Here is a 72,089-nt window from a genome sequence, read left to right as displayed (position 1 = left end):
CCTGTGACATCCTTGTGTGTGCAGCCGAGCATTGTCCTGCTGGAAGCCGCCATGAGAGGAACACATGTGGCTGCAGGATGTCCTGAACATATCGCTGAGCTGCCATTGTCCCTCGTACCACTACTAGAGGTGACCGACTGTTGTATGCGATGGCCCCCCCAGATCATCACACCAGCAGGGGGCAGTGTGCCACTGCACAGCAAAGACAGGATTGAGGCGCTCACCCTTAGTTCTTCAGACACAAACACGGCCGTCTTCAGCGCCCAAACTAAACCTGAATTCATCACTGAAGACAACCCGGTTACACTCCATAGCAGTCCAGTTTTATTGTTCACTACGCCACTGAAAATAGAGGTGATGCTGGGTGTGTGTCAGAGGCAGTACACGCAACGGGCGCTGAGAGACAAAATGTCTCTTGACAAAAGCTGATTGATAGCCGAAACGTCGCATTTTACACTTTCTCATGGACCTGTGAATGAATTAAAGAAGCCCTATTGGGGTAACGTCTTAACATCGCATTTTACTGCCAGAACCATCTGCTTTGTAACTTCTTCTAGGTGCGTGATCCGTTGGACGTCATCAGCAAGGTTTGTTTGACTAAGAGTAATGATGGGTTGTCCGACTCACACTCCTTAAATAACTTCTTGTATACTTGTTCCAGGGCAGTTTTCCAACAGTTTCTTTACTTTTTAAATGTCATAATTGGGATACCCATAACTTAAGAGCTTTCCCTCAAGGATGGACCATAAATATTTGATTGGTGAAGGTTTGAGTCCCCGGACCTACACCAGTCCTAATGAAGGACCCACAGCAGTCCAGCGATCGGTACATTACTTCATTGTTTACACACACTGCACCAAACATGCAACTGTGGCCATGGCTGGTACTGCAGCTCAGTCACTTGAACCACTGACCATTGCAAGTTGGCACCAGATCCTATCCTGAAGTTCATCTGGTAATTGGAGTGGCTGCAGCTTGTTCTGTATTCCCAAACATTCATGTGCAATCTATGAATAAATATAGCATGCTGTGCTATGGTAATATAGTTCACTAATATAATGCATCTATTTTAAATAAGCAACAAGAAATATGTCCATTAAAGGAGATTTCCAGGACTAAACTATTGATGACCTATCCTTAAGATAGGTCATCAATATTGATTGGCAGGGTTTCCCACTTAGGAGCCGTGCTGATTAGCTGATCGTTGAGTTGCTGTACTAGTGTGTGGAGCCAATGTTTACCCATTCAAGTAAATGGGAACTTCGTCTGCAGTACCACTACAGGGCTCTGAAGCATGTATGGAGCTGTGTTTCCCACAACACAGCAACTCCGTATGGCCTGGCAATCAGCTGATCAGCAGGGATCCTAGGTGGTGGACCACTGACAATCAACTACTGATGACCTATCATGAAGATAGTTCATCAATAGTTCAGTTCTGGTAAACCCATCTAAGTCCATGATCTTTCCAGTCCAAAGGAAGATAAAATAAACTCAACTGGCCAACTGCACCCAATGTAAAGCTGCAAACAAACTTTACATAATCCCATAAGGGCAGATTTGCTAAAAGATGTATTTATTATAATTGATGGTTTCATTCTGGGAACATGGCTTTTATGAAATCATCTTGTGCAATGATCAGTCTTACAACTGAACTTTTTTCAAGGCTCAAATCGAAGCTAAAGAATTGTGCAAGATGGGTGAATAAAAGGTTACCGTTACTCATCTATTTTTATACTTGGATTTGGAGAAGTTTTGTGGAGAGGTTTTCACCCATTGATGGCCCCTTATGACTGTATCCATGCATTGGGTGTGGTATTGGGAATTCAGCCCCATTCATGTCAATAGACCTGAGCTGCAATACCAAATATAACCAGAGGGCGAATTGAGGCAATGCTTTAAGTAGAAAGCAGGCATGTTTTTGTGCCATGTTTGCAATTTTACACTATGTACAGTTGCAATCAAAAATACTCAACCCCTATTGCAAATGAGGTTAACTAGTAAAATTTACAAGCTTGTAGCTGTTTGCAAAGAAAACAAGAACTATTTAAATAGCTCAACACAACTAAGATAAAACAAGTGGTTTCTCCAAATTCAACAAAAAATGCTACTTTTGATGACTACTGTAGTCTCAGAATTTTTCAACACCCTGAATAGAATCCCTCATAAGAGCACACATTTGCAAATCAACTGTTGCCTCAAGCACACCTGATGCAACTAATCAAGGGTTTTTTTAATTAATTGTACCAGGTGTGCTTGAGATAAAACACTTCAAATACCTGGACTTGCTAGGGCTTTGTTGCATTGCATTTTAGTGAAGTTGGACTAACACTTAGTTCTCCTCTGCTCTCACCTCTCCTGCAGTTCATCATCATCCAATTTATGATCATAACAAAGTTAATCATAAATTAGCTGAGAAAAAGTGCAGGAGAGGAGAGATAACAACTAAAAACCAAGCAGCCAGTCTAGCCACATTAATGTATCTCCGATTGAGACTTAGGGATTGTTTATACAGAACGATTATTCTTCAGTTTATCGCTGGACCATGCAAAACTGAATGATATCATTCGGTGTAAGTGTTGCCAGTGACTAAATTATAATTTGCTTACTTATTGTTCATCATTCAGTTTAGGCAGGCTTAAAAATCAAATGACGTTCGGCCCCTATGAATAATTGCCTGTTTACTGTGAATGGAGGAGGGCAGCCAGAAGAGATCTCTCACTGCTCCCCTCTATTAACTAAAGAATTATCACTCTTGTGTGAAAGCACAAGAGTAATAATTGCTGCAACATATAAAGGGGGATCCCGCAGCACTATTCTCAATACCCACAGATGGGGAAGGATTCTCTGCACAGCCGATCAGCAAAGGTGGACCAACCTTTATATATTGCCAACTTGAGAGATGAAGAAGATCCGCAGCAGACAACGAGATATAAAAATAGTATTTCTTTTTATTCCAAATCCATAAAAATAGAAGGTACAGGCAGCGACGTTTCAACCATTACTGGTCTTTATCAAGCATGATAAAGACCAGTAATGGTTGAAACGTCGCTGCCTGTACCTTCTATTTTTATGGATTAGGAGTAATAATTGCTGGGACAACTGTTGGGCACTTAAAGGGGTTGTCCCGCGGCAGCAAGTGGGGTTATACACTTCTGTATGGCCATGTTAATGCACTTTGTAATATACATCATGCATTAAATATGAGCCATACAGAAGTTATACACTTACCTCCTCCGGTGCTGGCGTCCCCGTCTCCATGGCGCCGACTAACACTGTCTTCTCCTTCCATTAGACGCGCTTGCGCTGTCCGGTCTTCTGCTCTGTTGAATGGGGCCGCTCCGGCATGCTCGCGCCGGAGAGCTGGTCTGCGCATGCGCAGAAGACATGTGCGGCGCGAGCACGCCGGAGCGGCCCCATTCAACAGAGCAGAAGACCGGACAGCGCAAGCGCATCTAATGGAAGGAGAAGGCAGCTTTAGTCGGTGCCATGGAGACGGGGACGCCAGCAACGGAGGAGGTAAGTGTGTAACTTCTGTATGGCTCATATTTAATGCACGATGTATATTACAAAGTGCATTAATATGGCCATACAGAAGTGCTGAACCTCACTTGCTGCCACGGGACAACCCCTTTAAGTGCTGGACAATTATCCTGTCTAAAAGGACCCTTAGACTATAGTTTCTTCAGCAATATGTAGAAACTGCAAAACACAAACAGTGCAACAATTTAAATTAAACCCCATTTCAAAAATGATTGTCAATCCAAGATACATTCAAACAAGTGAAATTAAAATTTATCCCCCAAAGGTGTCCACAGCCTTTATGTGAGCATGAGGTAGCAGAGGTGTAACAATTGGTTGGTGCAGACGTAGCAGTTACAGTAACACCCAAGTAGTGGTGCCTGAAGGGGCACAATGGCTCCTCCACCAAATAGGGAGACCATGGTATATACAGGAATTGGCACATCATACCTGAGGGCTTTTTTTTTAACATAGGAGGTTCAAGTTATGCCTCTATGGAATAAGGGAGGCTCTAAAATCATGTAGGACTCAAGGCAATTGCCCCTTTTGCCAATGCTACAGGAGGCCATCATTGCAGTATTGATTGATGAGGGGAATTTCTTTTACAGATGTACCCAAAAATAAGCAGAAGGAATTTAATCAACTAAACCGTCAACTGAGAATACATTTGAATCATAAAACCTTGCAGGAGTAGTGCAGCCAATATGATAATTGCTTTGAAATAGTTGCTAAAATTATATATTAACCCCTTGGTTCAATTCGGCAGAAATGTACGGTGTGAAATGCTAGTGCTTGTGGGGGTAAAGCAGTCATGACTGTCAGCACAGTTGGTATGTTTGCAGGTGGCCAAATTCGAAGGGTTAATGCTCGAGCTTGAGGAAACTTACACATCACACACAACACTGAATATCATTTGAAGACGTCTAAGTTTATTATTAAGGATAAGCGAGTATACTCGCTAAGGCACTACTCGTCCGAGTAATGTGCTTTAGACGAGTATCTCCCTGCTCGTCCTTAAAGATTCGGGGACCGCTGCGGCTGACAGGTGACTCGCGGCGGAGAGCAGGGGAGAGCGGGAGAGAGATCTCCCCTCTGTTCCTCCCCGCTCTCCCCGCAGCTCCCCACTCCGCGGTGGCCCCCGAATCTTTAAGGACCAGCAGGGAGATACTCGTCTAAAGCACATTACTCGGACGAGTAGTGCCTTAGCGAGTATACTCGCTCATCCTTATTTATTATCCATAAGCACTCATATATAACATTTACACAAAGACATTCCAACCAAGGTGAAAGTAACCTAGATATTGGTCGTAAGAGTTGATGATGCATGATGACTCGTCTTCTGAGCAGAATTAATCTGGTCTAATGAATTGGATTTTTCATAGTTATACCTAAAACGCAATCAGTTAAGACACTGAATAATTAAAATAGAGGTTAATTATCTTTGAGTATACCTGTGCTCTATTAATGAGAAAAAAAAAAAAAAAAAAAATATATATATATATATGTTGAAATTGTATAAAACACACATAAAATAGAGAGGATCTTATTTACTTTCACATGCCTGTGTAATCAACTAAAGGGAGGGAGGCTGTCATCAAAAGTCTCCACTGAGTGGCAATAGCTTGGACTGAAGAAAACGTGGCCATTACACCCTTGTGAGTCCATAATTCTAAGCGATTATGGCATTATAAGAGTGCTCGGGCTCCCTTTGTTCCCCGATCTCGATACCCAACTGATAGATTTAAAGAGGTCTTTCAGCTCTTTAAAATTGATGACTTATTCAGAGGATAGGTCATTAATAGCTGATTGACAGAGGTCCACCACCCTAGACCCAGGTAAATCAGCTGTTCACCAAAACGGTGTATAGAGCAGGAAGCTAAAGGTTCCTACATTGAGCAGTAGCCTGGCATGGTCCCATGAAAGTTAATAGGAGCTGTGCCTGCAATACCATGCCAGCCCACTGCTGAATGTAGGGAGCTGTCTTCTTCCTTCTCCATGCAGAGTGACACAGCTGATCGACTGGGATCCTGGGCAGCAGACTCCTGGCAATCAGCTTGTAATGAACTATCCTATTGATACGTCATCAATTTTGAAGAGCTGGAAAACCCCTTTAAGGGGCAGCCCTTGGTGTAACAACAATACCTGAGAGACTTCCTAACAATGGCCTGTATAATTTAGGGATTGTTCACATAAGCGTGGTTTTAGTACAATATAGGAGCGTGAAAGAGCACATCTAATAGAACCAATGGTTTCCTATGGAAATGTTCAAGGAATTTTAGATGCGTAAAAAGCTCGCACCTAAGGGCGCCCACCCACTGGCGATTTTTTTTCCCTGCGAAATTCGCAGCATTTTTTTCTCTGCAGGGGTCTATGGGACTTGTAATGTTAAAATCGCGATCGCGCAAAATCGCAATTTACCGCGAAATCGCGATTTTGCGCGATCGCGATTTTAACATTACAAGTCCCATAGACCCCTGCAGAGAAAAAAATGCTGCGAATTTCGCAGGGAAAAAAAATCGCCAGTGGGTGGGCGCCCTAACAAAGATAGGACATGCGTGTGCAAAACTCGCATCCAAAGTCCGTGCTGCGAGAAGAGATAGGACCTGCCCTATCTTTAGTGCATGCTGCGCATGAGTTTCCATAGACTCCTATGAGAGCTGGATAACACGCACCTCCGATCGTGTAAATGGCCAATTTCATCGCCAATCAAGCTTGAGACTTAATAGCTGGAATTCGCCCGTTCACGCTATTTTCTCCCAAGCGTTATGCGATTGTTATGCTATTAAAAAGTGAAAATGCTCATGTCATCGAGCCCTTACATGGATAAGTAGTTATTCATTGGAACACATGCACTAGATATCCCACATCTGTTAATAGTTGCTTCCTGGTGTCTCTCTTTCCCTGGTGAGCTGAGTATTTCCTCCTCACTGAAGGTCACCTGTCAATTCTTATTTAATGTGGTGTCTTGGAACAATATAGAATTTCCCCGTTTCCCTGTGTGCATTATTTTTCTGTACATAAAATGTAGCATTTAATTCTACAAATACTTTTTAAGCGGAATGTGCAAGAAATATATATATATTTGGTTGTTATTTGAGCACCTGAAATCACAGTGGTATTTCGAATCTATATAATCATAGGACTGCCCTTCACAGATATAGATAAAATTAAAATGAATAACTTTTATTAATGACTTGTTTAAAATTAGGGCCACATAAATCATATAACAAACACTAACGGACATGGACTGACAACATGGATCATTATGTGTGACTCAGTGACCAGATGGAGTGAGGGTCTCAGTACCCCTCGAGTGTCCAGTCGGGTTAACCCCTATTGACAAAATTAGGGGACTGGGTCACTGGTTAATAGCGAAGTGTCACAATAAGAAGTAGGTCAGAGAGATCTTAGGTTTCAGGTCAAACGTATCTGTCAATACTTCATAGTTGGAAACCCCTCGACCATTATTATCGCTAAATAAGGATTATATGGTTGGTCATAGGTATATGTTACACCATACTGGATAAATCGTCACTCATGGTACGTATATTTCAACGTTCATGTTGGAGGAATAATTCCCCTCAGTGAATAAACACTCAGATATTCATGTAAGTGTTCCAACGTTAGTAACCGGGTAGTCAAGTACACACTCCAGCATTCATTAGCAGGTAGGTGGCTACTGGGGTGTTTTTCGGTGTTTCAACACTTTTTAACGTATTAGCTCAGAGTTGTGTATTGATATCACACAGTGAGTGACTGCTCAAGTGTTTAGTGTACATATTTCGAATAGTCACTCAGTGATCACTCAAGCGTTCATCAGTTGAACGTAGCGAGATAATCGCTTCAGAAGTGAGTGATCACTACAGTGGCTCTTTGTTCAGATGTTAGCTCTATTGCGAAGTTAATTTCCTTTAGGGATAGGGTGTTGGCTCAACGCGTTTCTCCGTCCCTATTCGGGGCGGTTCTTCAGGAGCGGGGCTGAAGATAGCCCTTCAATCTGTGTAATAATCCCTATGAATCCTATTATAGTAAATAAGACCCTTGTTTGTAGTCCTAGATTCTATAAAAAGGAAATAAGACAAGGTTCTCCTCCTATTGCTTCTACCGTCTCGGTTCAGAGACTTAGCGTAAAAGGTCACTTTGCTAGATAAAATAGCAGACGGACCAATGGTAGCCTATAGGTATATGGCTAGCAGTTTTACTAATTGCACTGAGACCAATTAGCATATATAGGTCTCACGGCAAGTATGAGAAAATTAGATATCTCAGCTCCCCATTCTCAGAGGGAATCTCCAGAGACAATTCCTTCAGAGGCGCAATATGCGTCCAGCCCCAAAATATATAGAGCTAGACGAATAGACCCGTATGCCCAAGTCTATAGGTCCTGGATCAATACCCTATTGCGGCCTTAAGCCTGTAAATTATTGTCAAATAGGGTTAGATCAATCATCCAAGGCGCCCAAAAAATGAGTAGGTAGTGCTGCCCCAGATGCCGCACAGGGCTGCGCAGCCCTACAAGTAAGGGGAGGTAAGTTGCGGGAGAAAGAGAGGAGAAGAGGTATAGTGCCTGCGGGGGGGGGGGGGGGGGAGGGTGAGCAGGGGGGAGAGAGAGATCTCTCTCACTCTCCCCCCCCCCCCCCCCCGCCCCTCCGCATTTGCTCGGACAAGTAATCAGTTATTTGAGAAGACCGATGCTCGCTCGAGTATCTGCCTTAAACGAGAGTGCTCGCTCATCTCTAACATATATCCATTTAATCATTACAACTGATACATTTAAATCATAATTGCAGGTGCTCAAATAACAACCAAATATATATATATTTCTTGCACATTCCGCTTAAAAAGTATTTGTAGAATTTAAGTACAGAAAAATAATGCACACAGGGAAACGGGGAAATTCTATATTGTTCCAAGACACCACATTAAATAAGAATTGACAGGTGACCTTCAGTGAGGAGGAAATACTCAGCTCACCAGGGAAAGAGAGACACCAGGAAGCAACTATTAAAAGAGAATATGCAAACACCGTAATTTTATAACTGCTCTGTACAGTTCGCAGCGGCGTGCTTCCTCACTACAGGTGGTGGACTTTCTCAATGGATATTACAGGAACAGATACTACAAGGATGCTTCCACCTCTGTGGTATGGGAGCAGGAAAGGGGAATCCTCTGGCAAAACGGGTCCATCTTGTGACGGGACTGAACCGCACTAAACGGACCCAATGAGTATTATGGGCTTTGTTTAGTTTCTACTCAGATGATCAGCATTTTACCAGAAGAACAAGTCATGCATGCAGGAACTTTATCTTCTGGTATTTTGTGCAAAATCTGTGACAGAACCTCCAGCCGGAGTTCTCTGCCCATATGGCTCACACGCGCTCCTGCCCCTTTCTTAAAAGGCCAGTGTGCGCTCTCTATTCAAGTCCCTCACCAATCACCAGCTATCTGCTGCTATATTAGGCATCTTCTCATCATACAAGATGCCTAAGCAATTCGCTCTCATACTGGCTATTGTCACAAATAGTGATGAGCGAGCATACTCGCTAAGGGCAATTGCTCGAGTGAGCATTGCCCTTAGCGAGTACCTGCCCGATCGAGACAAAAGGTCCATGTGCCGGCGGCGGGCAGGGAGCTGCGGGGGAGAGCAGGGAGGAATAGAGGGGAGATCTCTGTCTCCCTCCCCCCCCCCCGCACCCCCCTGCTGACTGCCGCTACTCACCGCTCCCCCACGCCGGCACCCGAACCTTTTGTCTCGAGCGGGCAGGTACTCGCTAAGGGCAATGCTCGCTTGAGCAATTGACCTTAGCGAGTATGCTCGCTCATCTCTAGTCACAAACTTTACCATTAGTGTATATTCTGGTACTGACCCCAGCCTGTTTCTGACCATTCTGATTTGTGTTCCCTGACCTCAACTCTGTATTCTTTACTTCATTATTGCTTGCAGCCTGCCCTGGACCTCATTTATACACCAGTTGTGACTACAGCGGCTTCTCCACTACGCTCCTGTTCAGACCTACAGGTACCGAACCTCAGCCCAGTGGAGCGTCAGCTGCCCCTTTACTGGGACTGTGTAACAGCTTGGGGACCCCACAGCAAAGCTGGTATCCCACCTGGAGGGGTCAAGTGTGAAAACTGGGGTTTCCCAGGTGCTCCTCCTCAGTTAGCCCAAAGCCAAATTGGTGTATGGTATGGTGGAACCACATCCACCTGCCTGACATTTTGCTTGTATACGTTTTCATTAGCTTTACGGTACATTTTTAACTGGTTACCACAAACTCTGATGGGAGGAGACCAACATGACCGATTACAGCTTGATGGCTCATGATTATGACTACTGTATTTCCCACCCTGTCTTTAATGGGAAAGTTAAATATATTTCAGTAATGTAAACCTAACCAATAAACCAATTCTGCCTCAACTTGTATGTTTATATGAAAATATCCTTGAATTATGTCATCACTTCCTTCCATAGGCGTTCTTTCTTAAATCCATCATTTTGTTCGTAATTTTCTATAAAATGCCAGTAAATACTTAACTGGGAGGGAGGAAACTGATTCTGCAATGTTCTAGTAGTGCTCAATGTTGACACACTCATTACAACAGTTCCTCTTGACGTTTAATGAGAAAATATGCATTTACAATCATGTTTAACAAAATTTGCTTAAATTTACCAAGTGGCTATACAGTTCATGAGAAAACCTGGGACAAAAGCTTCTGAATAATCATTGCATAATGTCTTCTGGGCTTCTGTCCTCCATACTTTGGTCACCTCTTCCCTATGCTTTGGTTACATATCCTCCATGCCTTCAATATACAGTATATCCACATTGCCTTTGTTACATCTTCATTGCCTTTGTTACATCTTATTAGTGCCTTAATTACATCTTCTCCATGCCTTCATTATCTCTTCTCCATGTCATGGTTACGTCTCCTCCGTGAGATGATTATATCTTCTTCATGCTTCGATTACATCTCTTCCATGCGTTGATTCCACCTCATCCATACTCTGAATATATCTCTTCCTCGACTTGTTTAGAACTCCTCATTGCCTTGGTTATGTCTTCTTCATGTCTTGATTTCATTTCCTCCAAGCCTTGGTTACTTCTGCAAGCCTTCATCACGTTTCATACATGATTTGGTTGCATCTCTTCCATACTTCAAAGTTTAACATTTTTAGGAACCATAAACATAAACAGGCCAGGGGTATTATCAGGGGTGGACATACTACATATACAGGATGTACACCCAGATGGAGACTGTTTAGACATGTTGCCACCACAACCATACAAATTCTTTTTACTATCTACTAGATTGTATATACAGGACTATGTTAATGATTTCCTCGTTTTAATAGTTCTGGTGAAATACCAAAGAAATTTACAAATTGCTGAATGATTGCCTACATTTTGTTTTACACAAGGTTGTCACCTGTTCATATATAAGGCAGATCACAAGAGATTCTGGTCGAGATGACCTGTGACCTCCATGCATTACAATAACAGCTCATTGATTGCAAAGTAAACTATGCAATGCTGCATTTCTCCTGTGGAAGCGCTGCAGGGGAATTGAACATTTGCTGCCAGGTTCCCTCACTGACTACTGTTGATCACTAGGGGTCCCAGCAGCTAAACACTCTGTTGGCTGCTAATCATCCATACACCCTTCTAATTAAAAGGGACTGTTAAAATAGGAGAAGCACTATAAAAAAAGACCTCACATTAGTCTTTTTGGTTATTTAATTTACTGTTTCCCATATTGAAAGTAGTTTTTTGGGATATAACATGTGTGGGCTATACTTAGGATAGATTAGTGCATTATTAGTGTACTTCCACCGCCCTCTCAAGTATTGCAGTACTCACACAGCACCGTTCATTCTCCATGTGGCTATATCTGATACTGCAGCTCAGCGCAGACCTATTTATTTAAAGAGGTTTACCAGAATTTCAAGTTATTCCTTATCCACAGGATATGGGATAACTTGATGATCGGTGGTGGTCTTACTACTGAGATCCCTGCCAATCTCAAGAACGGGACTCCCATGTCCTGCTTTCCTGTCACTGCCGGGTCGCTTCTTCCTCCAAAGTCACGTGCGGTCAGCTCTCCATTTATTTAATGGGGCTGACTGAATAACTGAGCAGGTGCCATTCTGGTATCTTGGCAGTCTCATTGAAAATGAATGGAGCACTGGTGCACTAGGAAGACCAGCGCTTTATTCAATCTCCTCCTGTCTGTGGGGGGTGCAGTAACCTCGCAGTGAGGAGGATGGGGGACACGGGACTCCTGTTCTTCATAGGGTATAACTTGAAATTCTGGTATAACCCCTTTCAAAAGTATCTGCACTTTCACTTAGGAGCACTCCTGCTACATTGGCCATTTTTGGATCCTTTCGGCAACTGAAGATGGGCCTAGCTGCAGTACCTTATAAAGCCATATCGGTTTATCCGAATTGTCTCGTGAGTTCAGACTCACTTAGATCACACATTGATAGGCTATTGTAAGAATAGGGAATCAGTGTTATATTCTGGAAAAACTTTCAAACAAGCCATATAAGTTCAACTGAGAATACCATGTAACTTCTTAAAGGGGTTTAACTTACCAGCTATCCATAAGTTAGGTGATAAGTGTCTGACCAGTGACGGTCTGATTGCTGGCATCTCCACCGATTAGGAGCACAGGGGTCTCGTGTTCCCCATATGAATGGAGTGTTGTTTGAGTCTTTTGTGCTTCTGTTTTATTCATCTCTATGGGACTGTTGGAGATAAGTGATAAGTTGTAATTCTGGGAATAACTCTTTATTATGTACAGTTATATCAATTTTACGTCCCTATACACGGATCTTGCTGCCTGTGGAAATTATTTGTCTGCATATGCTCTAATATTGCAATAATTTGACTTATTTCCTATTGCTTATATAGCTCCAGCATATTTCGCTGTATAGACTGTTCACATCCGTTCCTGTCCCCAATGCAGCTCACAATCTTATTTTCCTATCCATACTAGGACTATTTTTCATAGTAAGCCAAGTATCTTAGGAGTAGGTTTCTGGAGTGTGGGAGGAAACCAGCAAACCTGGAGGACACCAATGCATATACAGGGAGAACATACTATCTCCATGCATGCTCACATGCCTCCAAAACGTTTTATATTGAAGATGTTATGCAAGATTAATGTATCAAAATGTACGGACTATAATGCATAAAGTCCAATAAGAAACTCCTAATTTTAGAAGGCTAAGGGATCTTTCACACAGGATAGAATTACGCCGCAGGACGCAGCCAAATCCGCAGCTGTGGACTTCTACATCAGAATAAATTTTGATGCAGAATTGCAGTCAGGTTGTAAGTCATTTTAAATTTGGCATCCAAACCGCAGGCAGCCTGAGGATTTTGGTGCAGAATTTGCCGCGACTTGCGGTGCAGCCTATTCTATCCCGTGTGAAAGGTTCCGAAAAATCCCAATAGGTGCTTTATTTGCTGCAACTTGAGACACAAGAACTCTTCACTTGTACCTTCTTTTTGTTACATTTGTCTTACTTGTAAACTCCTCATTAACTAAGTCACTAAATGTAACACGGATATCAGTCACTGTCACGCTTGCATTGTTTTTGCAGGCAGTATCTGCCCTCATCTTGATACACTTCAGTGCATTTTTGAAGATACAGTATCAGTCAAAAAATGTGTAAAAAAAACATTAAAAGGATTGTTAGTGCTCTAGTATGTCAGGGGAGGATACTGGACTGAAGTAGTAGGAGGTGTGGGGAAACAAATGAGTTGCATAGCAAATGTTTAATGGGTTATCCAGGAAGCAGCTGCCGGGATACACTGGGGTTGGAGAGGAAGCACTTCTCTGACCCTGTGTAGCGGCCGGCGTTCGTAATTGCAAGCGCTGCTCTTGTTGAAATCAATGGGAGCTGTGCTTATAATTGAGAGAGCGGCTCCTATTGATTTCAACGAGAGCTGTGCTTGCAATTACGAATGCCAGCCGCTACACAAGGGTCGGAGCAGTGTTTCTGCTCTAACCCCGCTGTGTCCCATTAGCCACTTCCTGGACAGCCCATTTAATCCAGTGAATAATGCCTTGTATTACTTATCCGCCTCGCTCCTGGGTTCCTATTCAGCCAGGAGGAACTGATCCGATAGATGACAGCGGATTTAAAAAAAACCTATTATTTGGGAATCCAACCTTATAAAAGTACCTTTACACGTAACGACTAACAGGCCAAATTGTCGCCCAGTGTAAACTTGGCCACCGACAGGGTGAGCAGTGATAATTCGCTCACTGGTTGTTTCAGTTGATCAAAAATCGTCCGGTATAAAGTCACAGTCATTCGTGTTTGAATCACTTGTGAACAAATTTGCATGGAGATCCCTTCTATGAATGATAGGTTGGCAAACCACTAATGAACAATTAACACTCTGTATGAAAGCAAACGAATGACTGTCGTTCGTACGCTTCAAAGACTTTTCTGAGTGATTATCTGAATGATAGTTGCTCAGTGTAAAGGTGCCTTAATATATAAAGTTCAATATTTTTTTGAATACTTTTGTAGGAAATATACTGATCACCATTGAATGCCCTTTAGTAGGCCATTGGCTATGTTCAAATCTGTGCCGGAGGCTACGGTGGGAGCTCCCAATGCAGATCTAATATATATTATATATATATTTTATATACTCATGCCTTAGTTTGTCCTGCGTCAGTTTGTAACCAAAAGACTGCCAACATGTGGTTGGGTGACCACATGACACAATAAAGGTATTTATATATGTGGGCCAATAGAGGGGGACTTGACACCTAATTGTTTATACTGTAGAGGAAACTGTGGCCCGCACTCATCAGCTAGAGGGTGAGGTTGAGGGAAAACGATGCCGTGCTACCCATTCACCAGTGTAGCAGAAAGCAGTGCCCACATCTAGGCGCTGTATAAGAATGTACAGCATAATGTGGGAGATACTAAGCGGGGGCAGAGAAGGAAGACATTTCATCCAAACACACTCCAGTGTGCCCTGCACTCCGCAGTATGGCGGAGAGTGTCTCCCGCTACACTAACCTGCGTGTTTGACTAAATGGCTTCTGCTTCACTAGTCTGCGGCCTGGCGTACATGGATTGCAGTCGTTGTCCTGGGATAAGAACTCTGCCCTTAAAGGGGTTGTCCCGCGCTGAAACGGGTTTTTTTTTTTGCATAGGCCCCCCGGGGGTTCAGCGCTGGACAAATCCAAGGGATGTGTTGAAATAAAAAAAAAATTTTTACTTACCCGAATCCCCTCTCTGCATCTTCTTCCTTCTTTTCCTCCAAGATAGCCGCCGGGATCTTCACCCACGATGCACCGCGGGTCTTCTCCCATGGTGCACCGTGGGCTCTGTGCGGTCCATTGCTGATTCCAGCCTCCTGATTGGCTGGAATCGGCACACGTGATGGGGCGGGGCTACGCAATGACGTGTGGAAGGGGGCGGAGCCAGAACACCGCACGTGCCCGGACCGACCAGAAGGAAGAAGACTCTTCTGCGCAAGCGCGTCTAATCGGGCGATTAGACGCTGAAATTAGACGGAGCCATGGAGACGGGGACGCCAGCGACGGAGTGGGTAAGTGAATAACTTCTGTATGGCTCATATTTAATGCACGATGTATATTACAAAGTGCATTAATATGGCCATACAGAAGTGCTTAACCCCACTTGCTTTCGCGAGACAACCCCTTTAAGTGGATGCATATTTTATTAGTTCACTGTCCCGGGACATCTACTAGTATGACATAAAATCCCAGATCAAATAGCACTGCACTATGTCATCTGCAAAAATACCAGAGGACCTAATGGAAGCCAGAGAAATCCCATTATGGTCAAAAGGGTCCTTTTGTTGCTGTTTGATTTTGTGGTAATGAAGCAGGAAACGCAGAGGTCCCAAGCAGAAACCAAACACTGGTGTGACCCAAGCCTTAGCAGATCCCGATTAGCTCTGCAGTACAAAGTAAGCATAGGTCTCCTGTTCTTCTTTCTGCCTTATTTACATAACGCTGGTGACCTAGATAATACAACTGTGAAAATGCAGAACATGAATGTATGGAAAATTCCTATTCCAGTTCATTCCCACCTGACGTAACTACAAATTTTCAAAAGAGGCGGATTCACAGCAAACGTGCAAATAATCACATCGGTCTATTATAGCGAGAAGTCTTAATCAAGTATAGCTTGGGGCAATATTTGGAAAGCTGCCTGGCATATTATACGTGCACAGCCGAGTATAAGCTTCCAGGGTGGAACGTGCTATTTTGTCATGTCTGAACATGCAGTGCACATGATGGAGTATTGTTATGAGGCTTATGAGCTTTGCATTGTCACTAAACATCTTGTAACTTTTCTTCTAAATTCAATTCCTCGCACCATTCTAGATATGAGACATCTAATAATGGTTATGTTTGCAGAAAACTGATATTGTTAAGTAAAGCACCTGTGTTTCCAGGTAATCCAGTTTCCTCTAACTCTCCCAAGAGCATACTGTAGTAGTGCAGTCCCAGAAATGGCCATTAGGGGGCTTAAAGGGTTTCTCCACTCTGTTGCTTTTTACAGGTTTTTTTTGTTACAGAATAAAAAATTATACAATTTTCTTATAATTCTGCTCACACCCCTTTCCCATGCCAGTTCAGTAATCTGCTATTTACCTATTAGATACCTGATCAGTGTGAGTTAAACAACGTGGGTCCTACATGACTAATGGCCTTTATTATGGACAGACCTATCCATGGGCTATACTATTCTGCAGTGCCGATAGGGGTCATCGCGCTGGTATAAAAAAGGGATGTCAACGGAATTTTAAAATACATGTATATTAAAGAATTGTATGATTTCCTATTCTGTAACTACATAAATTAAAAAACTGCAAAAGTAGAGTGCACAACCCCTTTAATGGCAGGTGACTAAAAGAACTATGTGGCAGAAAAAGGGTGGTTTTTGCCCATTAATCAGGACATACCTGACTGGGTATGTCTCCAGGACAAAAAAAGCTCCTGAGTTCCTATCTTTGAGTCCATTACAGCCCACTATGGTCCAAATAAGTCCACTGCCGGGCTCCAGTCGCCCAGTCTGAAAGAGCCTCAAAGTCTGCCATCCTGCTGCTTTTTGCACAAGCAAATTACAAGTAGACTGCATATATATATATTATTCAGTCTACTTTTGCTTTATTTTATTTTTTTTGGGGGGGGGGGGTTCTATAGGGGGTAGGGAGTGTACAAAAATTCTTTTGTACTGAGTGCTATCTAACCTAAGACTGGCACTGGGTAGACAACAGGAGCCCAATGAAAAAAATGAGCATTAAGGGCGCCCACCCACTGGCGATTTTTTTCCCTGCGAAATTCGCAGCATTTTTTTCTCTGCAGGGGTCTATGGGACTTGTAATGTTAAAATCGCGATCGCGCAAAATCGCAATTTACCGCGAAATCGCGATTTTGCGCGATCGCGATTTTAACATTACAAGTCCCATAGACCCCTGCAGAGAAAAAAATGCTGCGAATTTCGCAGGGAAAAAAATCGCCAGTGGGTGGGCGCCCTTAGGGTGCAACTTCTCTGCTTATTAGTGGAACCTCCAGCAGCAAAATTCCCCCTATTCTTTGATCCAATTATCTTGGGGAAACCAGAGTAGTTGCTATAGAAGGTACACAAGTAGTAGTTGTACCTGGGCTCTGAAACCTTTGGGGGTCTTCAAAAGCCCTTTTGCCATATAAGAAGACATCAGTATTATAAATGGTGGCTGGGGGCTCTGTTACACTTTTTGCATTGGAACCCAGTTGTTTCGACCTATGTCTTTAAGTGATACCCGCAATATCTACCAAGGTTAATGTCAATCCCTTTACAGCATTACCATAAAATACATGTGTAGGATCAGAAGTCCACTATCCTGGAACCGGCTTCTTATGTGACCCATGTCAGCTGTAATTTTTTTTTTAGTCATGTGTACAAGAAATTACTACATTTGTGTGTGTTTTCCTATGACCGAAAACAGCCAGGAACATGTTTTACATAATGCCCAGTATTCTGGCGTACAGTCATATTGTACAAGGAAGTAGGGAGATAAACACAATAGTTTCAAAGGCAAGCTTATGAAACTCCAGGATTGTCTCAGAAAGGACATGAGCTGTGTTTACCGAGTATAGAGTAGCTATGTGAGCCCAAAGGACATACTGTTCTTTGGGGTATAGATTTCATAAGAGGTCACAAAGCGAAATACTGGAACACAAAACCCGCACTAAGAACACACTTCGTCAGCTTGGCTTACCCAATAGCATAAAGAACCAACACTGGATTTCCTAGCTTATGACCAGTAGGGAATTGTGTAAGTCACTGCAGCTAAGAGTATATTAAATAATGTATGGCATGCAATGAATGATTTGCAAACACAAGTTGGGCTGTTGACCCCAGACAGGCATCTACTCCACCCAGCAACGCCATAATACAGGATTGTCTTGTAGAACAAGTACCACAAAAATAGTAGATAGTGCCACACAGTGCCGATATCCAGATAAAAAGTATGTACAGCATTCCAATACATTTTGTCATACGGCGTGTAGATAAATGGGGCAATAAAGTATCCAGATAGATGATGTCACACAGGATTCGTATAAGAAATATAATCTAACATTTCTATAAATATTGACATAAGATACTGATTGAAACAGTATGATCAAGGTAAAAAGAATTCATAACAGTCAGAATTAGTGTCGTTCAGTATCCCAGATACGTAGTGCATGCAGCACCCATGAGAACAGTGTTGTACAAATCCCCATTGCAAATTATGTTGATATGCCAAATTTACAGTTTATTTCAAGGACACCCGATGCAACTAATTAGGCCCTTGATTAGTTACATCAGGTTTGCTTCAGACAACAGTTGATTTGCCAATATGTGCTCTTATAAGGGATTCTTTTCAGAGGGTTGAATATTTGTAAGGTCTCTTCCACATGAAATACTGTATACAGTTCTGGACACCGATGCTCAGGAAAGATGTTGCAGTGCTTGAGGGGGTTCAAAGAAGGGCAACTAAACTAATAAATGGAATGAGAGGACTAGAATATCCAGAGAGGCATCAAAATTAGGATTATTCACCCTGGAATAAAGACGGCTAAGGGGCGACCAAATAACTATGTATAAATACATGAGGGGACAATACAAGGATCTCTCCAATGATCTGTTTATACCCAGGACTGCGACTGTTACAGTCCTAGTGGGGTGCTTAGGTACGCACGGCGCGGGGCTCCCTGATCTACACCCACGCCACTGTCCCTTCCTGGAGATAACCCTGATGGTGGAGATGTCCAGGCCGCCAACTCTGTCCCTACGCTTACTAGGGGGAATGGCAGGGACCGTAGTACCTATGCAAGAGACTACTACCCACTAGCACCAACAGGAAGGAAGATGACAAGAACCAACATGAAACAATACAAACAGAACAGAGGCAGATGGTAAGGCCTGGCTGATAATAGCCAGGTCTAGCAGACAAACTGACAGAAGCAAGATACAAACAGAAGCAGACTGGAAAACCCTGGCTGATAACAACAAGGGTGACTAGCTAGCAGACTGAGGGAATGGCCCAAAGTACCAGGGCCAGATTACCAGCAGGTCAGAGTAGCTGGACTACTCAGCAGACACTGAAAAACTGGAAAACACCGGAATATAATAAGCAACTCCCAGGCAGCAGAAGCTGGATCCTATAGGGAGGCAAGAGAAGCCGATAGGTAGATAAATCTGTCAATCACCAGCACACTACTCAGACACATAGCAGGGTAATTAACATGACTGGAAGGCACAGGAGATGTTAACCCTGGCTCATCTAGACAGAACAAGGTGTACTGTCAAAATTAACTATGAGCTGACAGGCGTAACAGCGAAGGTAACAAGAGGGCATCCGCTACGTCTAGAAGAAAGCAGATTTCATCACCAACACAGGAGGGGGTTCTTTACTGTAAGAGCAGTGAGACTATGGAACTCTCTGCCTGAGGATGTGGTGATGGCAAAATCCATAGAGGAGTTTAACAGGGGACTAGATGTCTTTCTAGAGCGAAAAAATATTACAGGATTACAGAGTTTGTAGTTCTGGGTCTTACAGTCAGGTAGGAACTATCAAGGTTGATTCAAGGATTATTCTGATTGCCATTATGGAGTCGGGAAGGAATTTTCCCCCAAATGGGCTAATTGGCTTCTGCCTCTTGGGGTTTTTGCCTTCTTCTGGATCAACTTGAGGGTGGAAATAGGCTGAACTAGATGGACATTTTCTTCATTAAGCCCAATATACTATGCTACTATGTAAGGTTTATGTGTCATTCATGTGTCATTTGTAATCTGAGAAAATCTGTTGACTTTTTAAGCAGTTGAATACTATTGCATGTCACTATATATATATATATATATATATATATATATATATATATATATAATGCAAACCCTCTGACATGTATAGGGGGTTAGTGATTTAAAATTAATGTGAACACAATACATATTTATGGTTAGAAATGAACAATGGCAGTGACACCTCCGCAGGTCTGTATGTGTTCTGCACTGTACTGCCGAATAACTTCCTCTAAGCAGTGCAGTTGTTCACAGTGTGAATAGATATTACCAGAAATGACAGAAACCACAACAAAAGCCTCCATAATCTTGGCAGCATGGAAACAAACGTGCTTTAAGTTCATCTTCATCAACCAAACAATACTGAGTCAGTGTAAAACTGCCCTACAAGTCAGCTTATATATGTACTCCCTGCAGCCAAAGCAGTCACCTATCTGTAGACCGCGGTTTAGGAATTCTTGCTGCTGGTCAGTATGGTGCAGGATACTGGTTAACTAGGACTACAGCGAGGAGAAGAGCTAATTTGCATACAATTTCCCAGGCAACATTGCTTGTTAGATTGTTTACCAGCTGGATTGCCACAAGGAGAATCACTAACCCTCGTCAGAGCAGTGTCCTGCGGGTCAAAATGGGTTACGTTGCTTGTATATTTTAGTAGGCATTAGGCTGGATTCACACGAACGTATATCGGCTCGGTTTTCATGCAGAGCCGATATACGTCGTCCTCATCTGCGGGGGGGGGGGGGGGGGGGAGAGGAGCAGGAACTGAGCTCCAGCCCCCTCTCCACCCCCTCTCCGCCCCTCTGCACTATTTGCAATGAAAGGAGGCAGGACAGGGCGGGGCTAAGTGCCGAGAATTAGCCCCACCCCACCTCTCCCCATTGCAAATAGTGCAGGGGGCGGAGAGGAGGCAGAGAGGGGGCGGGAGCTCAGTTCCTGCTCCTGGCTCTTCCATCCTCCCCCCCCCCTTCCTGCAGATGAGGGCGACGTATATCGGCTCGGCGGGAAAACCGAGCCGATATACGTTCGTGTGAATCCAGCCTTAGGTTTAGCATAGATATTTACATAAAGCTAGAAATATCATATAAACATAAACCGAAAATGTACGATGGATGTATGAAGTAGTGAGTTTCTACACTTGTTTGCATATACACACAAACCCTTTGCTTCCTAATGTACTGTTTGCTATTTAATCGTCTACATTTTTTACATTTCTGCTTTTAAACATTTAAAAGTTGCAAAAAAAGTAAGTGAACCCTTTTGAATGACCTGGTTTCTGAACAGATTCCTAATAAAACATGATCTAATTATTTCCTGTAGCTGAAAATAGGATTTGCGCAACGTTGAGGAGGAATTTTAGACAATGCCTCCCTGTAAATATGTTTCAGTTCATTAATATTTCTGGGATGCCTTATGTGCCCAGCCATCGTCAGGTTATGACAAAGAATCTTGATAGGGGTTTAGGTGAAGACTCTTTCTCAATCACTTTTAAGTTGATTAACTTGTGTGCTTTGGGTCACTGAGCTGATTTCTTCAGGAAGTAGATAGCTCTCTTCCTACTGCAGTGGCCCACCATGTATTGCAGGCCAAGCTCTCATTGAAATGAATAGGAAACAGCCTGCAATACTAAATCTGGCCACTGCAGTGGGAACAGGGCTCTCTGCTTCTTAAAGAAATCAGCTCAGTGTACAAGAGCACCAGCTAAGTGAACAGTTGATTGCCAGGGGGCCTGGCAATGAACTCATGCTGATTCATGACCTATCTTGAGGATGGACCATCAATAGTTTACTACTGGACAACCCCTTTAACAGAACAATGTAAGGGTAGCAGTCCATGTCCTCAAACTACCTACTCCTTTGGTACTGCATAAGCATTATGTCTAAACTAACCAGTTTGTATCAGCTACCACAAAATCAAGACTACTTCTGGGGTTCCCTATAGCAAACACCAGATCTTGACTGGTGGACGTAGACCAGAATTAATACATCTGCCCCTATATTGCTTAAGGTTCACAATTCTGTGCTGATTATTTTTTCAGTAGTTGGAATTGTTTAAATTTGAGCTCCAAATCCCCTACACAACCATAGAGTGAGCCGATATAGTTATGACTTCCTCCAGCTGTCGCTAGAGGGAGTTAGGGATCTTAGCGCATACTGTGTTATCACTGAGTTCAATGCATCAACAGTTTGCAATAAGCTGATGAGCTCCCTCTAGTGGTGGCGGCAGGTAGCTAGAATGTTGGTGATCAAGGCTGAACAGCTACTTTAATGATCTAGTTTGAGATTTCCTTTTTACATACAGATTTATGCTGCATAGTTCTTTGCTAACACAAGTCTTGTGTCATTTTCGCATTGGGTAAAGCACCAGTAATAAAACGACACATCGTTAGTAGGGATGAGCGAACGTGTCCGTTACGGACACATCCGCACCCGGACACCGGCTTTGCCGAACACTGCAGTGTTCGCGCGTAAGTGTCCGGGTGCCGCCGGGGGGCGGGGAGATGCGCGGCGGCGCGGGCGGCAGTAGCGGGGAACAGGGGGGAGCCCTCTCTCTCTCCCTCTCCCCCCCACTCCCCGCCGCACCCCCCCGCGCTGCCACGGCGGCCCCCGAACTTTTTCGCCCGAACACTGAAGTGTTCGCAAAGTTCGGTGTTCGGGCGAAAAAGGGGCGGAGCCGAACGTGTTCGCTCATCTCTAATCGTTAGTTATCGCAATTGACTTTTCTTGACGACCCCACTCATCAGTTCCTCTGGTTAGCTCACGTGAGCTCATAATCATTTTGTTTCCAGATCATGAATGACTGTAGTACATTTACACTGTGCGTGTAGGATTGCCCTTTTTATTGAGGGGGAAGAGACCATTTTGACATTTATCATACACTGCGGAGGTTGGGAGTGATAAAAAAAATAATGTCTTAATACGGAATTCATGAAGCTGTCAGCTGTTTTCACTTTGATTCATGATTTTTCTTTGACTTCCTCATGAGTTACTGAAAGTTAAAGAATTTCTCCCCGGGTGACATCACTGATAATACAGATTGGGACTGCACATTTGGCTGTGTAACCATGTGTTAGTGGGTCTGTAGAATAGGCTGGTAATAACAATAATTACACTTGTAGTCGCCTCTAGAGACGCTGATTCATATGTACTTTTTACTCAAATGTTTTGGGAATACTGCCATGTAATGCCAAGTAATGCTGCCAAACACCCACACAATGCTGCCATTCGGTGCTCAAAGAACATGGCCATAGGTGCATTAATATCCAACCAAATAAAACTGTCATATAATGTCCACATCATGCGGTCATATATTACCTATGTAATACTGCTATTCAGTACCCAAATCTATCATGTATTTTATATTGTATAATATGTATATTATGCAGTATACTAACTTCTCCTGCTAGCAGATAATCATCTAGAGCAGTGGTGGTGAACCTATGGCACGCATGCCAGAGGCGGCACGCGGAGCCCTCCCTGCTGGCACGCTCGTTGGCTGCCGCTCACCATGGTAGTGAATACCGCCCGGGGTGCTGCGGCTTCCCTGACGGTATTCACTCAAAGTTGTTGCTAGTGGCGGTGATCCCAGGTGCACACTGTGACGTCAGTATGCGCCCAGGATCCTCCTCCCCTTAAACCTCCTCCTTGGTTCTGTGAGAGCAGAAGGGAGGAGGTGTCCGGACACACACACTGATGTCACAGTGTGCACCCTGGATCAGCGTAAGCAGCAGCGCCGAATAGAGGAGCAGTGGCGCTTCGATGAAGAGGAGGAAGGGGTAAGTATATGAGTCTCAGGGGGGCGCTATTACTACTGGGGCTGATATAGAGGATACTATTAGTAATAATGTTCCCTATATCGACCCCAGTAGTAATAGCATTACTACTGGTGCCGCTGTGGGGGCCACTATTACTGCTGAGGCCACTGTGGAGGTCACTATTACTGCTGGGGTATGTTTGCACATAGTGGAAATGCTGCAGAATCTCCTCAGCGGAAATTTCCGTGGCAATTGCGACAGCCTTTCTGCATCCAAAAGGCAGTCAAAATCTGCACCCTGTCTATTTTGAATCAGCCTTGTCCTTTTTATAACGAGGGAGGTAAAATCATTCGTTGTGATAAGCCCCGCCCCCTGATGTGTTGGCACTTTGCGATAAATAAGTGGGTTTTGGGTTAAAGTTTGGGAACTCAGTATCTTAAAGGTTCACCATCACTGATCTAGAGAGTACTCAGATACCTTATAGGGTCCATTCACATCACGGATACGAGGTCCACTCTCCTGTATTGATTTCAAGGTAGAAGTTAAATATTTTCTAACATTGCCAGAGAAAAAATTTCCCCACTTCTTAGGGCTTATTCACATGGGTGATTTTCACTTCTGGGTGATGTCCATGTTTGCAATTAATGGGCAGTACACTGACCAATTACAGTGCCCCTCTTTTGGAGAAACAGTCCTTACTTTTAACTTATGTGCCCCTTGGCTCCTTAATTGTTCCTCTTTTGACCCGGGAAATAAATTGGCATTAATAAACTTTTTATATTGCTCTATAAACTACCTATATAGTTTCTAACTGTATACAAGACCCTTAACTTGTAAATTCCATCTTATTATGCAATTTGGATCTATATTCTGATAGTGCTAACATATAAATTAAGAGTATTCAAGCTTATAGGTATATACAAATAAGGAAGATGGAACAATACCTCTACAGCGCCACCTATTGGATGACAGCATTCCTTCAAATCAATGTACGACTCTTTAAACAAGTCTTTAAAACAAAGATTGGGGATAGGAAACTAAGCCAGAAAACCATACACAGACAGCTGTTTCGGGGTGTTTGTCCCTCATCAGTGTGCAGTAGGTTCCTGGCTTAGCTAGTGAAAGGCCTAAGACATTTTCTATTCCCAATCATTGTTTTAAAGCCTTGTTTAAAGAGTCGTACATTGATTTGATGGAATGCTGTCATCCAATAGTTGGTGCTGCAGAGGTATTGTTCCATCTTCCTTATTTGCATATATTACCCAGAGGAGCATGCATGGCCTTATAACTCTCCTCACTCATCTCCTAGATGTCTCCACACCCCTTCTAGGTGCTCTCCTTGGGGAGAGATGATGCCCCAGGAATAAGCGGTTCACAGGGCGTGCTGCTGATGGGACTCTCGCCAATACATTATCTGTGGGGGAACACGGCGGCAAGTATTAGGTTTTACTGCAGCGCCACCACCGGAATACTCACAATGTTGTACTTGAAGATGTTTTTGTCTGAATCAGTAGATTCTCTACGATGGATTTGCTCAATAATATGAGAATTCGTCATTAATTCTTGGGAACGCAATACGGTAACCGTGACACATCATTTTCAGATGGGCGTGTGAAAAGTAGAAGCAAACTCCTTCTTACATTATGTTACAGCAGTTTCAGTGAAAATTTTGGAGGGCAGAGTTACTGTAAGTCAATGTGTGGATGTTTTGACATATAACATCAGCACAGTCATCTTATCTCATCTTGGGTGACGATTCCCTGCTCTATAGAAACACTTTACCCCATACACAGTACTTCTACTGCAATGATGTATATTATCAGCAAACAGAAAGTGATACTCTCCACCGAGGGCTCCGCACACGTAGATGACTCATCCTTCAATGTACTATATGTAGAATTATATGGAACAACTTATACTATAACATAAACATAAACAGTCATAAAAACATAATACAGTAGGGTTGATTATAAGCCTTTATGGTCTAGTTTGATGATGATGATGGTTTCATAGTGATGATCATCATTATTGGGTCCTTACTTCAATACCCACTCCAAAGCACAGTGATCCCCTGTCCAGAATAGTTATATTATATAACGTATATACAGGGTGTCTCAAAAGTGTGGAAACACCCATATGGAATGAAAATGGTTTGGCAGACGGTGATTCGGTTTTGTATACAAGTTGTGGAGCAAGGGAGAACTCTCTTAGGTCTTGTCACCCACGTGACAGCCATTTTGAACGCCGCCATCTTGGATTCAGCTCTAATTTTTTTCAATGGGAAGGTAGGTGTGTGGTATATCAAACTGGCAGAGAGTTTCACCAGAAAACAATGGAGTGCTTCATTTTAACATAACTATATTAACAAATTGATGTTTCCTCATTACAGGCAATGTGAATGATGGCGTTATCTCAAGCAGAACGTGTTGAGATCATCCTTATGTCAGATGAACGAAGCACACGTGTGTCATCCCCACAGATTTCGATCAATACCAACTAAAATGTTTCATCAGTAACAGTTTTTGGTTGTTTCGATTTTTGTTCATCAGTGACAGAACCAGTTTCTTGGAATTCAGAAAGAAGCTTGGCCACTACACTGTGCGTGAAGGGAAGTCAGGTTGGGTGGCATTGATTGAAATCTTTGTCAATGACATGTGTGCTTCGTTCACCTGGCATAAGGACTATTTCAACATATTCTGCTTGAGATAACGCCATCATTCACATTGCCTGTAATGGAGAAAAATCAATGTGTTAACATGAGAGCAAATGAGGTTATGTTAAAATGAAGCACAGCATTGTCTTCCTGGTGAAATTCTCTGCAAGGCTGATATACCTACCTTCCCAATGGAAAAAATTAGAGTTAAATCCAAGATGGCGGCATTCAAAATGGCCGTCATGTTAATGACATGACTTAACAGGTTGCCCCCTTCCCATGCAGTTTCTATGAAAAATATGATCACTATCTGTCAAACCTTTATCATTCTATATGGGTGTTTCTACAATTTTGAGACACCCTGTATACAGTAAAATATATATTAGTTTCATTAAAAGGGAGTGTATACTCAGAGAAGTAAATCATTTAAACCAGATTTTTCTTATAAACATATATTGAAGATTTTTTATTGTTTTGTTGCTATCCACATAAAAAGATCGTGAAATATTGCAGTCTTCATAGTGGTTACCATGTGGTAGACAGTAGGCTGGCGTTTCTTGTAAGCCAATTTGTCTGCTTTTGCTGAATAGAATGGGACAGAACGACCAGAGTTATCTCATCCTTTTTAATAGCTGGGAAAGGGAGAAGACAGCTTCATTGTACTACTGGAGGCTCAAGTAAGGCAGGATAGTAACACTAAATAGACAGATAAGGGTTGTCCAAGGGGGCCATCAATTCATGGATGCTGCATTAATCTACATACATAGGTCTGTCAACTGCCATAAAACACACCCCTCGCTGTATTGTCTATACCGGTAATATATGACAGGAAGTGTGTGCTTTCAAAGTGGCCGACTCAAGTGAAGTTTCTAAAAATAGAAATTAAGTAGTAAATACAATGTATCAAAGAAAAGCAAACACAATTGGGGAGATTTATGAAATTGGTTGCTACGGGCAACTAAGGCAGGTTTTTTTTTAGACAGTTTCATAAATCTGTCCCATTATTTCTCGTCTACAGGCTTAAAGACACTGTCAGCTCCGATGAGCCCATAAACTAAAGTAATGGGCACACTGAGCTGGAAGGCATAATTCACATACTATAAATCCTAACTGCTATCATTTGGTTCAGATATGTTTACTATTTTGCAAGGGAAATGGAAGAACTCCCTGTCGGCCGGTTGTTTACTGCTAAGGGTGGGAGGAGCAACAGAGGTAAGTATATACTGAATGGGGCCATAAAGGTTATTATTACCGAGTGTAGGAAGAAAATGCATTATTACTGAATGCAAGATAGAACAAAGGCATTATTATTGAGTGGAGGCACTTTTACTTTGTGTGGAGCACTAAAAATAGCACTTTGTGGTGGTTCCAAAAAGGAACAGAAAAGGGGGGGGGGGGCACCATGGATGTCATTATTACTATCTGGGGAACGATAGATGAGGACATTGTGTAGAGAGGTGGAAAATGAAGGCAGGTGGCTGTCAATTTGAAGAGTTAAAGACAAGCTGTGACCTTGAGAATTCGTCATGGCGATCTGGGCCAGATGGAAAAAAATGGAAAGTGAATGACTGCAGTCAGAGGTGATGTCACCAGTGATCAATGGATAGAACTGTAAATATGGTCTGTATTGCTCCTGTGTACAGCTGGTATATACCACTTTGTGGTCACTGTGGCTGGCAGTTTGCTGACCACTGCCTACTTGTGTTTGCTCCACTTGCTCCAGGTTTGGACCCACCTACAACATGAGGCCACTTTGTAATTTAAAGGACCATTTTGGGTTCCCAGTCCGCCCCTGGCAAAGCATCTTTGAGCAGACATAAGTCAGTTCCCTTCCCTATTGTAATAGTGACAGATCTTCTTTTTGCTGTGTTTTGGGGAAGTCCTGGTCATAACTCAGGGAAGCCCAGGGTGTCTGGGGACTCTGGTTGGGAAACACTAGCTTAAATTATACATTTGTGTTGCCAAAATTACCAGGGATGAATAACTATACATACATCTGAGCAAGCTGTGTGACAACTCCTGTGATGGGAAACAGATGGGGTATTACAGTTATGTAGTTTTTTATCTTATGGGAAAATGGTCTTTGGAAAGTAATGAGGGGAAAAGCAAGTGGAATAATAGTATGAACATCATCTATATCTGAAAGGGTTTTTTCAGACAGCAACTGCCAGGACACACTAGGATTGGAGCGCAAATGCTGCTCCGACCCATGTGTAGCGGCCGGGGCACGTCAACTGCAAGCGCAGATCCCATTGATTTTAATGAGAGCTGCACCTGCAATTACTAGCCCCGGCCACTACACAGGGGTCGGAGCAATGTTTCCACTCCGACCCTGGTGTGTCCAGGTGGCCGCTGCCTGGATAACCCTTTAAGGTCCTCTAACATAGCCCAATAATTGGGCTTGGACTTTCCTCTGAATTTTTGTGAACCCAGAATCAGGTCGTGTAGAAGTGTCAATGATCAGCCAATGAGCAAGCAAACACTCATTTGTCAGCTACACTCATTTGTAGGTTGATTGGTGACTTTTAGCGAGCATAAACGTGTTCACTGATCATCTGTGCGCCTCCCTGTGTAAACAGGGAGATGTACAGGTAGCCTGTAAAGATGAACGATCATAACTGCGATCGTTCCTCTACATAAGCCAATTTTCAGCCCATGTAAGAGAAAATTATATAATTAAGCGCCAATCATCATGTGTGTCGATTGGCGCTTATCATAGTGTGCTGAGAGTCCGGCAGATATAAAGTGACTCTTAGATTCCACTTGCCCTCAGATAAAATCTAGTGCATACAGTATAATATTGTGGATTGGAGATACTGTAGTGGCCCAGTATATCATCCTGGTCCCCTCCATAAATGTCATACATGTTTGTCTTATGTTGATGCACTGTGCAAACCTGTGTTGTCATTTCCAGTGTGTGTGTTGCACAGCTGCAGCGCCTGAGAGGTTAATGTCTGTAAAATCCGAAAGCCTGTCTGCTCAATGTATCAAATCTGTCATGTCACGGGGTATGAGAGGGTTTGAATAGGAGTGCTTGAGAGAGGGAAAGGGTTGTCATCTTCATCTTCAACCTGTGTTCCCTATACATGAGTTCTACCAAACACAGAGCCACATGGAAGCACCTTTAGCTTCCTTGTGTTAAAGATGAAAATGGAGGAGAGATTTCCCGCGATGGCTGAATTCTGGATGTGAGTGGAGTGAGCCCCCAATAAGAGAGTGAGCAGTTGTAAGTCATTCTCCAGAAAAGGCCAGTGTAGAGGTACTAATCAATTCTCAAGTTTCCTACGCGGCCGTCCTGAGTCAGGATCACCGCGTAGAAGTACATTCCTTAAGTGTTTAGACCCATGTGTCTTCAGGGCTGGGTGAAAGTCAGTAATTGCTGTCAGAGTGTCTGTGGAGTGAGCCCACCCTTTTCCTCCTCCGGAGTGTTCCTTTTCAGGAGCGGTTCCTGCCAGATAACATAGACTGCAGGATCGTTGTTATCCTGTGTTTCCTCCCTGATCTCAGATCTTTTGTCTTGCCTGCACTGTATAGACTGTACTAAAAGTTCCTTCTAATAGTTGCCTAGCAAGTTTGCCAAAGTAAAGTTTATACCGGGCTCTAACCGTTCCAAGGGAACGTGGTACTCAAAGACTGCCTCTGTCTGATCATTCCAGTGTGTGGGAACGGTGGCGTCACACGTGACAATTACAACCCCCATTTTCCTGTGTTTATTGTCATTCTCTATCCTAGGGGTATCTTTGGTGGCCTGCAGTATTACTCAGGCCTTGACTGCATGTGTTCCCTCCGGGAAAGGAGTTTGGTACGTGCCACCGTGACAAGCCATCACTTAACCCTCCCAGCTCCCCACTTATTTCCGGTGTCAGGACAGTGTCCGGGATATGGGGGTCCCTGAGAAATCCCGCAACCCCTGTCCCTGCCTACTTGACCCCCTGGGCTAACCCCCAGGGCGACAACTGGGCGGCGGTCCCTACCCTCACTAGGGAAGCGGGACACGGGAAGACAAACAGACACTGAAGACAAACAAACGGTAGAATGGTCAGACAATCCGGGTCGGCAACAGGAGGGTACGCAGTACAGAGGGGTCAGGCAAAAAACGAAGTCAAAGTCCAAAAGCAGAAGTCAGAAAAGCCGGGGTCACAAAGAGCAGTCAAAATATACACGGGTGCAGCTGGAGAACCAAACTAACACTGGCAAGGGCTGGAAGGGAAACACACACTTTTAACTGCTGTCAGAGCTCCCGCCCCAGCAGCCTGACAGCAGCAGGGCCCATCAAGGAGGTGCTGGGGACACGCATCCAGTCTAGCAGAACAGACCGTTACCAGGGAAGCCAGCTAGGTAGTCAAGGACTTGGAGAAGCACCTGCTGCCTCCCTAGCAACCCGGCGGTGACCAGTTTTACAGCGGCCCGGGGAGATTACTAGAACCGGGGCTCCTGTAACCCGGGTGGCATGACCGGTGGTGCGGGCACGGCAGCCGCGAGAATTGCTGGTTCTGACATCCGGGGTCTCCCTATGGGATGCTGCAATAACCTTTTTGGTATTGCCCATGTGGCTGTTTGTCCAGGTTGTGGATAAGGGAATAAGTATAGTAACTCTTTGAATAACTGAAGTTAATCCAAAGATTTGTTCAATTTATTCTCATGCACCTTACCTGTTATGATGTACCGAGCCAGCCTTTGTGTTGGATAATGCTCTGTGTGTTAGCGTATATGGGTACCCATATAGTGTCATACAATATACTGTACAGCTAACCATACACTGCCTATATGTCCCGGACAGTATGGTGCCCAATAACAGTGCCCTTTCAAACAGTTGCCTAAATAATCTGACTGGATTTAGGATTGAGTCCAGCTTTACACGGGCGTATTTAATTTAAATTACACATCAAAGGTCCCCATAGAAGTCAATGGGATGGGGGGGCACAAATGAGCGCACATTAGCCATTTCAATCAGTGCGTCTTTGTTTGCCACGCACAAATAACTGTGCCCTGTAAGCGCAACAAGGACAGTAAACTATGCCGATGCGCTCGCAAAAAGGCATCACTCGTTCCGCAAAAATGCTATGCTCATGCAAATACGCATTCGTATGAAGGGGGCTTAATGGCACAAGCGCTAAGCTCGTTAGCTTATGTGCAGGGCGTTTACACTGACAGCTAGAATGCGGGCTTCTCCCTCAGCGCTTCACCTACTATGTGAAGCGGGGAGCGTTTACACGCAACGAGAAGCCAGCGATGTTTTTATGCCAGCGGTGATGAGTTGCGAACGAATAATCACTGCACGAGTGATTATCATTACGTGTAAATGGGCCATTAAGGTATAGAACAGACTGTGCTCAGGCCAAGGAGGGGAGGTGATTAGAGGCCATGGTGACAGTTTCCTTTTCTTTTTCCTTATTTTGACCATTGCGCACTGAGAGACGTTATTGTGGTCACATTAGTGGTCACTCGGCTCTTTTTAGACATAGCTGTAATTCTAATATGTAATAAAAGTGCATGGAGTTTTTATGACTTTTTTTAGAGGCACGCTATACAAGGATATATAGTTACTGCTCTCTTCCTTGGAAATGCCCCTTGAGTTGCATAATATAACTAACCCCTACACATTTTCCCACATTGTATGGAATCTATATTTAAAAACCAAAGAAAGAGAAACTCAGACATAATCAGAATCCCAACATCAAAAGGAAAGGGGAAGTATTTCCCACATTAACCGATGTAATGGAATAGGAATCTGTAACGCTGCCTGATGTATGGGTGACCATTGCACATGGGCGCAACGTGGAGTTCCTATGCCCCATGCAAAATCTGTTGTGTGCAGGTGGATGGTAATATGGCGCGGCGGTGATGGAGGCAAGGATGTTTTTGCTTTTACTTCTGTACACATGATATGTACAGGTTACACTCCACAGGAGGGCACTGGTACTTTAAAGTTACCCTCTGGTAACGGGACAAAATTCTGCCCCAGGACTGGAGGGAGAGGGGTAAATTACCTGCAGCTGTGTATCTCTGTTGTCCTTGGACCCTTCTAGGACCCATTTTTTGCTGTCCCAGGCGGCCAGCATAATTTTTTAACTACCTAATGCACACGGTGCACAGCCATCTAATCACATGAGCAGTCCTGGCCAATCAGAGAGCAGATATAAAGTTTTTGTAGTCTAAAACTACCAATGTACTGTGGGGATTAGGTAGTCTGAAGATTGCATTGGTCATCTTGGATGACTGATAAAGGGTTCTGGAACCAGCGAGCACGTCAGAAAAAAATAACTACAGGACAGAATTGTGCCCTGAAACTGGAGTTAGTTTAACCCCTTAAGGACCTGTTTTTTTTTTCTTTCTTTGTTTTCGCTCTTTCCTCCCCACTTTTCATAACTCATAAATCTTTTATTGATCCTGTTTTTTGCGGGATGAGTTGTATTTTTCAATGGAACTATGTAAAAAACTATTACTTAAAAACTTTTAAAAAATTTCAAGTAAAGTGAAATGGAAAAAAAGAGCAATTTCGCCATCTTTGAGTGCGTCTTGTTTCTACGACATACACGCTGCAACAAAAATTACATGATAATTGTATTCTATGAGTCAGTATGGTTACTATGATACCAACTTTATATAGTTTTTTTCCCGCTGTACTACTAAAATATCTTTGCCGAAAATAAAATTGTTTTCCAATTCTGAATTCTGATGTGGGCATTTCAGTGCTGCTTTCAGAACTGGCGGAGGCATTTAAAGTGTTAACAGCCGCAATCAATGGCGGTGCTGATTGTAACTGTTACGGATAGGTGTCAGCTGTAAGAAACAGCCGGCACCAACACTGTATGGAGTGCCATCGACCTCCGAACCCCCTCCGTACAAACCCAGCACTTCCATGACGTAACTGTATGTCATGGAGTGTTAAGGGGTTAATGCTACTTAATAGTCTCAACTAGGCTTTATGGCCACACAGGGTAATGGGTCACAGTCCATTAAATCACAGGTGTTGCAACCCCAAGGGTTGTTTACAAAGTCTGTCATTCCTAGTTCTCACCGATACTGGTGGTTGGCTTGGCACAAGGTATTCCCTCTTACAGTGATATCCACCCACATGGGGCTTTACCAGTCCACAGTTCTTTGGCTATGGGGCTGACACATGAGCTGAAGCATGGACTCCTGTGACCTGGTGGCCTAACCTTGATGCTGTCTCTCCCTCTGGATCCTGGCAGTATGGCGAAGAAGGTTTGTGCGGTCCTGCTCTGTGGTCTGGTCATCACAAGAGTGGTCACCCAGTCAAGCTGAAGGGAGACGCTCTCTACTTCCACCCGGGCTGCACTGACATCTGCGGCGTCCTCGGGCTTCCGCACCCAGGGTGACCCCTTTCATCCACAGCCAGGGGCTACACCTCTCAGGTCCCAAACTCCTGGGCCTCCTTGGCCCTTACAATTAAATAAACAGGCGGCACCAGCGAACCAGCAAACTCTGTCATCGTTCAGTCCTGCTCATGATTCATCACCCTGTGCAAAAGGAGCCTTAGTGCACGCCATGTGGCATATGCCGCTTTGACTAACAAGATGACTCAGATGACCCAATGCCATTATACCAGCCCAAACATACTCCAAAAAACTGGACAGCAACATTATCATTTTATGAAAAAGTTCTAGTCAGCAAATGGTTAAAAAAAAACATTTCCAAGTCGCTGGTATTATTGAAACAATAGTTAAAACTGAGTGACCATTGAAGATGGGATTAACCCCTTAGTGACGAAGCTTGTTTGTGACTTAATGACTAATTTTTCAGTTTTTTTCATTGTCACATAGCCACATGAGGGCTTGTTTTTTGTAGGACAAGTTGTATTTTTTAGTGCCATCATTTTGGGGTACATACAATGTATTGTATAACTTTTATACGTTTATTGGTGGTGATTGGGAAAAAAACCAAACTACTACTTGACCATTTGGGCCAATTGTTGTGTCAAAATCTGGGTGCACCGAACGGTACTTTTGTTTTTTGCTCCCCCTGAGGACGCTGCAAGGTGAAACATGTCGGAGTGGCTTTAGATTTTAATAGGGTTTTGGTGTTGACTTATTAATTTCCACATAGGCTTTTGGAAGTTGGCCATCCAGGCCTATGTTTTAGAGCGTATATCAGCCACTGTTCTCACGGCCGGACGATAAATGCTACCATCTGATGCATTGGATTCCAATGCATCAGCTCACACAGACGTATTCCCGCAACGTAAAAGCACCCGGATGGCAAATATAGCGCTGGGGGCTTTTTCGCCAGGCAGGAATACATCTGCCATGCATAGACTCCAATGGGAGCCAAAATGACAGTGGTCGGAGAAGGAAAGTGGGAGGGAGTTTAGCAGCGTGACTTCTAAACTCCCTCCCACTTCTCTCCTCCCCTCCGACTGTTTGCAATAAGAGGGGGGCAGGGTTAAGCTCCATCCCTTCTCTTCTTATTGCTAGCTAGGGTGGGGAGGGGGCGGGAGCTTAGCACTGCCTCCATCCAGCTCCCTCCCTTTGCAGACAGCTGGAGGGGAGGAGAGAGGAGGAGAGCTGCTGAGGGGGAGGTAAGCCATTGCGGCCTCAGCGTATATGCGCCAGGCCCGTTCATGCGTTTTATGTCACCGGCAGGCAAACATGAAAATGCCGACACCCGTGTGAAAAATACCTTAGTGTGTATTACACACGATACTAACTGATGACGGCTGGTCACATTTCATTGCTACCACCATTTGCCCCTGTCTTTTTTGAATAATAAAGTATTTATATTATATTGTAAGGGATATTACCTATGGGTATTTTTCGCCTTTGGCAATTAGAATTGTGAATTGTGAATCTTGTTTGATACTTGACATGAATAGCCGCACGGCAAATGTGGCTAGAGGTGTGCTAGTTTCTATTACTGGCCTGGTGCTTCCATTTCTTCTTGGAATCATCACTTGCACACAGAATGGTCATCAGGCAGAAGGGAAACCAGAATAAATGGAAACTAACCAGCTGTCACAAGAGCTTTAATCAGGCTGCAAAGCAATTAGCACAATGTGCCAGGGTGCCTTATTGCAGCAATAATATCAGTTTCCTTTTCTGTTTCCTCATTTTGACCATACTCTGTATGCTTTCATTGTTTGTAATCATTATCAGTGCTGATAACACCGTAAAATGAAAAAATCTACAATAATTTAAATATTTTGAGCACCCAAACTTATATTTTGCCAGAAGACTGTTTCACAATGTTCAAGTTTTCAAAAAAAAATGTTTTTTACATTAGAAATTCAGTAAATAAGTACACCCCTCCCTTTTCCAATGGATACAACCTCCCATCTCATCTTCACTTCCCACCTCTTCTAGTAAGCTGCCCTCTGCTGGTGGGAAGTTGCATATGAGCTCTGTGCAGCTTCTTGCATTGATCCCTGCTAAGAACTAGTACATTGTGATGGGTGCTGTCTTCAGCTGTTTGCTCTCTAGCGTGGCAGAAGTGGTCACCAATAGAAGTGGAGCTGGCTATAGGTCTTATGTCTATGTGAAATCTGACCTGCCCATACATAACATATCAGAACTTCATTTTGTTTGTGTACTATACATTGTACTGCATTGAGGTTTTATGACAAATGTGTTTGATAAAGATAACGTGTAGAATATTGATTATCTTCCCAGTACTCCTTAATAAGTTCAGACAGGACCTTAACTCTTGGACCAAAGGCACCTTTTCCTGGTTTGGCAGGGGAGCAATTATTAAAATGAATATCCTCCCCAGAATCCTGTATCTGTTCCAGGCCCTCCCTATACACGTGCGTAAACAATTCTTCCAGCACTTACACTCACTAATATCTACATTTATCTGGGCAGGAAAAGCTTTTCGGATAGCGCAGAATACGCTGTCCAGACCGAAAAACGAGGGAGGCATGGGAATCCCGGGCTTTGTGAGATACTACCAGGCAGCCCATCTAGTACGTATTGTTGACTGGCATCGGCACTCATCCCTTAAGCAGTGGATTGCCATAGAACAAGCCGCGACTCCCATACCGCTTGTAGTGCTTCCATGGATTGAGGATCCAGTCGCTACAGAATTAGCACACCACCCCACTATTGGCCCCAGGCTGTCGATTGCCACCAAAGTACTAACTAGAGCAGATGTTTCCCCCAGACCCTCCCCAATGTTCCCAGTTTTGGGTAACCCAAGGTTTCCACCGTGCAACGAAAGCAAAGTACTCCGTACATGGTTTGCAGAAGGCAGATATAGAGTAGAACACTTTATACAGGATGGCCAATGGCTATCGGGGGGGAATGCTAAGAGAGACCACTAATCTAGCCCCACTCCCGCTATGGCAGACACTACAGTTGAGACATTTTCTCCTATCCTTGCCTCAACCTAGCGCATTTACCCAGCCCAAAACACAGTTTGAATCTATCTGTAGTGAAAAGGGCCCCTCTAGACATACCTTATCAAGATTGTATAATATACTTAATACACAATTGGAGCCTTCACCACCCGGCTACATTCAGAAATGGGAAGAGGAGCTGGGAATTAAATTCACTACTGAGGAAAGAGACAGAATCTTCACCATTACACACTCTTCATCAATATCCAGTAAAATACAAGAATCAGGATTTAAGATCCTTTCTAGGTGGTACAGGGTGCCCTCCCACCTGCATAAGATTTTCCCGACGGTCTCCCCCTTATGCTGGAGATGCGGGGCAGAGCAGGGGACTATGTTACACATTTTTTGGGACTGTCCGGTGCTGGCGGGCTTCTGGTCAGAGGTATGGAGGATTGCCTCTAAATTTACCCATCATCCTCTGCCAAAATCTCCGGCTCTATTCCTCCTGCATCACTGTGATATACCACTGGCGGTCTACAAAAAATCCGTGGTGTGCTTTCTGGTGGGTGCGGCGAGATCTTGTATTCCCAGACTCTGGAGACAGGCAGCCTCGCCGTCGATGGCGTTATGACTTAATACAGTAAAATGGATTATGGAGATGGAGGACCTCTCTGCGACACTAAAGGGCACACAAGAAAGGTTTTGAAGAACATGGTATCACTGGATAGTTTTCCAGGACTCAGAGGAGTACCGATCGTTACTCAACCCCCAGACTAACTAATTTTATTTTATTCTCATATTTACATTCTCCGTCATCTTTAATTTTACTTACTTTTATTTTGTTGTATTCCCTCCTGTATTTTCCCTGTTCACCCCCCATGTGTCCTGTTTATTTTTTCATAGTAAAATTCAATGTGAAGCGTCAAGAGGTTTTATATAGTACTCTGATGAAATGAATTGCAGATGGAGAAAAGAAAGTCGGCAAATATTGCTCTCTGCAACCTGTTCAAGTCATGTTTTATGTATACTAGAGAAAGGTTTTCTAATTCTCCGATATTGAAGTGTTTTCCGAAGTATGGTCTGTAATGATTACTGAAAGTCATAACTTGATTGTATTGGCACAAATAGCTGCAATAAATAAAGAATTTATAAAAAAAAAAAGAATATTGATTATCCGGGGAATGAAGACAAATTTCCCAGTATGTCAATTATTGTCCAATTATTGCGCAAAACTCATTCAAACAAACAAAAATGTGCAACAATTGTTATGTCCAAATGCAGAAACATTGTTAAATATTTGTTTACTTTTATTATCACTCACTTTCAACCAGCATAAAATATCATCTATGGATCGCTGACTTCTCGCTGCGTGTAAATGCTCCCTGCTCAGCTCTTCACAGAGAATGTGATGTGCTGAGCAACAAGCCAGCGGTGATCTGACTGTCTAAACACTCTGAACAAGCGCTAACAACTAGCGGTGATGTCAGTGCTCGTGCAGTTGTTTAGTTGACAGTCGTCCCATGCAGGGGTGTAACTAAAGGTTCAGGGGCCTGGGTGCAAAAGTTTACCTGCCCCCCCCCTCCATCTGTACCTGTACCCATACCTAATCCATGCAAATTTACATACATGATCTAGCCCCTTAGTGTAAGCTAGACATGACTCATTTCCTGGAGTATGTGAAACATACTTTGCACCACCTTTACTATGTGTTTTAGACACTTTTTTTGCTGAGTCTGACAAATGGACGTTCCTTTGTAAAAATAAAAAAGGGGCATGGCCTAAATTGCGCTAAAAAAAAATTGTACCAAATTGCACCAAATTCTTGGTGCAATTTTTGGCGTAAGCTAAGTCAACTAAAAGATGGTCTAAACTTAGACTAGACGTTTGAAGATTTGACAGATTTATCATTCAGCAGAGCCAACATGACAACATTGGTGCATTTTAAATATGTAATATATCTACACTAAAGGCCCTTTTACACGCGACTATTATCGCTCAAAAATTCATTCAAATGCCCGAAAATGAGTGATAATCTTTACATGTAAGCACGGGCAGTCGTGCACTATTCATTCAATTATGGTTAGCCAAGGTTTTTAGGCTGGCATAAAATCCATTGTTTGGTCGCTGGAAATTTGTTCAGTTTGAATGCAGTTCATTCAGTGTTTCCAGCAGCTAAGTGATAGCTTTGCTTTGTTTTGCATATTTAATTAATGAAATATTCACTCAGCCACAAAAAGCCAGGAGGCGAACAATGGAATGTTTGACCAGACAGATGTTTGCTCAGCTGGGCAAAGTGTTTATGCAATAACAATCACCTAAACGCATGCCCAGCTGAGCAAACAATCCGTGGAGGAAAACACAGTTTTCTCTTCTACCTTTAGGAAGATAAAAGTTGTCAGCAAGAGCGGATAAGAATTTGTTGGATCCATTACTTTTACCTGAGACTAGTTTGGATGGGCCACATTTATAACATACAGATGCCGAGGGGAGGGGGGACGCCCCTTTTGACCTAAATAAATGTTCACACACAGAAATTTGAAACTTAAAAAAACACAAGAAAGTTTGAGCAGAGAGATAAATACTAAATCAGTCCACTGAGCTGAGGAATCATATCCCGAAAGCTTGCTGTAACATCATGTATTTTTGTTAGCCATTAAAATGTATCATATCTACAAGATTACTTGCTTTCTCTTACTGAGAACAATGACATTTTACTCTACTGGCCAACACAGTAGCAAACCTTTTTTCATTTTACCTGAGAGAGATTCCCAACAAATGTCTGGATAGTTAAAATCTCCCATGATCACTATGTCATGCTTTTTTGAGAGCTTGGCCATCTGATGTAGAAAGAGTTCATCGATATCTTCTGCTTCTCCAGGTGGCCTATAATAAATGCCCACAATGGTGTCCTTTCTGTTGTTCTCTCCTTGTATTCTTACCCAAACAGTTTCTACAGAACTACCATGCTCTGAAGCTTGAATCTCTTTTATTAGTTTTTTTTTTATAAATACATTGTGTCCTTCAAGCCTTGTGTTCCAATCATGTGTATCATTCCACCAAGTTTCCATGATGCCTATGACATCATATTTCTCTTCCTGTCACTTTTTTCCCTGCCGTATAGAAGACATCCACCTTACATTCTCTTGTGCATGACACAATTGAGAAAAAGTGCAATTAAAAAGCAAAAGCATTGGAGCAGTTCATATGTCATCAGCATGTGCGTGTGTAGTCTATTTCTAGTATAGTAGATTACATAGTATCACGCAGGCTGCTAACACTCCATTGACGCGTATGATATTAACGTAATTAGCCACAGATGATTATTATGTCAACAAATAATGTGTTGTCAGGCAACGGCTTACAGCAGATCAACGGGATGAATCATTCCAGCAGGGATTCTCCTACAATCATCACATTCTGCATTGGCACAACAGACAACTTAGTCGCTACCAAAAACTTTGTTGGCACCCTTTCAACTTTCCCATGGTTTCCACCACAAAAGTTAAATGGTTTCTGCAGCGCAGGATCAGGACGGCTGCAGGCGCCTCCTCAGTATCAGTGTCATGTAGTGGGGAATAACCTACTATAGACTTAAAGGGAATATCTCCTATATGTAATTTTCATTTCAATTAGATTTAAAGGGGTATTCCCAAGATAGACTTGTCATCTACCAATAGGATATAATCGCTAATAAAATTCTGATCTCTGAGGTCTCACTGAGAATGGGGGTCCCGTGTACCTCTCTCCTTCTCACTGCAGGCTTACTTCACCCCTCCCCAGTAAGGAGCATATAGAATGAATCGGCAGTAACGCATGCATGGTGTCCATTCATCTCCAAGGGCCTAATAGAGATAGTGACAGGCAGAGGGGGACATGGTCCCCTGTTCTCGAGATTGGCAGGCACCTCATTAGTGAAACCCACTCTGTTCAGCAAGTTATCTCTTATCCTGTGGATAGGGGATAACTTGCAATTTTGGTACCACCCCTTTAAAAAACCAACATGTTACTGCATTTACGTTAAAAAGGAATACCACTATCTACTGCTCCACAGCATAAGGCCACTTTCATACGAGCATATTATAACAAGTTCGAAATACGGATCTGTATTATGGACGTGCTACAGCCGCAGGTCATCAGTATTTCTTCAGTACTTGTTCAGTATTTGCCTCTGTATATCGTATTTTCTAAAGAGCAAATACTGATCCGTATTTACCCAAAAGAATATAATAGCATTATAGAGACACATATGGAAAAAAAATAAGCCACTCTGCGTTTTTAAAAAACAACCGTGACAATACAGTCATGTGAATAGATGCATAGATTTACATTAGTTCTGCAGCATGGTCCACAAAACACGGACCTAATATGGAGCAAAAATATGCTTGTCTGAAAGCGGACTAAGGCCTCCTGTCCACGGGGAAAATCAGGCCCACTACGGATTCTCCATGGAGAATCTGCAGCGGGTCCCTCCTGCCCCGCGGACATGAGCGCTGAAAATAGCAATTTACTCACCTCTCGCACGCTCTGGATCTTCCCTTCTTCACGGCTTCATCTTCTCTCCGTCGCGGCCGGATCTTCTTTCTTCGGCCCGGCGGATGTGCACGGCACGTCGGTTGCGTGCCGCGCACATGCGCCGACCTGAAGAAAAAAGATCCAGCCACGACGGAGAGAAGATGAAGCTGCGAAGAAGGGAAGAAAACCCGGAGCAGGTGAGTATATTCTGATTTTGGTCTCCCGCGGATCCGGACGGCTTCCATAGGCTTCAATAGAAGCCTGCGGGAGCCGTCCCCGCGGGAGACCCGCACGAAAATGGAGCATGTCCATTTTTGTTCATGCTCCATTTTTAAAAAAATCACTTTTATTGACCATCTGCGGGTATTTATCTACCCGCGGGTGGTCAATGCGGATTTAAAATGCCATTTTGCCCATGGACATGAGGCCTAATACTGGGTGATCTTATTTTGGGTCTTGGGTCTCCCACCCATGAAGGTTACTCAGTGAATGGGAGCCCTGGATAATTGCCTAGTTGGCACCCCCCTGGGTTATGCATTTGCTCAATTCGGTGGCAAAAACTTTGCTTTCCCACTTTGGAGTTGGGCTTGGCACTACTGATCCTGGGACCCGACGTACTGAGTATTAGTCTGCTCTAGGAAGCTGCCGCCTAAAACAAGCCTGGGTATGCATATTGTCACTTCTCTTTCCTGCTGTATAGAAGGCTTCCACAATTAAGAAAGAGTGCAATTAAAAAGCAAAAACATTGGAGCAGCTCATATGTCATCAGCATGTGCGTGTGTAGTCTATTTCTAGTATAGTAGATTACATAGTATCATGCAGGCTGCTAACACTCCATTGACGCGTGTCATATTAATGTAATTAGCCACAGATGATTATTATGTCAACAAATAACGTGTTGTCAGGCAACGGCTTACAGCAGATCAACGGGATGAATCAGGGATTCTTCTGCAATCGTCACATTCTGCATTGGCACAACAGACAATTCACTCAACCAAAAATTTGGTGGCACCCTTTCAACTTTCCCAAAGTTTCCACCGCTAAAAAAACGAATAGTTTCTGCAGCGCAGGATCATGACAAGTGGAGGTGCCTCCTCAGTATCAGTGTCATGTAGTAGGGAATAACCTACTATAGATTTAAAGGGAATATCTGCTATGTGTAATTTTGAATTTCTTCAATTAGATTTAACCCTTTGCAATCCAATTTTGGATTCAGGGTTTCCTAGGGGGCTTTCTCTTTCTGCCATTATACAATGGCGCCATCTGCTGGCTAGAGCCAGTACTGCAGTATGCGACATGCTGGAGAGGCCCCCCGACAACAGAGCGGCCAGTAATCTACAATAAGAATACCCTGTTGGACGTCTTCCGACATCAGAGCTGTGGAGCCTTCAATCAGAATGTCTTTAGACGTCAGACAGTGGATTGGAAAGGGTTAAAGGGCTATTTCCAAGATAGACTTGTCATCTATCCATAAGATACAGTAGCTGATGAAAGTCTGATCAGTGGGCTATCAGTCTGAGAATGGGGGTTCAGTGTCCCCTTTCCTGCCAACTGTGGACTCACTGTACGCCCCAAAATAAGGAGGATATTGAATGGAGCGAAGGTCACACATGCACGGTTCTGCTCTATTCATCTTTAATTGGGTTGATGGAGACAGAGGAACACTTGTACTCCACTATTTACATCAGCCCCATTGAAGATGAATGGAGCAACACCATGTGTGACAACCGCTTCATTCAATCCAACGTTGTTGTGGGTGCGTGCAGACAGCCCACAGTGATCAGAAGAGGGAATACAGGACCCCCAATCTTGGGATCGGTGGGGGTCTCAACGGTGATAGGAACGTTTGATGCCAATAACTGTATAGGCCCTTTTACATTGGATGACCTGATCTGTATTTACCCAATAGAAAATAAAGCGAAATATGGGAAAATTAGGCCATGCTGTGTTTTTAAAAAACGGCCGTGAAAAATATAGTCATGTGACTATAGATGCATAGATTTACATCAGCTCCATATTACGGTCCAGAACACTTACCTAATATGGAGCAAAAAATACGCTCGTCTGACAGTGGCCTAATACTGGCTGGTTTAATTTTGGGTCTTGGGTCTCCTCTGTGAATGGGACAACTGCCTAGTTTGTACCCCCCTGCGTCACAGATTTTCTCAATTTGGTGGCAAAAACCTTGCTTCCCACTTATAAAAAGCATCCACAATACATTCTCTTATGCATGACTCAGGTAAGTAAGTACAATTAACTAAAGCTAATCCATTGGGAACGGTTCATATATCATCAGTATGTGAGTATGTTGTCTTTTCTAGTATACTAGATTATGTATGATTACGCTGGCTGCTTAAGGTGCATTTAAACACACGGATGTTCGTCAGAAGCCGACAGTTTTGAGCATTTTGTATAGGCACTAATGGGTTAAATCAGCCCTTTAGTACTTCATTTGCATGTATTTAGAGAGCAGCGAGTAGTCTGTTCTCTAAATAAATCGCTATTGTTTTCCAGCGGGACAACAGCTGTTAAAGAATGTTATGAGCGCTGCCCGTGGAGAACTCGCCGTGCGTTCCGTCTTATCAGCAAAAATGGATTTTAAGCTGGGCTGAACTCAGTGATGGAAGAAAAGTGCATGGTAAGTGCACAAATGCCGCACATTTACATGCAATTATCGCTCAAAAGCCTTTACTCTCTATTGGTGAGCGGTTTATTAACGTCATTAGCTACCGATGATTATTGTGTAAATAAATTATGCGTAGTCAGGCAACGGCTTACAGGAGATCAAAGGGATAAGTCATTGCAGCAGGGCATTTCCATCAGTACAGAAGACAATTCATTTGTAACTAAGTACTGGTGTTTGGTTGCGCCCTTTTAGTGGTTTCTGCAGGGATGGATTAGAGTTGGTGGAGGAACCTCCTCAGTATCAGAATTATGTAGTAAAACAATAACTCTCAGGCCGGCTTCACACAAGGGTATTTGCACAGGCTTGAGCGCTGCAGTTTTATGGAGCAAACATTGTTTTTTTTTTCGCACGAATGTTGGCGTATTGTACTGCACTTTTTGCACCCGCAAGGCACTGTTCATTTGCGTGTGCCGAAAAAAACAAATAAAAAAACTCCCAGCCATTGAAATTGCTAATTAGACCAGACTACCTAGGATATGCGGGTGCTACCACTGAGACCTGAGTCAGAAGGAAGGACCGCTGCTTGGTGAGAGAAAGGCACCAGAAGCGTGAGTGTTGACCGGTAGAGAGTTGGAGAGAGAGAGAGTCTCCGGGAGCGGGATCACACAGATAACTGGGACTGTGGATTGTCCGGAATGCCCCAAGTATCCTCCCTGTTACACCACCTTCTTTGGTTGTAATTGTGCCAAACTGTTATTGTAAAGTGGACTTTGCTAAAGTTTTAGTAAACGGACATTACCGACCGTTCACGGTTTTGTCCAGAATGTTTTCCCTGTGTGTGGACTATTGCTGGTGCTGTCCTTATGAGCTTGCACATAAGTAGTCCACCGTGTGCAGTGAGCAAAAGCTTTGTGGGAAGGCATAAGGAGAATGTTATGGAGGGGAGGCAGATAAGTTTGAGAGGTACATCCCCAGACTCAATGCTCCAGCTCCTATTAGCCTATAACTTTTTTCTATGGGTCTCATAATATCTGGGAAAGTACCCTTTAAAACCTAAAATGGAAAGCACAATCACCGCTACCCCCAGAGTGCCTATCATAAATGCCCCACCGACCCCTCATCACCAAAGTTGCACTGGGCAAAGGATGTCTGAGGTAGCCTGAAAGAGGTCCTGTCTCCTCAAAGACTCAGGCTGCTATTATATCCTCCATGCTTTACACTTCAGCTCAACTGGTTCATATTGCTGTCTAGGAGTTTTACAGAGTTTAAAAGAGTATTTATTGTATAATGTAAATATAGGCTTTACCAATATATTTTCTATATCAATTCCTCGTGGTTTTCAAGATCTCTGCTTGCAGTCACTTAATAGGATGACTGCAGTATCAGAGTGGTCTCTTGTAACAAAACGTGCACCCGTCTGCTCATCACCAGGACAGATATTTTTCACTGGATGTAAATAGTTAAGGATCCTTTAGAATAACAGCAAGCAGAGATCTTGAAAACAGTAAGGCACTGATACAGAATACATGTTGGAAAATGGCATACTTGTATTATAGAATAGCAGTCATGTGCTGAACCTGGAATATCCCTTTAAAGACATTTCTTACATATTTCCATGCACCTGCTTTGCTTCCAGACCTAGATACTGAAAAGTGACCTTTTATTGGGGAAATTCATCATTTTCTCATGCATGAAAGGGACATAGAGTGCCTATAACAGCACGTTCCCTACGTCACAGCTCCGGGTGTGCCAGTCGCATGCATTCAGTCACATGCACAAACATTGAGTCAGAAGTAGAGCTCTACCCAGAGCATGCAGATGAGTCACCTACATAGTGAACCACGTTATGCCCTTTCAGCAGTTTTTGATCAGTGTTTCATAGAAATATCTTAATTAGGGTGTATATGGGCACGCAATATGCAGAAAATAAAGCCCATTGATTTGAATGGGTTTGTTCACATTTCCGTATCTTATGTATGCATTCTGCAAGCGCAGAACAAAGTGAATCACGGCCCGATATCGCCCTCGCAATCCATGAAAAACCCCTGGGTGCAAGGCGTTTTCACATGGAGGAAGCCTCGCATCCCTGCAGAGCTGAAGGAATCCCCGCTGTGGCTGTCACAGAGGATTGCAATGTTCTGCCATTGTTTTTAATGGGGTCTGATAGAACATTTTTTTTTTCCTGCGGTGCCATGCAGAAAAAAATTCACTTATGTATATGACCCCATTCAAAAGAATATTTCATATTTTGCATCTTGCACGATTTTCTCGGCCGTGTGAAACCGGCTTAGAAGTACAAGTTCTGGTCACATGCAGTTTACAACTATGTAGTAATTAGTCAGTGACTTTGTACTACAAAAAACACCACAATTGCAACATCCTCAGTATGTGAAGCTGTTAGTCCCAGGTTCAGTGACAGAACAGCGTGTGACTTATGTAACAGGTACAATACGCCATGTAACACCATTGCAGTCATTTCCAGTGTGACATCACATGCTGCTCAGAAATCACACTCCACAGTCACCCTCAGGGCTCTTTCCCACAAGCGTAGGCATTTTTACGTGCGCCCGCCGGTGCCGTAAAAACGCGTGGATGGGCACACAAATCTAACGTTTGTGTACCCGTTTAGATGGGATGGGCCCGGCGCACATACGCCGAGGCCGAAATGCCGTTGCCTCCCCTTCACTCCCCCTCGCCGGCTCACCTCCTCTCTTTTTCCCTTCGGCTTTTTGCAATTGGAGTGAGCAGGACTGAGGCAGAGCTAAGCACCCACCCCTCCCAACCTCTTGTCTGCAGCCAGTCGGGACCCGGGGAGAAGATGCGGCCGGGCTGACAGTGCGTCCTAGGTGATGTGTGTGTATTTTTTATTTTTTTCCTTGCAGCCAGGGCTTAGTTTAGGCTTTGACAGTAGGATTTCCAAAAAAATCATTCATCTGAATGAATACATTGCAAACCAATGCTTCAGATGGTCGCGATTTTTTTGCACAGCTAAATTAGCCACGCAAAAACACTTCATGTCTTCTTGACAATTGCTGAGCAGCACCTGTAAATTGGTGCTACTAACAAGCTGTAACAGCACTAATAGAAACATCTGGCAATTGTTAGGAAAATGTGAATACCAGTAGAGAATATCTACCAGGCAGTCTAGGTACTTGATGTGCTTTATCTCAAGCACACCTGATGCAACTAATGAAGCCCTTGATTAGTTGCATCAGGTGTGCTTTAGACAGCAACTGATTTGCAAATCTGTGCCTTTGTGAGGCATTCTATTCAGGGGTTGAATAATTCTGAGACTACATAGTCTTAAAATTGGCCTATTGTGTTGAATTTGGAGAACCCACTTGTTATTAGTTGTTCTTAGTTGTTTAAATAGTTGTTGTTTGAATTTTTTTCAAACAGCTGAAAGTTTGTAAATTTGGCAAATAAACAACCTGGTGCCGTTTGCAAGTATAGAGTAAATAGTCAATAATAACAAAGAAAACACATTATTGCAACATCATTAATGTGTAAACCCATCAGATTAAAGTGTAAATTCAGTGACAGAACACCATGCGGCTTAAAAGGGTTTTCCGGTTTCAACAAGTTATTCCCTGCTGATCGGTGGTGACCTAGTTGTTGGGATCCACAGTGATCAGGAGAATGGAGATCTGGTCGATCCCCAAATGAAGGAAATGCAGGTCAGGCAGTGCAGGAAGCATAGGCTGGGAAAACACACTGCGCTCCATTCATTTCAATGAGAGTGCCAAAGATTCCCAAGCGAAGCACCTGTCTTCCCACAGTGCCCGACCTGCGCTTCCTTCATTCAGGGACCAACCGGGCCCCCGTTCTGATCAGTGAGGTTCCCAGCGGTCAGACTCCACCAATCAGCTAGTTATTCTCTATCCTGTGGACAACTTGTTGGAACTGGAATGCCCCTTTAAGTAAGTGATGCAAGATACCTTATAACATGATTACCGTTACTTCTAGTGTGAACCTCCCTCTGCTCAAAAATGATGTCAGCATCCCATGGATGTAAAACAGATGCATTTAGTACCTGGTTCATTCATCATTCTGCTGAACCTGGAGAATACTTGCAAACTCTTCCAAAATACCTACCTGGGAGACTCCAGGAAAAAGATGAGACCTACTGGACTTCTAGAAGAGCATGCAAGTCTCCTTGGTGCTCCCCAGCCTCTAGAAATATACTCCATCTCTGCTCATTCCTGTATCCGTTTTCACTCTTCACTCCCGGATACAATTATTGACAGAATACTTACCCTGATGCTAATCTCAGAAAGTTGTCTATGGCAGTACCCGATATTAAAGAGGATTATAAGCTACAGGAACAACCAGGGGTGAGTATCTGTATGAGTCTGGGGTCTGTGCTTGTTTATAACATCTGGCCCAGGGCCGCAGGGCCTATGTTACTTTAGGCGGTATTGTATAAGGTCTGTATTCTTTGAGTTCTGGTCTGGTGTCAGTATTACATGAAGATGATCACATGGGCACTACCATTTTTTCCTTGCATGCACTGACAGGAGGATGTTTGCAGTACACAACCTCACTCCCATCGCAACAACAAGCTGAATTTAAGAATAAAAATGCATGAAACTTAAAAAGTTGGCTTATACCGTAGTTCTAAGGGGTTAATTACCTGACAGTCTATCTACATCAACCTTCACCACCCTACCACCACCTTATACCCTAAAGTGACACAAATTTGGTAACAGGGTCTGGACCCAAAATATACTTCCTACATGTGGCAATTTCAGAATTGTGAATTTCTGCTTGGGCAAGGGTTGGACTAGGCCAGCTACGTGCGATCTATGCACCGGCCATCAGCTTGTAGGTGGGGCACCAAGCAGATGTAGGCTGGGAGCAATCACTCTCTTAGGTCTTTCCAACCAGATCTTCTTCCTCTGTATGGCAACATATTGTGGAGCTACATGAATCATCCTACTCCTGGCTCTGTCTTCTCCCCTATGATGTTCTGAGGTACCACTGTCAGCCCATTGGTACCCGCACAACACAATTGCTTAGTTTTTCTACTTATTTAGGTTATGAACTTGAGTCTGGTGATGTATTTATGTTATGACTTTGGATCTGGTATAGTATCTATGTACTAAGCTTGGTTCTGAGGCTGTATTTATGTTATGAGCTTGACTGGTGCTGTATTTATTTACTGAGTTAGATACTGATACAGTATTTATTCACTGTTCTTCTGTGGGTATGTTACAGTTTTACTGCTTATACATATATACATATGTGTATATATATATATATATATATATATATATATATATATATAATTTTATTCTAATTATAGAGGTAGGAGACACCAAAAAAGTTCAATTTAACCCCCTTAACAACCGCCGATACGCCTTTTGATGGCCTGTATCGGCAGCCTATGTATGAAGGGGCGACCTCTCTTCATAGAGCACGGGCGTCACCTGTCTATTACAGCTGACACTCACGAGCAATAGCTGCAATAAGCCGCGCAGCCGATCGTGGCTATTAACTCTTTAAATGCTGCTATCAATTCTGACAGCGGCATTGTGTCGTATGGTCGCCCCACGTGAGATCGCAGGAGCCGTGTGGGTGTCATGGCAGCCGGGGTCCTCCTGAAAGGCCCCAGGGCTGCCTTAGCAGACTGCCTATCAAGCCATCCCTGTGGGGTGGCTTGATAGACTGCCTGTCAGATTGCAGTATGATGTAATGCTGCAGCATTACTTCATACTGCAGAAGCAATCAAAGCATCACTAGTTGTGGTCCTCCATGGGGGCTAAAAAACAAAGTAAAAATAAGATCATTAAAGTTTTATTAATTGTAAAAAAAAAAAAAGATAAAAGTTTAATCACCCCCTTTTACCATATCCACCATGTCATTTTTTTTTTCATTTTACTCCACTTAGAATTTTTTAAAAGTTTTTCAGTACACTATATGGTACATTAAATAGCACCATTGAAAAATACAGCCCGTCCCACAAAAAACAAGCCCTCATACAGCGACATCGATGAATAAATAAAGGAGTTCCGATTTTTTAAAAGGGGGGAGGAAAAGACAAAAAGGGGGGAAAAAAAGGCCCACATTATTAAAGGGTTAACCTAAGGCTGGCACTAGTTGCGACTTGTGGTGTCAGAACAGCTGGAGATCAGGCAGATGCATTTGCGCAGTTTGCTAACTTCAAGTGACCTATAAATAAGAGGTAATGAGACATGGCCACTATCCAAATGCAGTGTGATGAGCAATATGTGACTATTATGTCAATAGAGCAGCGGTATCCAGGTAACGTCATTACAATTCACGTCACCTTCACAATCAGAAAAGGTTTCCAATTATAACCTGTGGAAAACGTTGCTGTTTGCCAAGTTGCAGGTAATGAGCTGAAATGCATTCTTTGTCCTCACCTCCATAGCTCTGAATCGTGATGGATTAATAAGAGGGTTGATGACTCACATGGAAGAGTGCTATTTTGTCTGCGGGGTTTCCATACTATATATAGTGTGCATACGCAGAATGCATTTCCCAGGAAAACCTGAAAGAATTTGGAACTTTGCACTGTGGGGCCAGATTACATACCTATTTTCTGGTGACATGTTCCCTTTAAATGAATATTCTTAGGATAATCCATCACTATCAGGTCAACTCTCAACCCCCTTAATTAGAAAACTTTTAATCTGCCATTTATTGCTCGTTGCTCAACCATTCTGCTTTATTAGGGGGTGATACAAAAATACATGAAACACGCATCTGGTCAAGAATTGTCAAGAAGGCAGCCAAAATAATTAAAAAGGGTGATACTGAAATATTTGCATGCGCCTTTCTGGGCCCCATATGATGGATACTCACCTAGAGTCCATTCCTTTATGGCCTGTTCCTTTTAATTGGAGAGGATGACAGACATAAGCATCTGTTCCATCCACTACAATCACCATGGCTAGCAATTTGCGAGCGGCTAATAGCTATTAGTGCAGTCCTACAAAATCTATATTAGAAAGAGACCAGAAAGTTTTTAGAAATGTTACTCATGTGGTGGCTTTATTACTAGAGATGAGCGAGCATACTTGATAAGGCAAACTACTCGAGCGAGTAGTGCCTTATTCGAGTACCTGCCCGCTCATCTCTAAAGATTCGGGTGCCGTCAGGGGGCGGGGAGCGGCGGGGAGGAACGGAGGGGAGATCTCTCTCTGCCTCTTTCCCCCCCGCTCCTCCCCCCTGCTCACTGCCGCAACTCACCTCTCACCGCGCCGGCAGCCAAATCTTTAGAGACGAGTGGGCAAGTACTCGAATAAGGCACTACTCGCTCGAGTAGTTTGCCTTATCGAGTATGCTCGCTCATCTCTATTTACTACCCTATTTTTTTTCCTTCAGCTACCCAAATTATTTTTTATATCTTTTTACACTGACTTTTTTTCTGTTTTTTGGGCGGTATACAGCTAGAAAAAAAGAGGGTTTTTTATATTTATAGTTTATAGTACCCTTAAGTAAAGTATGGGAATGGGTTCCTCATTTTGTTTTGAATGTCTGTATATATAATATGTATACTTTTGGATTACAAGGTGCATATGGCAATGGTTTTGGTTGGCGTTGGCGGGGCATAATTTTCTTCTTTTTGTAGATATTTTTATTTTATTATGTAATTTTTTTAAATCTTATTTTTGTAACTATTTTTTTCACCATCTATGACCCTCATGACTTCATATAAGACCTTTGGGGGGTTGTTCACATGGTCTTTTTTTATTTCACACTTTTCCACTATAGCTGGGGCATCAATAGGAGCTGCATCCATTGGAGCCCCAGTTACTTTGGGAAAATATCTCCCTGCAGTGACATCAGTCACTTACAGAGCTGCAGGGTCTGCTAGGGCCCTGCAGCTCTGCTGTAATAGCGGGCACCTGGCGGTCACGTGATTGCCAGGTCACATAGTGGAAGTAATACTTTCATTTTCATTGAGCAGTATATAGCCAGGAAAGGAGAAGGCAGAAGCAGTTAAAAACTACTTCTCCCTTCTCGACCAGGTCTTCGGCTGTGTCTGCTTCTGTTTGACTGCAGCAGCAAAGGCTTTAACCCTGCGCCATACATCTGCTATTGGCAGGGATTAAAGGCCAGGACCAAGCACTGTATATTTACCGCGCTTGGTCCTTAAGGGGTCAATTGATATATTTACTAGACTAACAGAAACAATAAAATGTATTTATAAAGAAGTATGTATCACGGGTGTAGATGGGGGGATCGGTGAGGCATGTGCCATAGGTTCTTTCACTGCCTAGACCACCACTATATGGTGATATTATGTAGTCTTTATATGACAGCATTATTTGGGCATTATTTAGGGGTATTAGTGGCCACTATACAGTAGTATTATTTACATACTATGTAGAGGTATTATCTAGAGGTGGGTCTGGAAGTATTTTTTGACATTGTATGATGGTATTTAGGTATAAATATGTGGGTCAAAATATACATATGGATCTAAAATCAGAAGAAAACCAGCAAACAGTCAACCCTTCTTCACTAGATGCTTTGGGCCCTACTTTTTATAAAACCAGTCCTGCTGTGGAAGGTGATGAGGAAAAAGCAAATCTATTAATTTCTTTTTTCTCCAGTGTATTCAAAAAGGAAAATGAAATGTCAGATATTCAAAAAGGGGTCAAAACGTGAACCTGGAAACTACAGGCCGGTAAGTCTTACTTTTATTGCAGGTAAACTGTTTGAAGGGTTTCTAAGAGATGCTATCCTGGAGGACCTCAAGGAAAATAGCTGTACAACTCCATATCAGCATGGGTTTATGAGAGATCGTTCCTGTCAAACTAACCTAATCAGCGTCTATGAGGAGGCAAATTCTCGACTGGACCGGGGAGTCATTGGATCTTGTGTATCTGGACTTTTCCAAAGTGTTTGATACTGTGCCGCATGAAAGGTTGGTATATAAAATGAGAATGCTTGATACATACTCTGATTGGGTCACTGTTTTAAGTGGGGTACCACAAGGGGCAGTAGTGGGCCCTATTTTCTTTAATATATTTATTAGCAGCATTGCGGAGGCATGGTATGGTAAAATATCAATATTTGGAGGTGATGCAAAACTATGTAAAGTAACTAATACAAGAAAGGAGAGAATGTGATTGCAAATGGATCTGGGGTGTAGTGACCTAGAGTTGGGCACTACAGCAATCTGCTAGTCAGCTTAAGCAATCAAGAGTGTACATCCTTTAGGTAAAATGGTGTGTATATAACTTTAAATGTGTTAATTAAGTGTTCTTTCAAGCAAACCTTGCATTACTCAAGCAAATTCACCCTAACCTTCTTCTATACCTGTCAATCACTCCTAGCTATTACAGGGATTGGATAGTTAGCTTTCCCCTAGCCTAGGATTGGTCAAGTAAGAAGGTACAAAGGGAAATAGTGGGTTGGGTTAGTCAGTCCATTCTAGCAGTCTTTCCAGTCCAGTTGAGAGGAGAGGAGACTGAAAGAGACCAAGGAATAAATTTGAGAAAGCTAGGGCGGTGGGAAGTGGAACATTAAAGTTTGAGTAACCAAGAACTAGTTGCTCTAAAGAAGTTAGTAGAGGAGAGAGATAAAGAGAGAAAAGAAAAGAAGGAGAAAACTGCAGCAAAAAGCTAGTACAGACAAGCAAATCAGAAGCAGTCAGTTCTTTGCTATCACTGCCAGAGAAGTAAAGCTGGAGTGTCTGGCCAGGAGGTCCAGAAAGTAGAAAGATAACCCTCACCTCCAAGTGTTTTACTAATGTCAAGTTGCCTTAAACCACTTCAAGTGACTGTAATTCAAGTTGTGTAACTGCTGCCAAGTCAAGAACTCTCTCCCTGTCAATAAAGTGTTAAAGTGTTTTACCAGCTAAAGTTTGCTTCCTGGAGTGACTTCCCACCAGCTACACCATCTGCATTGAGGTACCACACTGCACGCTCCAGGCCAGGACCACTACCCCTATTTTGGTTTAGTTCTTCAAATTCTTATATTTTATTATTTTGCTTAGAATGGGTCCCTACCCGTACATGAGCTGGCATCATGGCAAGCAATATCTTACTATGCCCGACCCTGCGGGCAGCCCGCAGTGAAGAATGCCAACATTTTGCCACTGTGCACAGCCGAGTCAGGCTGCATTTTACCACCTTGCCAGGAAGCAGCAGCAGAGCCACCATGAACACAATCTGAATTTCCCTCACTGCTTATCCCCTCCTAGGTATGGCCTGGTTGTCACAGGGGGCTTGGGCATCAAACTAATAAATGAGGTTTAACACTGATAAATGTAAGGTTATGCACATGGTCAGAGGAAATACATGTCACCATTACACACTGAATGGGAAATCACTGGGGAACACTGAAATGGAAAAGGACTTGGGGATTTTAGTTAACTATAAGCTTAACTGGAGCAACCAGTGTCAGGAAGCTGCTGACATCAAAAGAGGTATAGGAGCACATGACAAGAACATTGTTCTTCCTCTTTACAAGTCACTTGTCAGACCACACATGGAATATTGTGTACAGTTTTGGGCGCTGGTAAGAATGACATATCAGGCGGGCAACTAAAATAATAAATGGAATGGATGGACTAAATTACCCAGAGAGGTTATCAAAACTGGGATTATTTAGTTTAGAAAAAACGTCTGAGGGGCAACCTAATAACTATGTATAAATATATCAGAGGGCAATACAGAGATCCCTCCCATCATCTATTTATAATTATAGGACTATGACTGTAACAAGAAGGGCGCCCTCTGTGTTAAAGGAAAGAAGGCTTCTACACCGACATAGAGGGGAATTCTTTACTGTAAGAGCAATGAAACTTTGGAACTCTCTACCTGATGACATGGTGATGGCGAACTCGATAAAAGAGTACAAGAGGGGCCTGGAGCCTCTCTAGGGTGATACATTATAACTTGCTATAGTCACTAATTACTTCAGAAGGGTCGGTGATCTAGAGATAATTCCATTTGCCAGACTTGCAGTTGGGAAGGAAATTTTTTCCCCTAAATGGAAAAAATTGGCTTCTACCTCATTGGGGTTTTCTTGCCTTCCTCTGGATCAACATTGGGTGGTGATAGGCTGAACTGGATGGACATATGTCTTTTTTCTGCCTCACATACTGTGTTACTGTTCTTACTTTGCAGGGGCACAAATGGGAAAGAGGGATACTTTTATCTTGTGAAGGCACAGAAGGCATTATTACTTTGTGGAGGCACACTGCACTATTTGTGACGGTGCTGTGGGACACTATTACTTTGTGGAGACACAAAGGCTGTATTATTTTTCAGGGGCATAAAGTGGCATTATTACCATTAGCAGGACAAAAAGGGGAATTATCACTATGTTGGAGCCAAATAAGGGAACTATTACTATCTGAGGGCACAGAATAGGGCGAACTGGTATCTGACTGTGTCTTGGTGACTATACTATAGTAACATTATTTAAAAGGTATACCAGAGACATTCTATCTAAGACCTCCATGTTATAAACGCTGCCTCGGATAAATATTTTTGGTGAAGGAGAAGCAAATGTATGTTTAAGGAATTTTTCCCTTGATCTTTTAAGACATTAGTAATACCCCTGACTGTCAGTGTTGCACTCATGGGTCACTTAATAGGGTTTTCTAATATGCCTTCCTCCCGTTTTTGCACAGCTGCCTTAGCCCTGGAATCTCCTGCGGGGTTGCATGCCATTCACTGTTCACATTACTGATAGAGCCAATCACTGGTTTCAGTCACATGCAACCACTGAAGCCTGTGATTGGTTGCAGTGCTCACATTAACAATGAACAGCAGCTTCCAGGACTGGAGCGGCTGCACTGTGGGCCATTTAAAAGGTGAGTATTGTTTATTTTTATTTTATTTTACAGCATAGAATAATGGCATGCAGAGCTTTTGCTTCTATTCAAAATCGGGCACCTGAGCGGAAACCGAACGGATCCCATACTAGTCAGTGGCTTCCGTTCAGTGCAGTTCGGTTCCGTCCTGAGACGTGGGGATTCCCCCTTTCTTCTTCCAAAATTGCACAGAGAAGCGGAATCCCTGGTGCAGGCGTGAAACCACCCTGAGATCACTATGCTGGTGGTGGAGCCCACAAGTGTCTCTATACCATGAAAGCAACACAGTATCTGCTGTCATGACAGAGGGACATACTGGCACCCGCTGCTGCACCCTGGACGAAATGGCACATGCTCGGCAAACCTAGCTATGCCCGATTTGGACTCTACCAGTTTAGTAAACCATGGTTTGTTTAAAAAAAAAAAATTGTCTGAGCTTCACATATGTGATCTGGTCTTCTCTTGTAGACTAAACCCATTTCAACTGTTCAATTAGTTGATATCAAACTTAGCTGACGAACAAGTTATATGGAAATTAGAGCTATTTCTCCAGACTTGTGGGGGTGAATAGCTTCTAGTAAAGGACTGTAATACCTGACCCTTTGCCAGCTTTCCTCTAATAACATTTCTGAGAATATCGTTCAACTAAAGGACAGTAATTCTGAATTATGATGTGCTCTTCCTACTAAATTCAAGGGGAAAACTCTACAGCTGAACGATTGTACAATATCCCAACATTTAAAGGGACTCATCCTAACTGGACAACCCTTTCTCAGAATGAAGCCGGACCCTGGTAAGCGCTGATGTTGCTGGTCTGGCCTTTAAGCCATTATAAGACACATGGAGACAAACTCTATAGTATAACCTCTAAATGACTCTTTTAGGGAGTCTTTCAGCTCGAACATGCGGCCCACACTGCAGGCATGATGCTATAGAGCAGGAGGAGCGGAGCAGATTGATATATAGCTTTATGGGGAAAGATTCAGTATAACTTTATTCATTTATATTGCATTCTGAGCTGAAGAGTCCAATGGGCGGAGCTATTAATGATTGACAGCTACCTCTGTATGCACCCATAGGACCACCCATTGAACAATGGCCTCTATCTTGCGTATATACGTGGCAAAATGGAACATGCTGAGCTCTATTTTCTGTCCGCTATTACGCAATTTGGACATGCTAATGTGAGCTGAAAGGCGTAAAGCAATGTAATTGATTGCCTGCGAGTTATGCATGTTACATGGGCATACAGAGCCCATGTAATATACGGTAACCATACAGCCATGGGAGTCCGGCCTTATGATGATACCAAAATTATATACAAATGTAGCAAACATTAACTTGACAGGTTATGATAACCTAACTATCATGTACTACAATGCTGTAAATTGACAACGATTGAACAATCAGTATTTAAACCAAACAATTAGCGAACAAGCCAACAATAATTTTTTTTTTTTTAAACTATAATTGTTCCATGTTAAATCACCCTAACAGAAGACGTGAGCATCATCTGGATTGTCATCGGCCTGCAGCATCCAATTGCAGGGCGCCGATGAGTTGCCATGGCAACTGGATACCTGACAATGGGCTCACAGTCCACCATGGCTTGTGGCAGCAATGAGAGTACATTATCTTAGCAATCATAGGATCATGGGTTCAAGTCCTCTACAGGGGAATAGGAAAAGGTTAAAAAAAAGTGTAGTTAAATAAAAAAAAGTTTAAAAAAAAAATGAAGAACCCTTTTTTGTGCACTTTTTTTTTGGGAAAAAAACTGATTTAAAAAATATACGTTGGGTATCACCAAACCTGTTCCAACCCCATACAATAAATTGAGCACACTTTTTATTCTCCACAGCAAATGCAAAGTTAAAAAAAAGGGGACAAAGCATTTTTTATCTTCATTTTGCCTCCCAAAAACACAATAAAAGTGATAAAATAGTCAAATGTCTGGCAATGCTGTGCAGATAGAAATAAACCAAAATTCATAGGAAGATTGTATAATAAATAATTGCACAGTACGTGCCGTATTGCATATCTTCTTAGGCTAACATTCTTTTCCTATGAAGGATTGCAACATAATGGAGGCTGTGGCTCATTTCTGAGGAAACCCGCAGTTGGGTTTATTACAATGTAACTCAAACTAATCTGGAGTGGGCAGGAAAAACACATAATTGCAGATGCAGCTGCATACATTTATTTGTGTATTGTACTGACGACGACTTTACAGCCGTCACACTGAAGCGACCATTAAAGAAGAGAAGTCTGCAAGTAGTCAGAATCCAGGATCTGGAGTATGATGTGTCTTACAGTAGTATCCTGCCAAATACAAATACCTATAGCTGTGTGGCCTGTGAAGTATTAAAGTGTACATTTACTTTTAAGAACATTTCTCAGTTAAAATAATGATACAATGTTGAGTAATATTGCAAATAATCTGCTTTACTTATTTTTTCAGGTAACATGGTAATATAGTATGTTATGTCTTTTTTCGGCCTATGTCCACCTAGTTCAACCTATTACCCCCCCCCCCCCCCAATGTTGATCTATAGGTAGGCAAAAAAAATAATAAGGTAGACGCCAATTTTTTCCGTTTAAGGCCTCTTTCACATGACCATATGCGTTTTTGCGGTCACCCGATGGTGCCGTAAAATCGCATGAATGAAGAATAGGCTGGATCTAGACCCAATCTTAATTAGCGTATTTTCAGCCATTCCAACAGGTGGCTGCAGCATAATGGCAAAAAAAACACTGCAGCAGGGAATTATTAGTTCAGTTGCCTGCCTTTGTACCCACTCAAGCTCTGATATGTCCTTCTTGAGTGGCGGCCCCAAAACTGTCCACAATATTCCATGTGTGGTCTGACCAGTGACTTGTAAAGAAGAAGAACAATGCTGTCATCATGTGCCCCTAGACCTCTTTTGACGCACCCTATGATCCTATTTGCCTTGGCAGCAGCTACCTGACACTAAAATCCACAAGTCCTTTTCCATGTTACGCAGCGGTTTCCAATTTAGTTTGTAATGGTGACATGTATTTCCTCTGCTCCTGTGTATAACTTTACATTTATCAGTGTTAAACCTCATTTGCCACTTTTCCGGCCCCAACTAATCCAGATCCATTCAGAACTGCATTCCATCCTCTCTTGTAAATATTGATATTTTACTGCACAATCCTTCTACCAGGTCATTAATAAATATATTATAAAGAATAGGGCCCAGTAGTGCCCCCTGTAGTACCTCACTAGTAACAGTGACCCAATCAGAGTATGTACAATTACTAACCACCCTCTGCTTTCTATCACTGAGCCAGTTACTTACCCACTTTGGAGTTGGATCTCAGCTCTTTCTCCAATCATCATATACATAGCTGCTTTCAAAAATGCACATTCTCCTTGGAAACAGGTTGCTGTTTTTTCCCAGAGACATCTGGTATACCCACTGAAACATCTGGTATAAGGCATGCGTTTCTCATGGGTTGCTGTTCTGATTCACATCTGTCTCTGTGTCATCACTTTAGTAAGTGTCCATTTTCCGGTTTGCAACATAAATCCGGCACTACTCCAAGAATACTATAGTTGATGGTTGGTAAGCAGTTTACTCCACCACACGATAGACTCCAAATCCCAGCAACTACACTTCTCACGTGAGAACGCACTGCCACCATACTACACTTACTTTTCCTTTGCAGGCCAAGACTCCTTCCCTAGTTGTCTTGACCATTACTCTGATCGTGTCTGCTGTGAGATACAGGTAACCCTGATGTAGATGCTACAGCATCTCTGTATGTTACATGCACGTTAATTTCAATGGGGATAGTGAACTATGCTGCTTCTAGACCCCTCTGATAGATGATGATATCTCAAACAGGAACAATAGATCCAGAATGTTGAATTCACCCATTTTTCTTTCCCCCTACATTTGCCTTCAGGTGACCATCAGAAGACCCAGATACACTTTATATCATTGGATTTTTCCATTGACATCAGTGGTTGGTCTTCTACTTTAAAAACTCTATTCCTTATCCTCAAAAAGATGGGAATGGCTGGAATCCAGAATCTAGCCAGAAGACTTCTCTTCATGGACCTCTACCGAGAAGAAGCTCTTCATGCAAATTTGCTTTTAGAGATTTTTTTAGATCTGTTTTCAACAGTCTTTTGCTTCATAAAAGCCCATCACACTGACTGGGTCCAGTTATTTTCATGCAAGATGTACTCATCATTCATTATTCAAAGGGAAATTGCCAAAATTCATTGAGTAATCCAGCTATCACCATTATGGAGGGGCTAAATGTTGAAATTATGACTCCTGCTCTAATTATGGGGGCATGGTCAGTATTTAATATGGGGTTTATTGGTAAAGTATTAGACTCACATAGCACATCTACAAACTCCCTAAAAATATTTCCTTAAAAATTGCAACCACTCAATGTAGACCCATGTCCATCCTATGGCCACCTGCAGATGGCCGGGTCGGATCCGTTTGTTAACGCAATCCTATGGCAGCTTCCAGGGGCGGAAATTCCATGGGAAATCCCGCCGCAGAATTTCCACCCGTCTGCAGGCGGCCTTTTTTAGAGAATGCAAGGTGAATGTACACTACATTATTAGTCACCTTCACTACAGGAAGCTGTCTGGACTGGTTTGGCCAACGCCTGGAAAGCTGTGTCCCCCTAAAGCATTGACCAAAAAATTTACAATGCAAAAAATGAACGCCATTGTAGTCTTCTTAAACACGTTCACGCTGGAAAATCCCTAATTGCAATATATGCAGCGCTACGCAATGACCTCCACTCATAGCATGGAATCCAGTTGAAAAACGGCCCTTGTGTGGTCAACAAAAATAACCCACAGGCACAATAAGGAAAGCACAAAATACCGCCATTCAGTAAGCACACAACAATACAGCTATTCAGCCGCTCTGTACTTTCCCTGGGATCCGGTTATCAACAGATACCTGCATTTTTCCAAGCCAAGTACAGAAATCAATACCACTTCAGCGACTTCTGACATTTTAATCTCTCTATTAGAGTATGCTGATTTACAAGTCATAAGTGGCACAATGACTGATAGGAAGCTATGGTGTAGGTCAATATTTGAAGAACATGCGATAATGGACAAGATGTTGTGTAGTTTCCAATTATAAAGCTTTACCATATATGCATACATGCTTTCAAAGCTGAATATATATATATATATATATTAAATATAATGCTAGGTTAACAGGTGTAAGTCATGTGGTGTATGAACGTATGATGTACTCTGAGTTTCTAAAAGGGTTGAGTCATCAATATAACCCTTTTTTTTTACCAAATCAGTTGATTGTTGCATGTTCAGTTTCTGCAACCCCTGTTGATCAGCTATTATCAATAGGGTAAGTTGAAAATGGTCACATGTTCAACCATTTAGTTAGTGTCCGGGCTCGGTTCATCAGAACGAGAGCCCCACTGGTTGTTGTCCGCTATGGCTTTTAGAGGGGTTCTCAAGTGGAGGACCATGTAGAGGATTTGTTTCCTTGAGGCAACCCCTTGTTTAACCTCTCTGATATTTATGACATATCAATCGGACGGCTATGTTAGTATCTTCCATCCCCAATAACTGTGCAAGTGCAGTCTGCCAGAAAACAAAGAGCCACATGCTGCTTCAATGTTTGGAGATATAGTAGTCAGGCCTGCACCGACCAGACACTTATGGCATATCTAATCCCTTGACCCTCATTTTTCAAGCTCTGGCCGTCAGCAGTCACATTCAGGGGAACACTAAATGAGGAAATGGTTACATATATTTACGCAGCTCTCTCCATTAAAGTCTATAGGAGTTCTTGAACTAGACAAGTGTGCTTGCAAGCAGTAGTCTGCACCAGAGGACCTGCCAACCCCCTTGGAGATAGAACCTTTGCTAGATCCTGTAGGAAGCAGAGAGGACCTACTAAGAACATCTTTTGCTCCGAAGGACCAGGCACATAGGGGCATTGCACAGTCTTACATTTGATGGGAACTGTGTAATACTTTATTTCCCCTGAGGTGGCACTGCAGGCAAACTGAACATTTGCTATCTTGTTCCCATACAGATTTTAGCAGATCACTGGGGTCACAGCAACAGGATGCCCTGTAATCAGCTTATTGTTGTAGGACCTTACTAACTAAAAAGGCCATTTCCTCTAAGGGTTTCATTTAAGAACAGCATTTATCATACCCCTGTCTTAGCTAGCTCAATACTGAATTTTAGAGAGCACCTCAACATTAAAGGGGTTGTCCCGCGCTGAAACGGGTTTTTTTTTTTTCAATAGGCCCCCCGTTCGGCGCGAGACAAACACAAGGGATGGGTTAAAAAAAAAAGTTTAGTACTTACCTGAATCCCCGCTCTGCGGCGACTTCTTTCTTACCTTAGCAAGATGGCCGCCGGGATCTTCACCCACGATGCACTGCGGGTCTTCTCCCATGGTGCACCATGGGCTCTGTGCGGTCCATTGCCGATTCCAGCCTCCTGATTGGCTGGAATCGGCACACGTGACGGGGCAGGGCTACGAGGACCAGCTCTCCGGCACGAGCGGCCCCATTCACCAGGGAGAAGACCGGACTGCGCAAGCGCGTCTAATCGGGCGATTAGACGCTGAAATTAGACGGCACCATGGCGACGGGGACGCTAGCAACGGAGCAGGTAAGTGAATAACTTCTGTATGGCTCATAATTAATGCACGATGTACATTACAAAGTGCATTAATATGGCCATACAGAAGTGTATAACCCCACTTGCTTTCGCGGGACAACCCCTTTAATCCTAATAGATGGGGTTGTCAATAGCTACCGTATATACTGAATGATCACTGCATTAGGAACACCTGGCACATGACAAATTGTGATCATTAACAGAATACCATCTGATGGTCACATCACAATCTGCTCTCAAATAATGTGCCAATCTTTACTCTGTGCATCAGAAGGCAACAAACATTTGGCAGTCATGTGTAAATGTGGTGACTTGAGTGACTTTGACCACAGGCAGATTCTTGGTGCCCAAGGGTGTGGTGCCAGCATTTCTTAAATAGTCGCACTTGTTGGCTGTTGCTAAACCATAATATTAAGAGTGTATCAAGACTGGTTGTACCATGGACAGACAACCAACAGAAGATCACACAGTGACAGGCCACGTGCAGTTGATTCTAGAGGTGAACATCAAGTGGCACATCTGGTATCTCAGCAATGTCATGCCACAGTGGACCATCTGACCCAGTAGCACAACAGTGGGATAGTTGATAAATCTCCACAATGACCTTGTGGCAACAGGGGTGCTCCAGATGACTCCATGTCATCACCAACAATGCCTTGCACCGGCCCAGGAAAGACATCAATTGACCTTGGACACATGACAGAATGAAAAGTCCCATTTCCCTCTGAACTATATGGATGGTCGGGTCTGCATCTGGCATAAACAGCATGAAGCCATATCTCATGGAGTTCAACAGACCAGTAGTGGCAGTGCCATGGTCTGGGGAGCATTTTCTTGACATGGCTTATGACCATTGGCCATCATACCACAATCCTTCAATGGTGATCACTACAAGGACCTATTGGCTAACTAACTTCACTCATATCTTCAGCAAGTCTTCCCCAACCACAGTGCCATCTTTCAACAGGACAACACTCTGTATCATGAAGCTCAGATCATAAACAAGCGGTTGAAGGAACACGACAATTAATTCACCACACTGACTTGGTCCTAAAACTGACCAGACTGTAACCCCATTGACTATATTTGGAATATACTTCAAAGGGCTGTGAAAGCTATTCCTATTTATCTGCAAAATGTGCACCAACTGACGGAGCTGCTGTAGCTGGCATGGGTCGAGTTGAGTATGTAGAATTTACCACATTATGGAATCTGTAACTTGATATCTGAAAACTGTAATTGCCCAAAAAGGCGAACCAACCCATTACTGAGTAGGTGTTCCTAATGCAGTGATCATTCAGTGAATATACCTGACTAAGAATCCCATGGAATATGCATGAGACAGTTGTATTACTCCCAGTAATGTCACCTGAAGCTGCTGGGCTTTAATGGAAAATTTATAATAGGCCTTTCACTAACCATGTACCATTTATAATGTTGGTGTCTTCCGGTAATATTGTATCTTGATGCCGCCAGAGGTTAGGGGTTTGACAGGTCTTCCATGCAGGAATGCCCATGTCACACCCCTAGCTCACGATTGGGTAAATTCCACAAGGTCCTGGAAGTTGCGTGTCAACATACAATAATAGCCATGTTTATAAGCACCCTGGTCCTGGAAGTTGCGCGTCAACATACAATAATAGCCATGTTTATAAGCACCCTGTGCACCCCAAATTATAGGCATACACCCCGACGCCGCTCAAAATACTGTGCTACCCCAATGCTGTGGATGTCAGCAGTGCGTCCGGCCCATTGGCGCCCAGCAGCGCTCATATTTCGGGACCAGCGGCTCTCTCAGCTGCCTTCTCCTGCACTGCATGACCAGGCGCACGGACAGTAGCTGCGGTGTCATACTGTCCTGCCAGGGGGATCAGGAGCAGCAGCGCCAAACAGCCGGCCAAGAAACAGCAGCATCGGGAACGGAGGTGGGACACTACAGCCGGCGGGGAATACAGAGAAGCAGTGGAAGCCTTACAGAGGGGCCGGGAGATGGGACTGCAGGCGGGAGCTTGTATGAGTGCCAGGAGCCAGCACGGGAGCATACAGAGCAGCAGCGGGGAGCCTTATAGAGGGGCCAGAAGCCGAGACTCTAGGCAGCAGCCGGAATGCAGAAGTTGAGAAGATCATTATAGTGGGCTGCCAGGACCTGTAGGGGAGCCACATCTGCAGCCAATCAGGTTCAGGGGGTGTCACCACTCTGTCACTCTTGGCTCCACCAGGACTTCCTGGTGGTCTCAAGATACAATAATACCGTGTGTTCCTATATAGCTTTTGGATGCCCTCAGAAACCAGGGCCCGGGTGTGACTGCAACCACTGAATTCCTATAGTTCCACTTCTGACCTCTTTACTTATCCTTTATATAATACATTAGCTTTTTCAGAGAAACATACAAGACCTTAGATTAACACTCAATAATATCTTAAGCTAACAATGCCATAATCATGGGCGGATGCGACTAATCACTGTATTGATAAGAGCCTGTGCGGTAAGGTGAACAATAAAACAGCAAATACAATAAAAGTAACACACCCAAATATGAAATTTCAAAATGACCTAAAATGGAAAGCTTCTGGTAGATTTTTTAACATGCGAGCTAGAGCCATGTGGCATTAGTAGTATAGCTAATGATTTCATATAATAAGTATTACTAACACACTTCATTCCTGTTACATATGTCAAACTATTGTCTAGTTCACATGACCCTAATCTATAAGGTCTATTATTTCATATATTTAATACATGGGAATTCCATTACTCTGTTGTATATAAGCAAATGATTCGGCTTGTTAATGCATTTCACAGAAGAGTCATCAAAGACCCTATGTTATTCACTGTTATATACTATAATTCACTGAAAAGGAAAAAATCCCCCAAAACCCCACTGAAAAATGGCCATACTGATATAAGGGTACAAGGGCAGGTACATAGAGCAGTTCCCAGCAGCATGCAGGAGGGAAATACTAAATGGGAAGGTAGCAGGTAAAAAATGCTGGGGGAGCCCGGGGTGTCTGCGCTTTGTGTGGTACATTTTGAAAAAGTGTGGGGCAGACCGCCTTAGCTAATAGTATGGGTGAAACTGATGGTGCTGTAAGCCTACATGGTGCATTACACATTCTTGTTGCAATGACACCCTATATAAGCTTTGTCTGCAAATATATATATATATATATATATATATATATATATACATATATATGTATATATATATATATATATATATATATATATATATATATCCCCCCACAGGGGCAGAAGAGACTATAGTTTCAAGAGCAGCCCTTCACAGAATAGACTAAAGTATAAAACTGATTTTTAATGATATTTTAAAATGCATACACATACAAGGGCACACGTTGCCACACTGTGGAGGTAAGGGGAGGGGGGGAGGTTTCCTGCATCCACTTGAGCAACAAAAATTTTGGGGGGCGGTTTGTCTATGACACGCATAAACACATACAGACACACAGCAAATATGAACTATCAGTCCTACTGGGCTGATAGGTATGGTAGTCCGCCTAGGATCGTAGGTCTTCCCCAAATGTCTTGTAAAGACCACTATACACCACTACCACGGCGACTATAGTGGAACTCCCAGTATACACCACTACATGGGCGGCTATAGTGGAACTCCCAGTATACACCACTACCACGGCGACTATAGTGGAACTCCCAGTATACACCACTACATGGGCGGCTATAGTGGAACTCCCAGTATATACTGCGAGTTACGCTCAGCCAAATATTGAATTTTTTCTCTTGTTATGTGACAGATATATGGTGGTAGTATATAAGCCTAGCTAAGACTGGGAAATATCCTTTAATTAAAGCACAAAAAAACACTAGGAGACCTAATATCAGATCTCCATGGTGGTATTGCTTCTAAAGGACCACAGTGGAATTATCATCCATTGTGGTTTGTCCTCTCATTATAAGACAGAGTTCACTCAGTATCAATATTCGGCTGAGCGTGACTCCCCCCACATTATCCCGTACATAGACAATATGCATTAGTACTTTATTACATTGGCAGACTGCAACGAGTTAGCTCGACACAGCAAATCAGATGATGATTAGTCAATAAGACATTTATTTTGAATAACGTGGAATAAATACGCTCTGTAACTTCCTGATGACTCGCGTCATTCATGGAGAAACGCGTCGAAGATCCAATACATCAGAGCGAAGGATCAAATATCAGAGCTTAGATTCTATCAAATGTAACAACCAAGCTTATATTACACAGTGTGAAACTCCCCACTAAATCCGCAGTGTATACTGGGAGTTCCACTATAGCCGCCCATGTAGTGGTGTATTGTGGTCTTTACAAGACATTTGGGGAAGACCGTACGACCCTAGGCGGACTACTATCCTACTATCCCTATCAGCCCATTAGGACTGATAGTTCATATTTGTTGTGTGTTTGTATGTGTTTATGCGTACCATAGACAAACCCCCCCAAAATCTTTTTGTTGCCCCAGTGGATGCGGGACCCCCCCCCCCCCCCCGCCACGGTGTGGCAAAGTGTACCCTTGTGTGTGTATGTAATTTAAATTATTATCATTAAAAATCAGTTTTATACTTTAGTCTATCGTGTGCAAATTTAATACTAACCCTCCGATACATCGTAGGTGTGTGAGTGGTTGTTCATCTGTATTTTACACCTGCTACCTCCCCCATACAGCATTTCCTCCTGCATGCTGCTGGGAAATGGTCTATAAACCTGCCCTTATACCCTTATATCAGTAAGTCTGGACATTTTTTCTGGGGTTTTTTCAATGTTACATGCTGTATAATACTCACCAGCAACTTTTCCCATAATTAAAGGAGTTGCACAGCTGCAACATATTGATGGCCTTTCCGCAAGAGAACACCATAATTAGTAGATCAGGGGATTTGCCAGCTAGGGCCACCACTGCGCAGCTTCATGCTGAACCAGTGTGCTTGTGCACAGAGCTCATTTCTGCAGGAAGCAAACAGATCAGTTCCCATTGTAGTGGATAGGCTCAGTATTACACGTAAAGTTCCTATTGAAGTGAAAGGGAACTTTTTTCTGTAATACCAAGCCTGGCCACTGCACTGGGAATGGGGCTGTCTTCTTCCTGCAGAAATCAGCTAAGTGTATGAGTGCTCTGGAGTAGTGAACAGCTGATCAGTAGTGGTCCCAGGCAGTAAACACCTTCTGATCTACTATTGATGGCCTGTAATAAGGATAGGCCATCTGTAATTTTTTTTGAGCCTTTACTCGTTTTATTAAAGAATAATTTAAAACATACAATCAGATTATCGTTAGGAGACCTGGGAGCAGGTGAAAAACATTTTAAGATATTGACATACAATTTTATAGGATCTACTATAGGTGTAGGGGTCTTCAAGAGCCTCACTGACCATTGTGCCTACATTTTCTAAAATCTTCTATTTTGTCAGTTGTCTTCAACTCTAACATAAAACATTTTTCACACCTCACTCGTGATGTACAGTATACGACCGCAATGTGCAACTTGACATGTACATTACATAGAGAGGAACTGATGCATTTGTGGTCACCTTCCTTCCTATTGCCTTACGGTTTTTACCTCCTGTTCCTATTAAGAGAACGTCTTAATTACATTTGACTTTAGTGTCTGTTCTAGGACCCCACATCCTGAAGCTTTCTGACTCATTCTTGATTGACGGCAACATATTAAAGACATGGGAGTTTCTTCACTTGTTATGTGGCAGTATCTAAAGTTCATATTAACAGGTTACTGATTAACTAGAAGTGAAAAATCTAAAAATTACTTGTATCAAGTTTTTATGCAACACCAAGGCAGTTGTCTCCAACTTATAGGCTCCTTCACATGGATGCTGCGACTTTCAGCCAGCCGCATCACGGCCTAAAATCACATGAACGAGAGGCAGCCTTGACCATGACCGAGTATACGCCACAGCCTGGAATACCGTCGGGCGGGGAGATAGAGTTTAGTTTTGCTAAACTCCCTTCCCCTCTCTGCTTCTTGCCAGCTGACGGCAATGAGATGGGCAGGGCAGGAGCTAGTGTGCTAAACTCCCACCTCCTTTCTGCCCCTTGCCAGCTGCCTGCAATGGGAGGGGGTGGGACAGGGTGGAAGCTAATGTGCTAATCTCCCGCTCCATTCTGCCCCGTCCATTTACCGACAACTATCAGAGGCGCAGAGAGGGAGGGAGTTTAACAGAGCCGCATTGACCTCTGTTAATCAACTATTGATGAGGATGGGTCATTGACAGTAAAGTCTCAGACAACCCCTTTAACTTGACTGTGATGTTACGTTTATGCAGAGCTTATCTTACATGGCCTATATAAATATAATGTTATAACTGGCCGGATATACACACAATATACTAATGCATATAAACACAAAATATATATAGAACAGCAAAAAATGGTGAAAAAGGGAAATCTGACCCTAACCTATTGATGGGAGAGAGCCCTGCCTATAAGCAAAGTAATCACTCTGATGAGGACAGCCCCATGTTAGGAAGCTATGGTGACCCTGACTTTCCCTAGATGGTAACAGGGAATGTGGCAAAGGTTAGATGGAAAAACTGTAGAAATGATAAATGCAGAGGAATAAGATCTAACCACAACCCAAATTACAAGAATCACCAGACTTATCTGGATAAATATTCAGGTCAGGATCAAAAATCACCGACTGAAGAAGAAACCCATTCAAGAAGAGGGTTTTCAGACTGGAATCAACCAGGTGTTAGACAGGAGTCAGGTGCTGGACAAGAGCAAGCCAGGTGTTGGACAAGAGCCTGCCAGGTGCTGGACAAAAGCCAGCCAGGTGCTGGACAAGAGCCAGCCAGGTGTTGGACAAGAGCCAGCCAGGTGCTGGACAAGAGCCAGCCAGGTGCTGGACAAGAGCCAGCCAGGTGTTGGACAAGAGTCAGCCAGGTGTTGGACAAGAGTCAGCCAGGTGCTGGACAAGAGTCAGCCAGGGGCTGGACAAGAGTCAGCCAGGTTCTGGACAAGAGTCAGCCAGGTGCTGGACAAGAGCCAGCCAGGTGTTGGACAAGAGTCAGCCAGGGGCTGGACAAGAGTCAGCCAGGTTCTGGACAAGAGTCAGCCATGTGCCGGACAAGAGCCAGACAGGTGCCGGACAAGAGCCAGCCAGGTGCCGGACAAGAGCCAGCCAGGTGCTGGACAAGAGCCAGCCAGGTGTTAGACAGGAGTCAGCCAGGTGTTAGACAGGAGTCAGCCAGGTGTTGGACAGGAGTCAGCCAGGCGTTGGACAAGAGCCAGCCAGGTTCTGGAAAAGAGCCAGCCAGGTGCTGGACAAGAGCCAGCCAGGTGCTGGACAAGAGCCAGCCAGGTGCTGGACAAGAGCCAGCCAGGTGTTGGACAAGCGCCAGCCAGGTGTTGGACAGGAATCAGCCAGGTGTTGGACAGGAGTCAGCCAGGTGTTGGACAGAAGTCAGCCACGTGTTGGACAAGAGTCAGCCAGGTGTTGGACAAGAGTCAGCCAGGTGTTAGACAAGAGTCAGCCAGGTGTTAGACAAGAGCCAGCCAGGTGTTAGACAAGAGTCAGCCAGGTGTTGGACAAGAGTCAGCCAGGTGCTGGACAAGAGCCAGCCAGGTGCTGGACAAGAGCCAGCCAGGTGCTGGACAAGAGCCAGCCAGGTGTTGGACAAGAGCCAGCCAGGTGCTGGACAGGAGTCAGCCAGGTGTTGGACAGGAGTCAGCCAGGTGTTGGACAGAAGTCAGCCAGGTGTTGGACAGAAGTCAGCCAGGTGTTGGACATGAGTCAGCCAGGTGTTGGACAGGAGTCAGCCAGGTGTTGGACAGGAGTCAGCCAGGTGTTAGACAAGAGTCAGCCAGGTGTTGGACAAGAGTCAGCCAGGTGTTGGACAAGAGTCAGCCAGGTTCTGGACAAGAGCCAGCCAGGTGTTGGACAAGCACCAGCCAGGTGTTGGACAGGAGTCAGCCAGGTGTTGGACAGAAGTCAGCCAGGTGTTGAACAAGAGTCAGCCAGGTGCTGGACAAGAGTCAGCCAGGTGCTGGACAAGAGCCAGCCAGGTGTTGGACAAGAGCCAGCCAGGTGTTGGACAAGAGTCAGCCAGGTGTTGGACAAGAGTCAGCCAGGTGTTGGACAAGAGTCAGCCAGGTGTTAGACAAGAGCCAGCCAGGTGTTAGACAAGAGCCAGACAGCATTCAACGGAGAACTTAAACAGCAAGTCAGACCAGACCAACTGAGGCCGGAGTATAACCGGCGCCCTCTGAGAGGAGGGGCTGGAATAAATATACACAGAGAAATGGCATTTGGCTGGTTAGGCAGTCCAACCTCCCAGCCGACCAATCCACCCATAAGAAACCGTAGTTAAGCCGACGCCTAGCACTGAAATGACAGTGAACATGTGCCGGCGTGAGAACGATGTAGATTGGGGCTGCTGATATGACATCCCAGTTGAACTGATCCTCACACCCAGCGCTATGATAGATAACTTATTTTAAGCCATTAATAAGCTATTATCTTAACACAACAAATGACACTGTAAATCAATTAAAAGGGAAAATAAAGCATGGAACAGAAAGTTATCATGATGCATATTAGTCAAGTTAAACTTTTGCTACATCTGTGCATGGATCTGGATAAAAACTGTAGACACAAAACAATCAGCTGACTTCTAGTTAAAAATGGTTTGTCTTCATGAGACAACATCAAACGACCTCTATCTCTATTGTTTGGCGGTATTTTTAATCATACTTACACAAATGTGCATAAATATCGCCAGAAATATAAGATATCTGATCATCAACTAGCACAGGGGCACCATGAAGACAAGGTACTGTCCCCCCGCAGCGCCGATGATTCACGGCAGCAGCTATCTCAATAGTCTTTCATCCTGTCACTCACCCATCAAAACGGAAGATTATCAGCACGTTTATCTGTTCTAGATGGCAAGATTACTCTTTTCTTTGCCTAAAAGGGAAATTACAGTCAATTATTTTTAGCTAAAGTTAGAAAAAAATCCAGCTTTCAGTTTTTCACCTAAACTGGTATTTCATAAAAGTATTAGAGGTTAATGAGTTTATGCCGGTTTATATGAAATAGACCAAGCAGTCATGTGTATCACAGTGTAGGCTGCAGCAGAGGCTGTTGGGGCACATAGTAAGACTGTGGACCAGTCATGAGATGCACTCTACTGAGAATGTCACATAAAAGAGACACGGACGCCATATTTTACAGGGCCGATTTATTGTGCAAGGTCTGTGTATTGTGAGACTCACATGAAAATAGAACCCACTATTTGCAATCGGTCTAGTCACATGGGCGGTTTTTCTCTTGACGTTGCAAGACGGAAGATTCGCAACATGTCCTATTTTCGTTCGAGTCTTGCATGAGAAAAGTATATGCAAATGTGTGGTGTCCCGCACAGAATACAGACGCGGTGTCCGTGTTCTGTGCGATGCAAGTTCCACCCAAGAAGCTCAGGTGCGAGTCGCAGGGTGTATTCACGTACGGCAGAGTTTGGTGCTAATCCACAGCACAATTCACAGCATTTGCTGTGGATTGTAACAGGCATTTTGCACATTTCACCATTTAAATTGAAGGTGTGGGCAATGCCAACATGGCAACATGCGTGGGATATCAATCCAATTTCTCTCCCCCCCCCCCCCCCCCCCCACTATCCGCTTACAGTAGTCTTTGTATTTGGTTATCCATGATATATGTGTCATTTATTTTTGTGACATTTCTGATACTTTGTACATGTGTGTGCAATATAACATGTAAATAAGGGAGATGAAACAATACCTCCACAGCGCCACCTATTGGAAGGCAGCAATACCTAAAGTCAATGTTAGACTCTTTATACAAGCCTTGTAACAATGATCAGCACGTCTCTCCCTAAGGAGAAAAGATAGTGTTTCTGCCCCAATATAACATGTAACATGTCTACAGATCCACC

This window comes from Eleutherodactylus coqui, chromosome 7 (assembly GCF_035609145.1).
Source record: "Eleutherodactylus coqui strain aEleCoq1 chromosome 7, aEleCoq1.hap1, whole genome shotgun sequence".
Taxonomy (NCBI): Eukaryota; Metazoa; Chordata; class Amphibia; order Anura; family Eleutherodactylidae; genus Eleutherodactylus; species Eleutherodactylus coqui.
The sequence above is the reverse complement of the archived record's forward strand: the minus strand, read 5'-3'. Positions refer to the sequence as shown.